Source organism: Anopheles stephensi, chromosome X, assembly GCF_013141755.1.
Source record: "Anopheles stephensi strain Indian chromosome X, UCI_ANSTEP_V1.0, whole genome shotgun sequence".
Lineage (NCBI taxonomy): Eukaryota > Metazoa > Arthropoda > Insecta > Diptera > Culicidae > Anopheles > Anopheles stephensi.
This window is the reverse complement of record NC_050201.1, coordinates 16,391,085-16,463,173: the sequence shown is the minus strand read 5'-3', so window position 1 is coordinate 16,463,173 and position 72,089 is coordinate 16,391,085. Positions and strand designations below refer to the sequence as shown.

The following is a 72,089-nucleotide window of genomic DNA, read 5'->3' as shown; positions in this document are numbered from 1 at the left end:
ATAAGTGTCGATATGGAGACTCAAAGAAAATTTTCCAATATTATCACGATTGCGATTAAGGCTCCAGGGATTACAATGTGAAATAAGGTATAGAAAAGGGAAGGAGAATGTGGTTGCCGATTTTTTTATCAAGGCTTCCTCAAATTAAACTGAGGGAAATACAAGAAGATGGACAAATTAAAACGGTAGCAGTCATCACACGCCAACAAATCAAGAAAAACCTTATTCCAAATAACGTAGAGGAAAGTATCGGCGGGCAAACAATGATGGATACTAAACAGGCAAATCACTGGGAAGATTTAATGAAAATGGATTTAGAAAGGGAAACAAGCGTAAAAGAAATACAAAGGATACCAGGTGCTTATAAAGTGGAAATAGAAAGATCTGAAATTAACACCGTTCTTCAGGAGTTTCACGATGCTCCATTAGGAGGCCACTTAGGAACCAGAAGAATGAAAAGAAGGATTAAGGACTTATTCTTTTGGAAGGGGATGGACAAGGATATCGAAGGGTACGTAAGAAGTTGTAAATCGTGCCAGCTCAATAAGATAGGAAGATGCAACAAAATTCCTATGCAAATCACAACCACCTCAAATTATCCTTTTGAAAAAAGTATACATGGATATTGTGATTTTTCCAGAATCAGAAAAAGGGAACAAATATGGATTGGTTACCCAAGATGATCTCTCCAGATATATTATTGTAACACCCATGGTAAATCAAGAGGCAACAACAGTAGCGAAAGCCTTTGTAGAAGAGATTATTTGTCTTGTAGGGGTTCCCATAGAATTAGTAACAGACCAGAGCACAAATTTCACGAGTCAGGTCATGAAAGATGTATATAAGCTATTAAAAATTAAAAAAAATCAATACTTCTGCATACCTCCTTCAAGGAAATGAAGTCGAAAGAGCGAATAGAGAATTAAAAATATATTTAAGACAATTTGTCGCGAAAAAATTATAAAACTTGGGATAGAGTATTACCATATTTCGCTATGGAATACAATACGTGTATAAACACTTCGACAGGGTACACTCCATATCAGTTGGTTTTCGGGAGGAAAGCTAGATTGCCAACATCAATTTATAATCAAAACGAAAGGAAAAGATTGTACTCCGATTTTTGTGTAGAAATGCAAACAAAACTAAGGGAGATGCACTTGATTGCTAGGGAAAATCTTATACAATCGAAACATAAAAGAAAAGAAAAGTACGACCAGAACGCTAATGAGTGGCAACCCATGTGGAGAGAAATGGTACTGGTCCGGAACAAGCAAACGGGTGTAGGGCAAAAGTTGCAAAGTATTTGGAGAGGACCGTATGAGGTGGTGGAAATATCAAGCGATCAGACATGTACAATAAGAAATGGAAAAAGGCTAGAGAAGGTCCACAACAACAGGTTGAAGAGGTTTAACGAATAAAAAAATCAATAAATGAAAATAGAATAGATTAAAAATTTACCGAGTCTGCCCGGGATAAGGCACGTGCAAAAGGAGGAAATGCCCTGCACAAGGGTTAAGTTTAGATTAGGCAGTGTAGGGAAAACGGAGCAGATTGAGAATAGGGCATAGCTAGGGACTTAAGCAAAATAAAAAATTAGGAAAAAAAATTTAAACGGATATGCATCAACATTTCTATAATAATGCTAATTTAGCTGATCGGGTTTAAAATTAGGATGTTATCGGTTTATAAGCTTATTATATTTATTTTTATGCATATCCATAATAAAAATTTGTAAAATTAGTGAAGAAGGATAAAAAAAAGAACGTTTGACAGGCTAACAACACTTTAAGGCTCACATCACACGTCACCACTGTACACACATACACTTTACACGCACGGGTAGAACGCTACACGCACGGAGGGAAGCGGAAAGCAAACAAGCGAGTTCATGGCATAGCGGCATAATATTCGATGTTCAATTTAAAGGTTGATCTGGTGCGGTTGAGCGGATGAATTTGATAGGACAAAGTTGATCGAATGCTCCCCCAGAGATTGCTCTTAGCAGAGGATTGAACGAGCACACGGCAAATTATTAGACAGCACCTTAAACAATAAGACGAAACAATAAGTACAGCGAAGCAGGTTGTTCAATCTGTATGCTTAGGTTGCGAGCGATGCTAATAAGTCAAGAAGCGAGAGATCCTTTATGAGAGACGAAGCGATTGCTGTTACACTGCACGTTGTTGTAACACTGTGCACGTTTATTGCGACGGAAGTGGTAGGATAATTGAACAGAATTGATAACAAGCAGGCAGCAGGCTTGAAATAGAAAGCACATATGCAAATTTTCAAGCAAAGCAAAGCAAAACTTTGCACATATGTAAAGTGTATTGAGATGTAGCGACCTTGGCCGCTACGATTATCCGTTTTCGATAAGGCTAGGATTATTCTTTTTCGATAAGGCTACGTGTAGCTGCGGCTAAAGGGGCGGCCGTGAGGACACAAATTGCGGATAGTTGCGAGAGGAGAACGAGCGAAGTTTGGTGGTGGTTTCTGTGCACACACCAAACTACTACCATAAAGATTAGTTGGTTTGGCGTTAAATTAAATAAAAATATTTTATTTATAAAAGAAAAGAAAAGTAGATAGTCGTTTCATGTAATTATTTGAGTAACTTTAAAAAATACTTTCTCTCCGGGGGTTAAACTGGGTGGTGCATCTCTATTATTGTTTCCGTTTTCTATTAATTCTTTTTGTTTTTGAAGTTTTATTTTCACATCGGATTGTAGTTTATTGACGCATTCTAGTATTTCATCTGTGCTAGTTTTCTGTTAATTGTGTAAAATTAATTTTATTGGTCTGTAGCCTGTAACCGAATGAATAGCGTGATTATAAATGTCAACTAGTATGTTAATCTTATCGAAAAATTCCAATTTGTTATATTTTCGGTTTAATGTTGTATACAATTCTATTAAGGTTGAGTGAAACCTTTTTACTACGCCATTGGAATTGCTGCCGCTAGCGTGATGGATTTCAATATCTAAATCTTGAAGAAAACCAACTAAATTTATAGATACAAAGGGTGGTTCTTGATTACTAACTATTAGTTTGGGTCTGCCGAATATCCGTATATGATCTATGATAGCCCTTTTAATATCAACAATAGCTCTAGTTTGCAAGGGTATCACGTTTACAAATTTTGAAAATGCATCGCAATTGTTAGCATTTTATTACCTTTCAAGAAAAAAATGTCAATGTGGACCTTTTTGAAATGTTTTGGTAGCATAAGTAGAGCTGCGTAACAATCTAGGAGGATTTCTGTCATATTTACTTTTTTTACATGTGCTGCAATTAGCAATGAAAACTTTAATTTTTTTATCCAAAGATGGAAAAAAAATATTTCCCTAGAATTTGTGCTTTGTTTTCTTTCACACCTCGATGCGCATGTTCATGAGTTTTCATTACAATTCCATCTTGATCTTTTTTTATTTTAATATCTGTTAACAAAACTAAAGAAATATAGACTTAAAAAATTGCAAAATGTTTTCTGTACGTCTCTTGAATGAGCTGGATAAGTGATGTTGGACAATGGATACAAGAAGTAGGGTTAATTTTAACTTTTTCTTTAATTACATGAACGATATCTTCCTCAGACTATTGTGGTTTTGAAACTATGAATCTATGAAATTTAGGGGAGATTTCCTCATGGGTTTCTGCTCTCAGTAATTTCATATTATAAGCTTTTATTCTCTCCGCAACTCCACTGATATGCTCTCAGGGATGGATTGATCGGGATGAGAAAGGATGCTTGGAAAAAAAGGAGAAGGATGTTATGATTAACGGTGGATAACGTCCACCCGGCTCGAGTAGTCAACTCAGACTAATTCTATATTTCTCTTAAAATACTACTTAATCTAACACGAACAACCACAGTGCGTACAACGGTGTGTGCGTAACGCATATGTGGGTATATTGTCTTTAAGTGTAATTTCTTGTGTATAAAAGTTATTTGTAGTTATTGGATCCTCATCAATACAAAATATATCGTTATACTGTGATATTACTTGCTTTAGCTTCTATTGTTTTGATTTTGGTGTATTTTCGACATGATTTTTTTCTAATAATTTATTGATTCTTGGTGGTGTATTAGCTGATTTTTCGGAGGCTGCGTTATTTTGCATGCTATAGTTTGATAATGGTGCATGAGAAGGTTGAAAATCTCTGTTGGTAATGTAAACATTGGAATCATTTGTTTTTTTGAACTTGACCATTTTATGGTTTTTGTTTATTATAGTGTTTGCACAAAATACACCTGGCTTAATTGCCTGAGCAAAAAAACTGCATCCTCTTTAATGTTTGCTAGATAAACTGTTTTGACTACTTCACTTCGTGTAGGTATTGCCAAACCTTATTTCTGAAGTAATGTGACCTATTGTATTTATCGATTTATCTGAAATACCTCGTAGGGTTAGGTTTTTCTTGTTGTTTACTATCTGGTTCTGTTTCAATTTTTAGGCTTTGAAAAGAGATATCGATGCTCCAGTATCGATTATGAAAGTACTATATGTATCTTTTGCGAAGGCTGTTTTAGCTTTGATATAGTCAGTTAACGCACGGTGTCCGGGAGAAGTGTTTTTAAAAAAAACTTAACTTTATTTCCATCGACCGGCGGAGTTAATAACCGTTCGGATTAGCGTCTGAGTATCAACTGAACTGTTTGGATGGATGCTGGTGCGCTGGTCCGTGTTGAATTATGCTGCGTGCTGAATAATGCTGCGTTGCAAATTATGTTGTGCGCGCTGCTTTGTGGTTTGTTTGTTTATCGGTCGTGCGTGGTTTGTTTGTTTATCGGTGGCGCGTTCTGCTGCGTGGCGTTTCTCGTGTTGCGCTGTCGTCTTAACTCCTTACTGCGCTGTCGTCTTAACTCCTCCCCTCTTAAATGACTTTGCCCTCAAAGTCTCGTTGCTGCGTGGAATGAAGTTGGTCTGCTAACGAACGTTTCTGGTCGTTTCGCTTGAGTCATGTTTACTTTTATCGTCGTTCTCTTGAAGTGGAAGAATAAACAGATTATAAATGCGCATAGGCATATGAATGCAAAAGTTCCTCCGAATACATTAATTTTCCATCTTAGAGAATCATTCTGCAAGTTAATACTTTTTAGTTTTTCTCTATGTTCTATGGTGAGTTTTTGTACGAGTTGGAGAGGCGGTTTATGTTCGATTTCACCCTTATCGATGTTGATTCCTGCTGTTGATTTGAATGGTTTACCAGGAATGATGACTTCGTCGTTTGAATAAATTTCTCCATTAATGATAATGTTACAATTTTCGAATTGTATGACGTAGGAACCGTTCAGTACTTGGTTCATTTTGCTGCAGTTTGATGCGATTTCTGCTATTGCGTCGTTGATTAGTATTGTGTCGTCTTTGATTCTTTTTATGAAGCCTCGACTATAAATCTTTTCGTAGTCACATTGTGAATCTTCTCTTCTCACAATTTGTTGAATGCATGTTGTGGGTTGTTGTATGCCGATTTGCGGACATATATAAACATCTTCTTGTTGTTGGCACTTCTCTGTCATGGAATATACGTGGGTTTGATTTTGTAATATAAAGTTTTGTGTGACGATTATACGTGCATCGTGTTGTATTATCGAGTCAATGTATTCGTACTCGTAGATTTTTGAAGATAGTTTGGGGAACTTTAGCATGTATAGTATATGAGATTCATTTACTGCTACTTGGGCAGTTGATTGCCTTAGCAATTCTTCCGGTGTGTTGTATTTAATGTTATTCTTCTCAAGAAACTGTTCTATTGATGTCAGATCCTCAAGGGATAGTAGCTTACTGCTCGGAATACCGTTTTTAGCTAACAGTATAGCGTCTTCTATGACATCCAATTTTTCTTGTAGCATATTTATGTTGGAAAGTAGAATAAGTTTCCGAATTTCCACTTGGTGTGACTCATAGCGTTCGTTTTCGATATTTACGACTTGGTTAGCGACATCAGTTATTTGTTTCAACCTGTCGTTGAAGCCTTGGTTGATTATTATTTGTTTGTTGCTTTCTGCTATCAGGGAGTTCATTGTGGAGTTTATGCCATGTAGGTCGTCTGCATCTGGAGTTCCAGCGATCCATTTCCAAATTTTTCCTATCGTGTCCCATCGTTTTTGTCTTTTCACAAATGGTTTGATTTTCGCAAAAGTGTCTTTTAGCATGCTAGCTTTTATGCTGATCAAATTTTCGATAGATTCAGTAGAATTTCCATTTGGACTATCTTGTAATGTTTTCTCTATTGTTTCGTTTATATCAGTTAAATCTATTGGATGTATTGTTCTTACGTATCCAATTTGAATCTTAGCTTTACCTATCGGTATTATGGCTAATGGATTGTTATTTAAATCATATATGTTTATGTCTGCGAAAATTAGTTTGATCTACAGGATCGTAAGTATTCTGTAACGATAGTTAAAACAATTTTGAAAAAGTATTAATATTTTTTCATTACTTTCTTAAGTTTACTTTATGTATTTTTCGATTGTTTGAATCGATAATATATGTTGGATGATTCTCCTTTACTTTTACTGCATTAAAACGACTTTCGCGTTTGTTATTCGTCTTTTTCTTTTCGAATGCATATTCGTTTTCTACGTAATCCTTATATTTTTCATCTTTGATTTTTTCTTCATTCTTTTTGAATATCTGTAGTATTCTTTCATTTGTTTTTTCCCTTATTCTTGATCTCTCTAGCGGATCGTTTGATATTTCTCCTACATACACATTTCGTGGTGTATCCTTTATGAATGAATGTATGCTGTGATTATACTTATAAACAGCTTGTTGTACTAATGTTATAATGCTCATCTCTGGATTGAGTTTTTTTGTGCATCTAGTGATTTCTCTAATTGTTGAATGGCAACGTTCTATTTGTCCATTCGTTTCTGAACGATTAACTGGAGTTTTAAATATTTTTGTTCCTAGGTTTAGTATTGATTGTTCGATAACGTTTGAGACAAACGTACATTTGTTGTCTATTACAATTTGAGCTGGTAAGTCCCAGTCATATAGGAGTTGTAGTAAAACTTCCTTTATATCAGCGATTGATTTAGATTTTATCGGTCGTATTTTAACGTATTTTGAAAATTTATCTATAGATGAGATAAATAAAAAGTTTGCGTTATATGCAAATATGTCAATATGGATAATTTCTCCAGGATATGTCGGTATTGGTGTTTTTACTGGTATAAATTCTTGGGGTTTTCTCTCGTATTTTTCTGTTTTACATATCTCACAATTTTTTACCAAGTTTTGAATACTTTTTCTCATTCCGGGAAAGTAGAATTTTTTTATAAATTGCAATGAGTTTTCCTTAGCATTTCTGTGAGCAAAATTATGAATATTCTTGATTTCTTCAATTTGTGTTTCTTCATCGCATAGGTCTTGTACTTGTCTTTGGGAAAATCTAGCTTTGATTGTTTTTGGATTGTAGAGAGTTTTATAAACTTCTTGGATAATTCCCATTGTTTGTTCATCTGTGTGAATTCCATTAATTACATTTGGATTGATTAATTTTTTGAATTTATCCTTGATAAAATCAGAAGTAAATGTTGGTTCAATAAAAATATGTCTTCTGAATTTTGGGAAAGGGGTAATTAATTGGTATGAAGAATTAGTTCCAATTTTAAATACTAGTTGGTTGTGGAATACATAAATTGGTGCTTCTGTTGAAGGTATATAAGAATGATCGTCTTCGTCAGCTGAGTGCTGAGTTGGCGTTAATGAGTTTAGTTGTATACGGGAAAGTGCATCTGCTACAACGTTTGATCTTCCGGGTTTGTAGAATAATTGGTAATCGTGTTCCTCCATGAAAGATTTCCATCTTTTCAGTTTTGCGTTGTTGTTCTGCGGAGATAAAGCAAATGTTAATGGTTGATGATCTGTATGAATATTAATTTTAGCTCCGTATATGAAATTTCTCAATGTTTGTAGTGCCCAAACGATGACAAGCATTTCCTTTTCGTTGGTTGCATAATTTTCCTCTGTTTTGGAAAGAGTACGAGAAATGAAGGTTATCGGTCTATCACCGTCGTGACATTTTTGTGAAAGCACAGCTCCTAGTGCTTTTTCCGATGCGTCTGTTGTTAGTTCGAATGGCTTCTGGAAATCTGGAAAAGCTAAAACATCATTAGAAGATATTATGTCTTTAAGGGTTTGAAATGCGTTTTTTGCGGTTTGATCAAATTTAATAGGGAAATTTTTTGATTCGTGTTTGGAAATTTGGCGATGGCCATCCTCCCCTCTTAGGAGTTTTGTGATGGGTTTTGCCAGTTGTGCATAGTTTTTAATAAACCTGCGGTAGTAACCTGACATTCCTAAGAATCTTCTTAGTTCTTTAAGGTTTTGTGGTTCTGGGAATTTTTTTATGGCTTCAATCTTTTTTATATTTGGTTTAAGTCCTTCACTTGAGACTATGAATCCGAGGAATTCTATTTTGAAATTAGCGGCTCTCAGAGTTTCTAGAACAATTCTTAAATTTTGCAGATGTTCTTCAACTGTTTTGCTAAAAATGATTATGTCATCGATGTATATGTGACAAATTTTTCCGATGTGTTCCCTTAAAGTGTCGTCCATGACGCGTTGGAATATTGAAGGGGCATTTTTTAAACCAAATGGCATGCGTACGAATTCATATTTTCCGTTGTTTATTGAAAATGCAGTTTTTTCGATATCATTTTCCGACATAGGTACTTGATGAAATCCTGACGCTAAGTCAAGAGTTGTGAAATATTTATTTGAACCTAGATTGGCTAAAACAGTAGATGGATCCGGAATAGGATATTTATCGCTTATTGTTTGAGTGTTCAATTTTCTGTAGTCTACGACAAGTCTATATTTTTTTTCATTGGCAGCATCCAGTTTTTTTGGAACAATCCACACTGGTGCATTGTATGGGGATTTCGAAGGTCTGATGATTCCATCATTTAGGAGTTTTTCAATTTGCTTGTTAACTTCACCTTTAAGTGCTTGGGGATAGGGATACGTTTTACTATAAACTGGTGATTCATCTTTTGTTCTTATTGTCGCTTTTACTCGCGATGTACAAGGTAGTTTCAAATCTGGTGGTTGGAAAAGATCTTGATATTCCTGTAATAGGTCATGTAGCTTTCTTTTTTCGTTTTGGTTCAGATGATTATCACGAATGTTTATTTTATTTACTTCCTGTAGTTGGTATTGTTGTAATGGAATGACATGTGTGCCATCAATGATTAATATTTCATTGGCTGTGTCAATTACTGCTTTAATTTCCTTTAGTGAATCGTGTCCAATTATGGCATCAAACGATTTTAAATTTTCTAAATGATAAAATTTTAGCATTTTATCTGAATATGGTTTGAATAATCGTGCTTGAGAATAAGCGTCGATTTTAATATCTCCTGCTACGGATGATACGAAAAATGGTTTATCAACCTTGTGTGAAATTTTTGCATATTTTGGATGTATGTAATTTTTATTAGATCCAGTATCAATTAACATTTTGAGTGGTTTTGAAGCGTTACCATAGAATAAGAAGTAAGGCAACGCTGAGTTTATTCTAAAAAATTCAGCTCTGCTTCTTCAAAAGTTTCTCTGACGTTATTACCTTCTTGTTTTTCAATTGTTCTGAAATATCGTTCAAATGACTGTTGCACATTGTCAACCGTTGTGTTATTCACGTTGTTGTTTACGTTTTCGAATGTTTGTGCAAGATTGGCATCTGCTATATGATTAATGTTGTTTATGTTTCTGGCGTTTGTTTGGATATTATTGACTCTAGGTCGTTTTGGTGGTCTCACATTGTTTGAATTTGGACGATTTCCGTAATTTACTTGGCGAGTTCTGATAGATTGATCAACGTCCATCGGTTCTGGTGGAGGTTGACGTTGAAATTGATTAGATTGCATTTTTTGAAAGGGCTGTTGGTGCCTTGGAATGAAATTGTTAAAATTTCGATTTCCATACATTGGAGGTTTTGAGTAATGAGGCCTAGGTGGTGGCTGGGCATGTGTGTACCTTATTGGTGTTGGTGGCGGTAAGGGAATCATATTCCTTGGTGCCGTTGGTGGAGTGTATGTTCTCGGTTTTGTTAACATTTTTCTGCATTCAATATTTTGGAAAGAGATACAATAGCTGTATGCTCCTGCAAGCGATGTTGGCTCATAATTCCTTATGAACTTGTAAACGTCTCCATCGAGTCCTCTCATGAAAGCATCAATTGCTTTTTTGTTGTACATTTCAATTAAAGCTCTGGAAGCTTCGGGGTGTGTAAACCTTTCATCGGTATTTATTTGATTTGCGATGAGGGACAGTAATCTGTTCACCTCGTCGTAATATACTTCAAGTGAGCGGTTCTTCTGTTGCACGCTCATGAGTTGGAAGTCCAATGTTTCCAAGTCACGTTTTTCGCCGTAATAGGTGATCAATGTTTTTTTGATCAGGTTCCAATTTATGCCTACGTTTGAAGCGACGAGTGAGTCATTCGCTTCACCGCGTATTTTTCTACGAATGAATTTGCAGATCATGTGGTATTTATTTTGACGTTCGATGGTATCTGTACCTTTAGTTTGATAGAGTTTCACTAAACTGTCTACATCATTTAACCAGCTATTCAGTTCGCTGGGATCCCCAGTGAATGTTGGTAGATCTTTTACCAAATCGGGAATTTTTTCAAAAGTTTCAGGATTTACACTTGTTCCATCTGGCTTTGTGAAATAAAGCGGTGGATCAGAATAATCGATAAAAGTGGGGGCAATATTGCACGCTTCGAGTGCGGCAATGCGGTTGATAATTTGATCAAGTTCGGGTCTCGACATTTTCAATGTTAGAGATTGTAATGAATTAATTAGATCCTCCAGGATTTTTTCGTTAGTTTAAACACGTTTTTAACTTCACTTGATTGAGTTAGTAATATGTAATATTAATTTGCAATCGTTTTTAATACTCGTTTTTGATTTTTTTTCACTGTTTGAAATTTTCACTTACGATTTTTTATAATTCACTGTACTTACGGTACCATACGCATCCTGTTTCGGGCGTTGGATGTACGTCTTATGTTGTCTTTATCAGCTCCTCTAGCGGGCCTTATGTTGTTTTTCGCTCCTCTAACGGGCCTTATGTTGTTTTTCGCTCCTCTAACGGGCGATGTGTTGTTTTTTGCTGGGAAACCGGCTATGATATTCTTCCTTCTCAGTGTGATGGATGGTTCCTTTTTGTCCTGCGTGAGCTGCTAACTGCACAGGTGACTCGGGATCCTTTTCACACGGCTGCACTCGGCGATCAGGAAGTCTTTTTTAGTTTAGGATTTGGTGGTAACTTTCACTCTAACGTGGTTACTTTTCACTTGCACCTTAACTTTATTTTTCACATAGCGCGGTCCCTATTCGGGCGCCAGTTAACGCACGGTGTCCGGGAGAAGTGTTTTTAAAAAAAAACTTAACTTTATTTCCATCGACCGGCGGAGTTAATAACCGTTCGGATTAGCGTCTGAGTATCAACTGAACTGTTTGGATGGATGCTGGTGCGCTGGTCCGTGTTGAATTATGCTGCGTGCTGAATAATGCTGCGTTGCAAATTATGTTGTGCGCGCTGCTTTGTGGTTTGTTTGTTTATCGGTCGTGCGTGGTTTGTTTGTTTATCGGTGGCGCGTTCTGCTGCGTGGCGTTTCTCGTGTTGCGCTGTCGTCTTAACTAGTCGGTTCCTGTTAAATCGATAGTTAGTATTGTCCGTGACTTAATCACGGCTGATTTACTTCTAAAAAAGAGGTTTGGTCTTGGTGTTTTAAAATGCTGTCTCTTCCTTGGTTGATAATTCTTTCTAGCTCATTGTTTTGTTTCCAAAACTGTTTATCAGCACACCAGAACTGTTCATACACCAGATTTATCAGGTTGTGTTACATAGACGTGTCTGGTGTTTTTTGTATTCTGATGTTGGTTATTGTGGCTGTAGTTCGTGATTTCTGGTCTGTTTGGTGTGTTATTGGTTCTATTTCGATTCCCTTGTCGGTGATTTCTGTTATTGAGGTTGTTAAGTCTGAAATTTGGATTGTAGTTCTTATTGTGTTGATTTCTTATGGGTGGGTTGGGATGGTACCTGTTCCATGGTCGTTGATAGTTTGAGTAGTTTGTTGGTCTTCTATTCGGATTGTATTTGTTTTGTCTAAATGACAGAACATTCGAGCCACTTTGTCATCATTGAACGTATCGTATCGTATCGTATTGGACAATTTTGTTGGTAGCTGCTGTAATGGACGCAAATTCTGTCCACTTCAAAAATGTTTTGGCTTCTTTGCTGGGTATTTTTTCTATGAGTGTATCAATTCCAGCCTAGATCTTGAGGCATTTTGCGGTCCAAATAAATCCTTTTCAGTTCGTCTGTTAGTAATTCTAACTGGTTGCAAATAGATTTGGAATCTTGTGTTCTAATTGCTTTGAGTTTTGCAATTATGTTGTTCTGGTCTAGCTTTTTCTGGCATCTTGCACTGAGGTTTTCGATTAGCTCTTCAAATGTGGTAATGTTATTTGGTAATCCAGGAATCGCTTTGTCTGTTAGCCTGGTTATTAGAAATAGAACCAATATGGGTTCATGGTCGTCAGCATTTAATTGTTTAACTAAATTAGCTGAGTTTAAGAAGGTTATAAATTTCTCATTGGACCCGTCATAGAGTGGTACTAATGCGGTGGTGGTTTTAATATCAAAAGCCATCTTCATTTCTTTTTCGTCCGATATGCTAATTGTTGCATCCTGTTTAGAACGTAGCCTAACCGTGCGCTCTATGCCGTCTGGAAACTGACAGCATCCGATGTGTAGCGGATACGGCTGTCTCGCTCTAGCGACGATCGGGGATGCGCTTTAAGAGCGAAGAAGTTTCTTGAGTAAGGATCATGCAGATCCTAAAAGACTCTCTGCTCATCACGGTTCCGGGATAGACGTGGCTCGTGCGCGGCCTCGTATTTTACGTTTGTTTTTAATGGTCGTTTTATTGTGTTTTATGTGAAATAAAAATAAGTACCAGTGCACAAACACAAAAGTGACCAACAAGAGGGCCAGCGTTGCTTCAAGGCACAACCGATCCGTATTGTCGAGTTTCGGGAGGCGAAAAAGATGCCCAAGTTCACCATCCCGATCACGCCGGAAGTGATGAAACATAATTTTAGCAAGCGAACGGCGAAAGAATGATGCGGAAAGGGGTTTTCGAGCGGAGTGGTGTAATGGGGCGATGGTGACCACCAAGAGGGCCAGCGTTGCTTCAAAGCACAACCGATCCGTTTTGTCGAGTTTCGGGAGGCGAAAAAGATGCCCAAGTTCACCTTCCCAATCACGCCGGAAGTGATGAAACATAAATTTAGCAAGCGAACGGCGAAAGAATGATGCGGAAAGGGGTTTTCGAGCGGAGGGGTGTATTGGAGCGATGGTGACCACCAAGTGGAAACTTTTCCGTTTTCGTGTATATTTTATTATTTTAATGTGTGAATTAAAGGGAATAGTGTTTTATGCAACTTTTAAAGGCAGTATGGTGTTGCGTCTAGCAGATGGGGAGAATCGACGGAGAGAAAAAGTAGTTGATAGAGAAGAGGAGAAAAAGCAATGGCGAAGAATGACGCGGGAGATTCTGGTGTTGGATTGTGCGTAGCATAGAGGTGTTTTTAAGGAGGATAAAAAGTTGTCGATAGTAGCGAAAGGTACGTTTTTTATTAAATAATAAATAATAATCCGATAATAATAATCGGATTGACATTTCAAATGGCGACCAAAAAATTGTAATGGCGTACAAATGACGTTCAATTTTGAACGTGCCTTGCGTTTTATACTGCCGAATAAAAAAAAAATGTATCGATGCAGAATATTATTTATGTCTTGCTCTTGCTGCAGCTGCAAGGGTATTGCTACAGTTTCCTGGTGTCCTTTTCTTTCGTACTACAAAGTGTTACCGAAGTTCTAGAGTATCACAGAGTGGCAGTGGCGTATCGGAGAACGTCGTTGGTAGCGGTTTGTTGGTAGCGGGAAATCCTGAAACTTTTATGTGAGGTTATTTGCAACAAGAATATAACTCTTTCCTACTGCGTGACGGTGCAGTTCACAAATCCAACGCCTATTCGGTGTACTGCCGGTGCCATTGTGACTTACGAATAAGAACTAGAGCTCGTTCAAAACTATTTGCGGCTTTGACACAATTCATCAGAGCTGCGCAGTGTATCATCGCAGCGTTTTCAGATCAAAAACGAGTGCATGCGTGGGTGGCTTACAATTAGCCAGTATTTGCGAGCGGTAATGTCACTTTTTCTGTTCTTTCATATTTTGAATATGCTTGCTAAATGATTTGTACGTTTTAGGTATGGCAGTTAAAAACAACAATTTGTAAAAGAGCAGCGGAAATCCGTCAACAACAAATAGCCGATCATCATCTCCACTACCAATTATTCCAAGTTCAGCAAACAATACATTAGGTGCTTCCATAACTATTTTAGAAAATAGATTACTAGTGCCGGCCCGTTCCAATCCCCCACCACCATCTCCATTTGTTACTCCTGAATGCTCATTCACATCCATTAATCGTCCTGTTGTAAAGTATGCTTCCACTAAAGAAAACAAACATGGTCTTCCGTACCGCCCCCCAGCCTCCGGAAAACCAATCATTCCACCCAAACCAACCATACCATCCAAACCATCCATTCCATCTAAACCAGCCATTCCGCCTGAACCAACCGTACCTTCCGAACCTCCAAGTTCCACTCAATCTAATTTTGGGCTGGCAAATTTGTTAGACTCATTTCCATCGTATTCCGGCCTCTCCCAATTGGACAGAAAAGAAAGGAAGGTTGATTTAGGATTGAACATGATGGAAAAAACGGCAGCATATATTAAACTTGTTTTAAATCAGGTGTATGCAAATGGACCAACCGTCCCAAGAAATTTTGCATTAGATAAAGTAAACACGGAAGAAGCTCTATACAAGTTGGATAATGACCTTCAGGAAGGAAATTACATGGCAGAATTGGTGAACGACATGACGCACATGTTGAAAAATATTAGCGATTTTAACAAAAGATTGTGCATTCTGATGGATCATGTTTTTGAGAAGGAATTTTTAAAAAAATGTAGCTGGACTGGGAGAGGATTACATTCTTCAAAAAATTGTGTAAGCAAATATTCTGCAATTTTAAAGTTATTCAAAATAGTCGGGGGAAACGAAGTTTCCAAACTTACGGACGATCAAAAAGAATTTTTTCTTATTAAAAAACTTTATAATATTAAGCCAGTTGGACAATTAACGGTTAAGAAACGACGAGTATCGGACTCTGACTCTGACAAAATAAGTTAAGTTAGTTAAGTGATTTAGGTTAAGTAGGTTAAGTTAGATTATGAATGAATTAGTCTATACCATAAAAACTAGTTGTACATTTTCTGAACTTTATTTTTTTCAAATATACGTTAAAATATGTACATAAATATAAAATATAGAATATGTAACTACATCAACAATATGTATATTATACAACAGATAAAGTTTTATTTGTTTATTACATTAAAATGTGCAAAGGTGGGCTGATATAAAATGAAATATCATCGACAGAAATTGCTATAAGCTTAACTTTAACAAAATTTAACTCTACTGTAGTGACCGGGGTAGCCCGCTTTCTTTCAAACCACTTTTTTTATTTACTAAAACAAAATAAAGGACACAGAATGATATGTTCTTCCGTAGAGTAATCCAACTCGACTGCTGTATTTTTCTACCCCAGCTTTCAATCTCATAATCGCTCCCTCTCTCACACACTTTCTCTCTCTCTCTCTATCTCTTTGCTTTGCTCTCAACAACCTAAGCAAAAAAAATATTCTTAACAGTTGCTTCCTAAAAATATAAATATGCAAAAGACAAAAAAACAAAATATTAATCTATCTAATATATCTCCATATCTTCCCACCAAGCAGGTTTACGCGTTTTTGAGGTCGTGATGGAGTAGGTGCTGAGCCTCTAGATGCACGTACTGTTTCTTCATCATTTACAACCGCTTCATCGTGTTTATTAAATTTACTGGGACACAACTTTATATCCCGGATATTCCTCGCGAATCGAGGTTTCCCGTTTTCATTGCGAATTATAATTTTAGCTCCCTCTCTATTAAGTACTGTAAAAGTCTCCTTAGAAAATTTTCGATCAGTTTTTGTACGTTGAGGTACCACCACGATATCTCCTACCTTTATAGAACTTTCCTTCGCACCCCGTTTTCTTTCGGCGTATTCCTTACTTATTAATTTAGCGTGTGCATCATCTTCTCTCACGGCAACTCTATCTAAATCGGTTTTGTTATCCCACAAACCAGGAAAAGTCTCCCGATCCAACAAGTAGTTCGAAGGGAGCGACGTTCAACCTGGAGTGAAATTTACGGGTATTATGTATATGTACATACTCCTGAAGGGCTTCATCCCAGTTCCTATTTTCTATTTTTGCCGCAGAAATCGCCTTTATTATCCCCTGGTTCTGCCGTTCAACGGCCCCATTCGATTGTGCACAAAGAGGGAGAGACTTATGTATTTTTACTCCTTTTTTATCCCAAAAGTCTGTAAATTCTTTGCTTTTAAACGGTGGCCCATTATCGCTTTGGATGACGTCAGGCAATCCCCATAGCTTAAATATATTACAAAGCGCCGTATTAGTTGATTTTGCATCAGTAGATTTCAGCTGTACGACATGTAAATAACGGGAGTAGTTGTCCACGCAAATCAAGAAATGCCCAGAACCACATCCTTGCAATGATAAAAAGTCTACTTGAAGTATCTCCCATGGCCCTTCTGACAATTGTCGACTGCATAGGGGCACGGGTGGATTTCTTCTAGAGATTGCTAGACAAGTAGCGCAGGAACTAACGAATTCTTGGGCCTCTTTAGACATATTAGGCCACCAGAAATGTTCACGGAGAATTCTTTTTGTAGCTCCGCAACCAACATGTCCTTCGTGTGATGTTTCTATAGCTTTCTTGCGTAAGAGTATGGGTAACACTATTAGATTGTCTTTGAAAACTAGGGGATCGAGAGTCCTCAATTGTTTTTCCAAACATTCATATCTACTTAGATGACGTGGCCATTTGCCTGTTTCTATTGAACGCCGGACTTCTGCTAGCTCCTTGTCTTCTTCTGAAGCCCTTTGGATCTCTGACCATTAAATACACATGTTAAATGCATCAAGAGTATATAACATGTGCTCTTCTTCATCTTTGTCGAAAGGTTCATCTGCTTGACATTTGCTTATCAATCGCGAAACTACATCAGCAATATTTCGGACTCCGGGAACACAACGGATTTGGAAATTGAATGGCTGCAAACGCAGAGCCCAAGACTCTGCCCGAGTAATAGACCTTTTCCCAGATCTAAACTGTCCTCCAAAAATGAACATGTTCGCTGTTGAGTCTGTCCAAATGGTAAAGTTAATGCTCGTTAAATAATATTTGAATCGTTCCACTGCCCATACTATTGCTAAAGCTTCTTTTTGGGTACGTGGGTAACGTCGTTCTGTAACAGTCAATGATTTAGAAATGCATGCTATTATACGAGGTACACCTGCGGTATTAAATTGGGCAAGCACTGCTCCAAGACCAAATGGAGACGCATCTACAAATAACTCCGTTCTGTCTTTGTAGTTAAAATAGCCAAGCTTCTCAATTGAATTCAGTGCCGCGTTCTTTATATCATTGAACTCGAATTCTTCCAATTCAGTTCAATAAAAGGATAATGAATTGGCAAGGACTCTTAGATTTTTGGTTCTTTCTGCTCTGCTGAGGGTGAATCTTTCAAGAAAATTTATGAGGCCTAAGAAGCTTTTTACCTCTGATAATGTTTCTGGGCGTCGAAATCATTCGATGGCTTTTCTTTTGTCTCCATCGACTCGCCACCCATCATGTGATAGTAAGAAACCCAAAAATTTGACAGTTTGTTTTCCGAAAGCGCATTTGTCAGGATTCAGCAAAACATTGTGTTCTCAAAGACGCGATAGTGTATAACGAAGGTTTTCGTCGTGCTCTTCCTTTGTGTGACCAAAAACAAGAATATCATCGAGATAGTTTACTGTCCCAGGACATTCTGCAAGTACAACTGTCTGCAGGATTTCCTGAAAAATATCAGGGGCGTTGCACAATCCGAAAGGTAATCTAATGAAGCGGTATGTATCGTTGCCAGAGAAAAAATTTGTTAAATGCCTGCATGATTCATCCAGTACGATGTGGTAAAATGCATTAGTTATGTCGATAGTAGAAAACCAACCGGCTCCATTTAGTTTCGATAGTATTTCTTCTAATGTAGGCATTCTAAAAGGGGTTCTAATAACACATTTGTTTGGCCCTCGCAAATCAACTACTAATCTAATATCCCGCTTGCCCTTCGGAACTACTAATAGTGATGAACAAAAGGATTTGTCCATGTTGTTAGTCACTTTTTCAATAATATCAGATGATATGAGGCTTTGGAGTCGATTTTCAACTTCTGTTTTATATGCGGGAGGAATATTTGTATATACCTTTCTAGATGGGGGCAAATTTTTATCGTAAAACAGCATTACCGCTGGTATTTTAAATTTGGGAAAATGATCAGATGTGCCTAAAGTATTCACTTCTCCTAAAACTGATCTGTACATTGCGTCATGAGAGCTTAAAATTCGGACACCTAATCCTAATTGCAACACACTATATCTAGTCGCAGTGGAACGCCCTAAAAGTGGCTTTGCTCCTGGGATTACGTAAAATTTTTCGATTCCCGATGGACGGTCAGGAGAAATAAATAATTCGGCAAGAAAGGAAGCAATAACTGGAATAGGTCCACTGATAGCATATGCCCTCAACGGTTTATCCGTTCCGTTTGCCAGTTCATAAATTGGATGAGAGATCGGATCCCTCAATAATCGATCGAAAATATTGTCGCCGACAGTATTCACTTCAGCCTCGGAATCTATCAAAAACTTAACCTCAACTCCAGCCACTGTACAAACAACTGAACCAGCGCCTTCGATCCCACACAAATCCAACGAACACGTCACGTGTAATTCCGGAAGACACTCTGATACTTCTGCAGCGCTCCCGGATAATTCTGGAGTCGAAATCTGATTCGAATCAGTTGTTAAGAAAGGATTTCCCGTATTCGTGTTGATGTTGTTATTGGCTTGATCATCTTGGAATATTTTCTAAAATGATATAATTAGATTATTAGTTTACATCATCAATTCCATTTAATGAAAATGTCTCCGAGCGACAACAATTTATTATTTTTCTCTGAATTGCTATTATGACATTAAATCGCTTTCATAAACACTTACACCTTCCTCTCCTTGCTCGGCAGCCGAAACTGCAGCAATCTTCCTTACTTTGGGAGCCGATGATTGATTTTGATCCTTAACGGATTCACGCTTGACACGAGATGACGTGCATGCTCTTTGGATATGCCCTTTTGTCTGGCACAAATGACAAAACTTATCAACGGCAAAACAGCGATCCGGTTGATGACTTGTGCTCGTACAACGCCAACATGGCTTAAATGACGATGGAACAGCCCCACTTATGCGTGAATATCCTCCCCGGCTTCGTGGAAAATATCCTCTGCCTCGGTAGCCAAATTTTGATGCCTCTGCTCGATTTGATCCAGGAATACCGTAAGACACCGCCAATACACTTGAAGTTTCTTGGACGTTGTGCTTCTTGTTGTATATTTCCTCGGCTTGTTGCTCGATTTCGATTGTACGAACACGGTCCACTAGCTCTTGTAAAGAGTCACCTTTACGGGCAGCTTTTTCTGGATACTTCGCGGATCTTGTAATTCCTGGCATGGTTTTGTAAAACGTCTGCAACAGTCTCGACCAATTGGTCATCCACATAACCGCACATCTTGGCAATTGTTGAGACACGCCGCACATATTTTAGGTCTGATTCATCCTTATTTTGCGGTAACGATCGAAGCTTCTGCCGTTGGAACATAAGAAAGTCCCTCGACCCAAAATATTCCTCAAGGCGATGCATAGCACTGGAATATGGTTGGGAGAGCGCATCCGGGCCACCTTTCTTGGATGTGTTGTCCAAAATGTCCAGCAATTCCGGACCCGCCTTCATTTTAAAAATGTTTGCCTTCGTCGACTCTTCCTTTATTCCTGCCAATGCCAGACAGGATTCTAGTATTTCACGCCATCTATTGAAGGAAATTTTATCGATTTCCTCCTCTCCTTCCAAGGCTTTGCATTCACCAACTTGTAAAACCGAAAATGAAAGCGAAGGAAATGCTGAAGCTCCATCAATGCAAGGTTTGGGCGCACGTTGATCGTTGTTATCCTCCTCGGTCCACTCCTTATGCAACCGTTTTTTTTTTTTTTTGGCATCTCTGCAGCCTCTTATTGCTTTTTATACGGAGTATCAATTGATTAAGCGACTAATGGTGAAAATTTAGGTACCGCGACGAAGAAACTACCTAAGCTCTTTCACAGTATCGAAGCCGTTTGGACAGTTAACACGTTAATTCATGTTTGCTCGATGTCACGTACGTCATACTGAAGATTATTGTGTGCGTGAAACTAGCTCACGGCGTCGTAAGACATCACTCACATTGTCAACCGTGAACTTCCTTCAGAAACGATCAAACGTGTTCGCTAATGTCATTTATACAATTTTATCGTTGCTTCCGTAGATACTCCAGTACATGTGCTGTAATATTTTATATTGCATCAATCCTCTGATAGGATGTGCTAATTTATTTATGTGTTTAATTTCCTTTATATATAACTTTTATTATTTTTTCATTATTTTTTTTAAGCATCGATTCCTACTGGAATGTGCGTTAATGAGTATCTTTGCATCGATCCTCTAAAAGGATGTGCCTTAATTCCATTCTCATACATCGATTCCTGTCGGAATATGCGTTAATCTTAACTTTTGCATCGATCCGCTAGTGGGATGTGCTTTAATAGTCTTTTTTTTTTGTTGTTGTTGCATCGATTCCTGTCGGAATGTGCTTTTACGTACTGCTACTTCACATCGATCCCATGCAGGGATGTGCTTTAATTTAATTTGACTTTGCATCGGCGCCCTACGGCACGTGCGTTGAGCTAACTCTTTCTTGTTTTTCCTTTTTTTTATATCTGTTTGCATCGATTCCAACTGAAATGTGCGTTTTTTCTATTTTTTTTCTTGCATCGATCCTCTGAAAGAATGTGCTTAAAGAAACGTCTTCTTTTCATCGGTCCCCTGATAGAACGTCAGAAAAATTATCCTTTGTATCAAACCTTTTAAGGTGTGCGTAATTCCGTCGTCAATGTAACATAGATCACCAACACATTAACAGTCTGTTCTGCCAAAAGCACGCACGTCTGTTCTTATTTCGGAAAAAATCCAATTGTAATCAACTAAAACCTTTTACCCAACCTACGTAGATTCGTCCATCTGCGCCATTGTAGTGCGTAGCCCGTGCGTAGACCGGGGTAGCCCGCTTTCTTTCAAACCACTTTTTTTAATTACTAAAACAAAATAAAGGACACAGAATGATATGTTCTTCCGTAGAGTAATCCAACTCGACTGCTGTATTTTTCTACACCAGCTTTCAATCCCATAATCGCTCTCTCTCTCTCACACACACTTTCTCTCTCTCTCTCTATCTCTTTGTCTTTGCCCTGTCTATCCTATTCCCTACAGATAATACAACACGATGCACGTATAATCGTCACACAAAACTTTATATTACAAAATTAAACCCACGTATATTCCATGACAGAGAAGTGTCAACAACAAGAAGATGTTTATATATGTCCGCAAATCGGCATACAACAACCCACAACATGCATTTAACAAATTGTGAGAAGAGAAGATTCACAATGTAACTACGAAAAGATTTACAGTCGAGGCTTCATAAAAAGAATCCAAGAAGACACAATACTAATCAACGACGCAATTGCAGAAATCGCATCAAACTGCAGCAAAATGAACCAAGTACTGAACGGTTCCTTCGTCATAAAATTCGAAAATTGTAACATTATCATTAATGGAGAAATCTATTCAAACAACGAAGTCACCATTCCTGGTAAACCATTCAAATCAACAGCAGGAATCAACATCGATAAGGGTGAAATCGAACATAAACCGCCTCTCCAACTCATACAAAAACTCACCATAGAACATAGAGAAAAACTACAAAGTATTAACTTGCAGAATGATTCTCTAAGATGGAAAATTAATGTATTCCGAGGAACTTTTGCATTCATATGCCTATGCGCATTTAAAATCTGTTTATTCTTCCACTTCAAGAGAACGACGATAAAAGTAAACATGACTCAAGCGAAACTACCAGAAACGTTCGTTAGCAGCACGGATAAACAAACAAACCACGCACGGCCGATAAACAAACAAACCACAAAGCAGCGCACAAGCACAACATAATTTGCAACGCAGCATAATTCAGCACGCAGCATAATTCAGCACGGACCAGCGCACCAGCATCCATCCAAACAGTTCAGTTGATACTCAGACGCTAATCCGAACGATTATTAACTCCGCCGGACGATGGTAATAAAGTTAAGTTTCTTTTAAAAACACTTCTCCCGGACACCATGCGTTAACTAACGTATTTTTCTCTACTATCGACAACTTTTTATTCTCCTCAAAAACACCTCTATGCTACGCACAATCCAACACCAGAATCTCCCGTGTCATTCTTCGCCATCACTTTTTCTCCTCTTCTCGATCAACTACTTTTTCTCTCCGTCGATTCTCCCCATCTGCTAGACGCAACACCATACTGCCTTTAAAAGTTGCATAAAACACTACTCCCTTTAATTCACACATTACAATAATAAAATATACACGAAAACGGAAAAGTTATCCACTTGGTGGTCACCATCGCCCCATTACACCACTCCGCTCGAAAACCCCTTTCCGCATCATTCTTTCGCCGTTCGCTTGCTAAAATTATGTTTCATCACTTCCGGCGTGATCGGGATGGTGAACTTGGGCATCTTTTTCGCCTCCCGAAACTCGACAATACGAATCGGTTGTGCCTTGAAGGAACGCTGGCCCTCTTTGTTCGCTTCCATTTTGGCTCTCTGACCGTTGTAGAGATAAGACGTGAAAGAATAAATCAAATTGTTAACGTGACGCCAATACGTTGTAAGATAATAGCGTTGAAAGTAAAGTTGACGACGAGGTTGGAGAATCCACAGCTGCCCATATCCGCAAAACCATTCAAATATTGGTGATTGTTTAAGAGATTGGACTGTCGTGCATAATCAACCACGTTCATCAGTTAATGAAATTTTAGATATTTTCAGAAAATGGACCAGTCTACCGCTCCCCAAGGACTCGCGAACGTTGTTGATGGAAACATCAACAACCATCGACCAGGAGATACGGACCGTACCAGGAGGAGAGTTTTGGTACAAAGGAATTGAAAATAAGCTCAACAGTTACTTTCAGTAAGTATTTGCTATACGATGAGAAATAATATATCTTTAATTATGTATTTATCTTATTATATTTTAGGTCAAAAGCTCCGTCAACACATTTTATTTCAATTCAGCATTCCATAAATGGGCTTCCTCTTCAAAGAGGAGGACTAATGCAAATTTGGCCCATTTTAATGAAAGTTGAACAGATGCCCGATGCTCCAAACATGAAGATCGGGATCTTCTGAGGGTCGGCGAAACTTGAAAGTTTGGAAGTTTTCCTAAGGTCGTTGGTAGAAGAGGGCAAACACATCCATGAAAGAGGATTGCAGATTGGCGAGGAAGTACGTCAATTCAAAATTCGCGCTATAATTGCAGTTTCACCTGCGCGGGCTTTCATAAATGGTATGTAATATAATGTAGAGCAATTGGAAATGTGTAGAAATCAATCTAATAATTCATTGCTTTTGCAGCAACAACCTATTTTAATGGATACCATGGCTGTATGAGATGTACATGTGTACGAGTATATGCGGCAAACAAAATTGTTTTCGACACAGTTCGTGCTCCCCTAAGAACTGATACAGGATTTCGAGCGAGGGAATGTCCTGGCCATCATCAAGCATGGCGGACTCCGTTAGAAGAATTAACGGATTTCGACTTGGTTGAAAACGTACCCACGAGTGACCGCCTGCATACGTGTGATCTAGGGGTTACTCGCCAACATTTGTTGAATTTGATTGAAAATAAGTTTCCTAATATTAGATTACCTTTTTCAGCTAAACAATGGATAACATAATGTCTAACCAAAGTGCAGCTTCCCTCTTAGATTCATCGCAAACTCAGAGGGTTGAATGTAATTCGTTTTTGGGTGCAGAGTTCCGCACGTACTTGCACTGCGTCAGTCCAGTGCTGATGGAGGAGATTTTAAGCGGGGAAGCATATTGTCATTTTTTGCTGTACTTTTGTGCCCTGACAATATTTTCTTCTTCGTTTCATCGACCTCATTAGGAACGTGCAGCTGGTTTTTTAAATTCTTTTGTTAAAAAATTTGGGGAGATTTACGGTCGGGAGCATCTTTCCAGTAACGTCCATAATCTCCAACACATTGCACAGGATGTTTATCAGTACGGGCCTCTAGATGAATTTTCAACGTACTGCTTTGAAAATCACCTGCAGATCATTAAACGATCGGTTCGATCAGGCTTTCGGTGCGCTGTGCAAGTGGCGGCACGCGCAGAAGAACGATCTGCTATTGATGTGGCAAGTACAAGCTCAAGTCGTCGCTACCCTCGCTTGACTACAAACGGCAAAAGAATTTTTTTATCCTCTGATTTTGTTTTGCGCCCATTACCCAGAGACGAATGGTTTCTTACAAAGGGTAATGGGATAGTAAAATTTTTAAATGTTACACAAAATGATGATACTTTTTCTATTACAGGGACACAATATGAATATAACTTTAATTTATTTTATTTTCTTTTCAACGAGGATGATCCTGAATCAGAATTTTCATCATCGGACATTCTCATTTACGAAATACCCGAAGATGTTCCGACACAAACCGTAGAAGTGGATTTGGACTGTATTCGATGCAAACTTGTGGCCATTAAACCAGCATCTAGACCCGGAATATCGGTATTTCTACCTTTTATGCACACCCTTCGATTTTATTTAGTGAGTTTATCTCTCTGAGCATGTAATAAATATTTGCCAACGTTTAATGTTAACATTTTCTTTAGAGAAAGAAAGATACTCGGTTTTCAACAAAGCAAACCAAATTGGCAAAGCAACCATGAAACCGAATTGGTAAGATTAACTTGGGTTTGCTTCATGTTTTACTATTTCTTCTCCCTGTATTGCTCAACGCAGATGCAGATCGTGGCCAACTCATGAGGAAAATTGAAATTAAACCGCACACTACCGTACCATTCGATGGATACACGCAAAATTTGCTCATCTCATTTGGCCGAACAAATTGATAAATATTGAAACTCACACCACATGCAACTCTCTAACCACACACGTTTTGTGCTTTGAAGTATACCACATCGTGCTTGCATACACATCCTCTGGGAACACACGTAGGAAAACAAGGTAAGCACATTTTCAATTTATACTTCGAGTTTCTTTTATATTGTATCTAAGTAGTCAATATGTCCTGGTAACAGGAAAATTCAAACGATACCATCCGCTACACGGTACCACTTACTTCGCAAATCGTCACACAATGAGTAGTGAGTTGGATGATGGTTTATTAAAGAAATCTACCCGTATATCCCACATAAACTACAACTTTCTATCGTTTTTGCAGATGTTTGAAATACCAACAAAATGGTTAAGGAGGACACAGTGTACTTATTTCACTATCATGTAACCGAGTGCATGGTATTCATTGAGTGTGAAAGAAAGTAACATATTATCTGTTAAGTAAAATGCAATTATTTCTGCAATTTTTACAAAGATAAATATTACAAATTTAAAAAATGCTAGTTTAACAAATAAGATGAAACATTAATACAATTATAATTGAAATAGAGATAGATAAAGCATTATTCTGTCCATATTTCTGGTTGTCCATTCTGGTTGTGGTTGCAATCGGCATACAGCTGAAGTTATAATTTAATATTGGAAATTTCGTTTCTTTTTTATTGAACAATTATGATTGTTTGCTCATTCTGCCTCCAGCTTCCGTGGCGATTAGACGTGTTTCGCTGTGGAGCGTCAAACGGATCATTTGCGTACGGCAGATAGTGGTCATTGTCCTCGTATACGATAGCGTAACCAACGTGATTACCCGTATCGCACTAATCGGTGTCTCCGCCTTTCTCCGGCTTTCGCTCGGAGTTTGTGTTTATCGATCGAGTGGCGCCTAGCCCCGATCAACGTGTGTTTTTAGTGTTGTGAGTGTGTGTATCTGTTGATCGTTGCGATAAGCAAGCGTATCCCCGCATGACAGAGAGTAACTCATTTTGATGCCTCTCGCTACCCCTGACCCACACTTTCGAGCGATCGCGCAACTTACTCGCACTCCGCAATCCCACTTCATGCCTGAACGCTTCCACCAGTAGTGTGTTTGCCGAATATTCTTCCTGAGCATAAGCTACCCTCACACTCCACCTCGATACTACCTTCCCTTTCCATTCCGGAACGCTCGTTCCGTTGAGGTGTTAGAAAAATTTCGCCTTGCGCTCGGCTCACACTCTCGCACTCTCACATAGTCCACCACTCTACGCTACTCCTGAATGCTCTCTCGTTCTATGTGTTGGAAATTCACACTTGTGGTAGAAGGTTTACCAGACAGATCACAGGTAGATAAACAGTTTTCAACTTGGCTTGGCTTGGTGCGCATGAAAGTGGATTATAAAGCTTAAAATTTTTACCGTGTGGCTATTGAACGAGTTTAAGTGTATTCGCATGCGCGAAAGTGTTTGATCGTACTAGTGCAGTGAACCAAATAGTCGGTAGGTACCCAACGTAATGAAATTGTGTATAGTTTTTCACGTTCGTTTTTCATAACTTTTATACCTTTTCTAATTTCAGTTTTCTAATTTCAGTTCAGTTTTCTAATTTTACTGCTAGTTAAACGCAATAAATATTTTGTTTTGATCGACCAGCTGCTGTAAACATTCTGAATAAAACGTTCGATTGCATCGTAAATTGCTCCTTGCAACTAGGTTTCTAAGAATTGTTCTTTTATATCCATAACAGCTGTGCTTGGAGCGGGGAGCATCCAATACAGCAAAAGGAAAGAAAAAGAGAGCATGAGAACGAGTGCCGAGTACGCTCGCCGCTCACGCCCGGTCACTCAAGAAGGCTGAAACTCGAATGACTTTCAGCCCGAGTTTCAGCTTGCATGTTGCGCGACATCCTGTCAAGCGGGCGGGTCGACGCTGCATCGTCGCATCGATCGTGAACTGTCTTGTGTGCGTGTGTGTGTGTTTGCTCGTGCGCGCGTGGTTGCTTATCGTGTATATCGGTAAGTTTGTCTTCCCTTACTTCCCCCGTTGTCTCCGGTCCTGTCATGGGGACCGACTTATCGGATTCGGAGAGAGAGATAGAACCGAATGTGAAGCGTAAGCCTGGTCGCCCTAAGACCGCTCCTGCCACTAAAAAGGTGGCATTGGAAGAGAGACCGTGTTCCTCGAAGGCGTCGAGTGCCCCACCAGCAAATAGTTTTTGTGCCCCGCTGACAAAAGCTAATGATCAGCCATCTGAACATCGAGCTCGTGCTTACTCGGTGTCGTGGGAGGGTAAGCCGTTGGTTTATTTTATGCCACGTACCAAGCAGCTCGATGTAAGGACGATCGCGGCTGTTTTGTTTAAAAAATACCCGGGTGTTGCCGATGTGTTTCGGATGCGCCCGAACAAGATCAGGGTAACCGCAAAGGACCGGGCACAAGCCAACGTCATTGCGGCTGATCCAGATTTTACGGAGCACTACCGGGTTTATATTCCCGGTAGTCTGGTGGAAGTTACCGGCGTGATCGAAGACTTCGATTATCCGGAGGAGGAGGTGGTTAAATTCGGTGTAGGTGCATTTCATGCACCAGACACGCCGAAAGTAAAAGTCCTTGAGGCAAAATAGCTTTTTAAGCTAGATGCCTCATCGAAAGATGAAAAAAAATATATCCCGACCACCTCCCTCCGGATCACGTTTGAGGGAACGGTACTTCCGCAGGCCCTCATTTTAGAAGGCCTCCGGATACCCATCGACCGGCCATACGTGCCAAGGGTGGCCACCTGTTCTAAGTGCAGCCGGATTGGACATGCCGATCCGTTTTGCACTCGTAAGATTTGCTGCGGAAAATGCAGAGGGGCTCACGCTACTGAGGACTGCAAAGCCCCGTCCCAAAAATGCTCGCATTGTCGGGAGGAGTGGCATGAGGTAGCCTTGTGCCCTGTGTACCGAAAACTTCAAAGAGAGCAGACCAAAACAGTAGCCGAGAGGGCACGCGGCTCATACAACGATGCTCTAAAAGGAGCTAACGCAACGAACCCCTTTGCGGTTTTAGGTACAGCTGCAAATGGCGATGCCAACCCGGCTGCACTGGAACAGGTGCCATTGAGACCAGTAAAGAATGTGAGAATCCCGTACAAAAAAGTACAAAGGAAGGTCCTAAAGACGAAAAGTAAACCTTTGGCATCACAGCGCCACGCTAAAATTTCCCCACCCGTCCGAAACGCGACGCTGAGCCCAAAACTCCCGCCCCACAAATTGCCAGGAAGCAGCCCAAGAAGAAGCGATCTTCTCGGACCGAAGCTCCGGTGGAAAGCCTGGCTTTTCCGACGGAGCCCACGAGCTTCCCGAGAACCCCCACCCCGTCTCTTTCCGAGATCCTTGAGTCCCTCCTAATGACCCTTAACCTCCCGCAGCATCTGCACATGATCGCTACTTGGGCCCTTCCTTTCCTGAAGGGGATGATCAAACAGTGGCTGGCTCAATGGCCATGCTTAAGTATGATGGTCCGTTTGGATGATTAATGGCTCCTACGGCTACTATCATACAGTGGAACTGTAGGAGTTTGCTTGGCAAGCTAAACTCCTTTAAAGCATTAGTGGGCGAACACAACTGCGATGTGTTTGCCCTCTGTGAAACTTGGCTATCGGATGAAATTAAATTAACCTTCCCGGGATATAACATAATCCGTGAAGATCGCGTTACTAGGGGTGGGGGGGTACTGATTGGTGTTCGAAAGAGTCACACTTTCACCAGAATACCCACCCCTAGACAAGAAATGATAGAAACTGTCGCAGTTAAGGCAAAACTGGGCGTTCTTCACGTGACAATTGCGTCTATTTATATCCCCCCGATAGCCAATAATGAAAAGGAAAAAAATGAAAAGTTCAACGAGGATCTTGGAAATTTAGCAGTGGTCTTGCCTGGACCGCTTTTGATCCTAGGAGACTTTAACTCCCATGGAATCGACTGGGGGTGCGATAAGGATGACATTCGCACTCCTATCATCCGAGATTTCTTCGACAGATTTGGTTTTTCCATTCTCAACTCAGGAGAGGCAACTAGGATGCAGACACCTCTAAGTAGGGCGAGTGCACTGGACCTGTCTCTATGTCCATCAGCAATGGCCCTGGATTTTAGTTGGAAGGTGATCCAAGACCCTATCGGCAGTGACCACTTGCCGATAGAAATTTCCCACATCAAGGGAGGATGTCCAGTAGAAGGAATCCCCGTTAAATGTGACTTAACGAGGAACATCGACTGGACGAGATACGGCGAATTAATAGCCGCTTCGCTTTCACTTGACTTGGAAGATTTGTCTCCTGTCAAGGAGTACGAAAAACTTGTTTCAATTATAAACAAGTGCGCCCTTGAGGCCCAAACAAGGCGCTCCCACCAAGCAAGGACATTTAAAAAAGCAAGGACAAGGGACAAGGATTGCCAAGCGGCTTTCACCAAGAAGCGTGAGGCATTTAAAGCCTTTAAAGAAAAATATAAAGGACTAGAGAGAACGTGCAAAAACCTGTTGAAGGCGAAGAAAAAGGGTTATTGGCGTAGATACGTCAATAATCTAGACCCCGCCACTTCACTTAATTCGCTTTGGAGAATGGCTAGAAGGATGCGAAACAGCAACAACATCAATGAGAGCGAAAGCTTTTCTGGCGAGTGGCTGTATGAATTTGCCCACAAGCTTTGTCCCGATTTCGTTCCTGCGCAAAGCTTTACACAACATGCGCCTGGTAGTGACCCTAGGATGGATTCACCGTTCACAATGGTACGGCTGTCACTTGCTCTCCTATCAAGCAAAAATTCCTCCCCAGGTCTGGATCAGATTGGTAGCAAATTACTTCAAAATCTGCCCGACATAGGGAGGAAACGTCTGTTAAGCATCTTTAACAATATGTTGGAGGTCAACAGCGTTCCGCAAGAGTGGAGAGAAGTGACTATCTTGTCACTATCTTGAAGCCTGGCAAACCGCCATCAAGACACGATTCGTATCGGCCAATATCGTTACTGTCGTGTCTGAGGAAACTCCTTGAAAGGATGATTCTTTTCCGGTTAGAAGAATGGTTGGAATCAAACAACCTTCTCTCAAATACCCAGTTTGGTTTTCGTAAAGCCAGGGGTACTAATGACTGCTTAGCCCTTCTGGTAACAGAAATAGAGCTTGCTCGTGCGCGCAAGCAGAACATGGGATCTATTTTCCTGGATATACAGGGGGCATTTGACTCAGTATCACCATACAAGCTGAGTCAAAAATTAGAAAATGTGGGGCTGGGTCCAAAGTTGAATAACTTTCTGTTCAACCTTTTGTCGGAGAAAGCTATGAATTTCAACAATGGTCATGTTCAGCTAAAGGGGACCAGTTTCCATGGAGTCCTAGCACAAGGGTCCTGCTTGAGCCCCCTGCTATATAACTTCTATGTTAGCGAAATAGATTCTTGTCTAGCACCAAACTGCAGCATTAGACAATTGGCTGACGACGGCGTCATATCTTTTGCAAGCAAGGACGCTGCCGAAATACAACTGGCTTTACAAACCACTTTGGACAATCTTGCCGAGTGGTCTGAAAACCTTGGTATCAAGTTCTCTGCAACGAAAACTGAGATGGTAGTCTTTTCTCCTTTTAGCGACACGGCGAAAAACAGGGAGAAAAGACTATTTGACCCGAAAATTGATGTCTTTTTGTACGGTGAAAAGATATCAACTACCGACAATTTTCGATACCTTGGTGTTTGGTTCAATTCAAGGCTAATCTGGAGTACACACATCACCCATCTGGTGCAAAAATGCAGTAAAAGAATCAACTTTCTAAGGACAGTCACAGGATTCTGGTGGGGCGCACATCCAACAGACGTCCTGCGACTGTATAAGACAACGGTACTATCCGTGTTGGAATATGGAAGCATATGTTTCCATTGGGCATCCAACACGCATATCCTCAAACTAGAGAGGCTACAGTATCGTTGTCTTAGACTCGTACTAGGGAGCATGAAATCAACACACAACATGTCCCTAGAAGTGATGACCGGAGTGATGCCGCTAAAACTTCGTTTTGAAATGCTGTCGCTTCGCCTTCTAGTCCGTTCTTCAGTATCAAATCCCTTGATCGTAGAAAATTTTAAAGCGCTTCTAGAGACAGGTTCTAAGAGCAAGATCTTGAAAATCTATGAAGATTTTGTTGCCCTACAAGTGCATCCTAGCGCTCCACAGGCATTAAACCGTGCTGCCCTTCCTGAGACCTACAGTTCCCTTTTAACAACAGATTCCTCGTTGCACGAGGAAATTAAGACCATACCGAATGATCTTCGCCCGATGGTATGGCCATTTAGACCAAAGTAGCCAGTATTAGGAAGGCACCGGCTTCGGCGTTTTTAGTGAGTCCGCCGAAGCATTTTTCAAATTGCGGGAGCCGTGTAGTGTCTACACCGCAGAACTAGCCGCAATCTTGTATGCACTATTGATTATAGCAGCGAGACCTTCGGATCAGTACTTCATCTTTACAGATAGCCTTAGCGCTATTGAAGCACTACGATCCCCGAAGGCTGTTAAGAGTCAGCATTTCCTTACCATCAAAATCATAGAATTGCTTGGCTCCATGTTCGACAAGGCGTTCAGGATTTCGCTAATTTGGGTACCTTCTCATTGTGGAATTCCCGGCAACGAGAAGGCAGACTCACTGGCCAAAACAGGCGTCCAACAAGGCGCATTTTACGACCGTCCAATCTCGGCCCGAGAGTTTCTGCGCCTACCACAGCAACTTTTCCTGTCTCGCTGGCAGAGCATGTGGGAAGCGGATGATCTCGGGCGATTCCTTTTCTCGATCTCTCCGCAAGTGTCCTTGCGGCCTTGGTTCGGTGGGCTCTCTGTAGACCGGGCGTTCATACGCATGATGTCTCGACTTATGTCGAATCTTTTCGCGTTGAACGCTCATCTGCAGCGTATAACTCTGGCTCAGACGAAGGTGTGTGGCTGCGGTGACGGATTTCACGATGTGGATCACCTTCTGTGGTCCTGCGTGGAGTTTGAAACCGCAAGACCCTCCTTGTTGGGCGCAGTCGAGGGCATCGGCAGACGACCGGGCACAGAAATTAGAGAAGTGTTGGCGACCAGAGACCTCGCATACATGAGGCTCATCTTTCGATTCGCCAGAGACAACGGTCTTATCCTTTGATTCCACATCCCCATTATCCTACCAAACCATATCCGCCATTCCTTTTTTGTTATTCGTTGTGTTGTCTTTGTCTTAAGTGTTAAGTTTTTTTTTGTAGTGCCACGGGTGATCCGTTGACGAAGCAACAGCATCCGGGGTCAAAGTCGGCACTGTCGTAAAAAGGGAGGCAGAATTTTCTGTAACAGTGTCCTTCATCTCTGTCTAGCCTTGATGGGGCGAGCCCGGCCTGGCTGGCGTTGGGTTCGGAGGTGGTCGGCGGGTTCAACCCCGTAATTTGCAGCTGATAGCTTCTGAGTTCGGTGCTGGCTTGATCGAGCTTGGGCTATCACTGCTGGGCAGTTTGAGGAACACTGTGCGCAGGCAAATGTTTGTACTGTATATATTACTGTTTTCTTTTTGTATTGTTACAGTCCAGATCCGCTACACGGAAGGATGTTCCGTTCCACACACCACACTACCACCAACATAGCAACAGAAAGCAATAGACCCGGACCAAACCATCAACACAACCTCCACAATAGACATGATACCACACTGCAATCTCCACACACCGACAACCGAGCATGCCCGGGATAAGGCAGAATAACAGGGAGGAAATGCCTTGTTAATTTATTTGTACTTGTATTTGTCAACACACGCGGTGTTGTCAATACGGCGCCAAGCCGTCTAACTATAAATATAAATATAAATATGATTGTTTGCTTCAAATGTTACCAGTTTTACCGTGACCTAAAGACTGGATGATATGTGCCGGCTCTTGCCTATAATAATTTGGATGCTAGTGCAAGATGCCACTTAGTGTGTGCCTTGGCGTGTCGAGCAAGGGCTCTCACCTATACTTAAAATAAAAGTGTGAGACACCGATCGATTTGTGCACACGGTCCCCAGGTCTCGTTCCTCAGCTTAGATTTTCATAATCGAATTGGTATTGGTAGCGCCGACCTTTCACATGACACGATCGTTACAAAATCCTATCCGTACCATTCGCCCATACGTCATACCGATTATCCTGAGCGTGTAAATAAAGTTCGGGTACGCCAAAACATATAGGACGCATACCTTCATTTTCGCAGAACTGAATGGTGCGATACCGGCTCTTGCCTATCATCCTGATATTAGTGCAAGAGGCCAATCTGTTCTTGCGCATAGGCTCTCACCTATCATGTAAATGATAGTGTGAGACGCCGATTGATGAATGACTTGGTCTGTGCTCCAGCTATATTTGGCTTGCCGGAACTATATCCACCTCCAACAAGATAGTCGTTTCAACAAATGGGGAGTAGTAAATACAGAATTTGTTACCGTTCCGTCATAATAAAGACCAGCGCTACCATACCAACCTACCAAGCCAGAAACAAGGAACGAACAATGCTATATCTATCTTTCAATTGTAATTGTATTATTGTTTTATCATAATTGTTAAACTAGTGTGTCTTTTCATTGAATCGGTTCATGTTGCGAGAGGAAAGACGGCGAACCCTGCAACCGGGCGAAACGGTTGTCGGACTTACAACATCCGACAGCAAGTAACTGGCCACTAAACCGGTTTAGTAGCGTGTGTGAGTGTGTGGTCAGTTCGGGATCGGTCGAATCAGTACGACTGCAAAGGTCAAAGGCAGCGGAGCAAGGGTGAACCTTTTTTTTGAAGTTGATCTTTTTCTACGTAAAATCAAACCGATCGATTATCAAGTTTCAATTCGTAGTTACTATCAAACGCCCGAAATGCGCCTTCATATTTCTTACAATTGCAATTGGTGCACTTTTTCTTTCACCTTTTTCTGTATAATGTAAATTTAAATTAAGCTTGTAATAACCATTTTTATAAAAACTATATATACATTAGAAGTAACTGCATTTTACTTTACAGATAATATGTTGCCTTTTTCACAATCAATTAAACCCTGCACACGGTTATATGAGAATATACTTAGTACACTGTTTCCTCCTTAACCATTTTCAGTTGAGTTTTGGTTGTCCAATCTATAGAATGGTGCTCTGAATTGAGCTCTGTTAATAGGGTAGGATCCGAGGCTCCTTTCGGGGTTACACAGGCTCTTCTACCCAGCTCCTATTCCGTCTATATTCGTACATCAGCTATATTCGTACAGAGTGGGAACTTTCCCCACAACATATCCAAGCTTGGGTACACGGGCCTGTCCCAACGCCTTGGGCGGATGGTGGAGAAAGGCTAAAGAGGCCACAGGAGGGGGGTGGGCAGACTAGGCAACTGGTCTGCCTGTACGTCGAGGGGGGGGGGGTGCTGGGTGGTAACCAGACGTTAAACCGAACTGCCACGAGGCCTTCCAGAGGTACCTGGGGGCTTGAGCGCAGGGCCAGTCATCCTGCCTCAAGTAACCTATTGACTACAAAAAGCTTAAATAATTATGCGATACCCGGATTTCAAGATAGTAGACCCCCGCACCGTCCAAAAAATAATATTCTTATGGGCTCATGGAACGTACGCACTCTCGACAGAGTCGGAGCCTTGAAACAACTTGATGACGCCCTAGCCATACTGAACATGGACGTCGTAGCTCTACAAGAGATCCGTTGGTTAGGGAATGGTGTGCATAACAGGCGTGGCAGTAGCCGCTACGATATATGCTTCAGCTGCCACGACCGCCACCATATGCTCGGAACGGGTTTCTCCGTCGGTCCGCGGCTGAAATCCAAAATCATCGGCTTCAAGGCTATCAATGATAGGCTATGCACCCTGCGCATGCGAGGCAGATTCTTCAACATCAGCCTCATCAACGTTCACGCCCCTACCGAAGACAAGAATGAAGAGGAGAAGGACCTGTTCTATGGCCGCCTCACAAAAATCATTGACCAGTGTCCCAGGCACGATGTTAAAATCATCCTGGGGGACTTCAATGCAAAAGTCGGTAGGGAGCCAATGTACCGCCAATACATTAGAAGTCACAGTCTACATGAGCACAGTAACGACAATGGTAGTAGATTGGTCCAGTTTGCAGCTGCAAACAATCTGGTTGTGAGAAGTACCAAGATTGCGCGCCGAGACATTCACAAAGCTACATGGGTGTCTCCGGATGGAGCCACTTCCTATCAGATAGACCATGTGTTGATTAGCCGCCGAAGACAGTCGAGCTTGTTGAACGTCAGAACGTGTCGAGGGGCCAACATCAATTTCGATCACTTTTTGGTTGGCTTAGTGATTCGTTGCAGAATCGCCCGTCCCCGCATCAATGGGGGCGAAGTTAACACGCAGGCTCGGCTCAACACGGACGTCCAACGTCCAACAGGCATTCAAATCCGCTTTAGGTGAGGCTCTACTACCAGAAAACGAATATGAAACTACGAGCGAACGGTGGAACGCTCTAAAAACAAAAATAATAAGCTGTGCCAATACCACACTCCCACCACGTCGGGGCAACACCAGATCTGGCTGGTTCGACGAAGAATGTAGACAAGTGACCAAACGTAAAAACTGCGCATGCCGAGTAATGCAGCAGCGGCATAGAACGCGGGCATGCACAGAGGAATACTCACGGCTCAGGAGAGAAGAGAAAAGAGTTCACCGCACCAAAAAACAACTTTGGGATGAGCAGCGGGTGCGGGAACTTCAACATATCAGAGTGCGTTACGGACCAGGAAGAAAGTTTTACCAGGAGATAGCAGATCGCCGAAATAACATCAGACCAAAGGTGACCTGCTGTCGGAATAAGGATGGGGATCTGGTCAGTTACCAGCCAGAGGTCCTCTCGCGGTGGGCTCAGTACTTTGATGAATTGCTAAATGATTGGTTCAACGAACAGCTAGAGGCTCCACTAGCAGATGATATCATGCTACTGCAACCTAGCATAGATGAAACACGAATGGCCATCCGTCGGCTCAAGAACAACAAGGCACCAGGCACCGACGGAATAGTAGCTGAACTGATCAAAAACGGTGGTGCAGCACTCGAACAGGAAATTCATCAAATTATTACTGAGGTATGGGATAGCGAATCGATGCCTTATGATTGGAATCTTGGTATCATCTATACAATATACAAGAAGGGAGATAGGCTAGAGTGCAGCAACTACAGGAGTATTACGGTGTTGAATACCGCCTACAAGATCTTCGCTATAATCTTGCAAGATCGACTTGTCCCATTCGTCGAAGAGATAGTCGGAAACTATCAGAGAGGATTCCGAAACGCAAAATCAACCACTCACTAGATCTTCACGATGCGGTGAATCTTGGAGAAGATGGAGGAGCAACAGCTCCACTCCTACCATCTCTTCATTGATTTCAAAGCCGCCTATGACAGCATAGCCAGGGTAAAATTGTACGACGCAATGAGCTCTTTTGGAATCCCGGCCTAGCTTACCAGGCTTGTACGAATGACAATGGCCAACATCTCATGCCAGGTGAAGGTGGATGGAAAACTCTCAGGGCCTTTTGCTACCACCAAGGGCCTGCGCCAGGGAGATGGGCTCGCCTGTCTCCTCTTCAACCTGGCGCTAGAGAGAGCCATCCGTGACTCAGAGGTGGAAACTTCGGGGACCATCTTCTATAAGTCAATCCAGATCCTGGCATACGCTGATGACATAGACATCATTGGTTTGAGGCTCTCTCTGCTCTGCTAACAAACACTGATTTACGCAGGGGTGATGTACAGATAGGTGACCGCACCTTCGAAGTCGACCAAAACTTCACCTATCTGGGGTCAAAAGTCAGCACCGACAACAACATTGATGTTGAGTTACGCGCACGGGTGCTGGCTGCCAACCGGTCATACTACAGCCTGAGGAAAAATCTTCACTCTAAACACCTGTTGCGACGGACGAAGCTGGGACTGTACAGAACATTTATAGTCCCAGTACTCACATACGCCTCTGAGACATGGACTCTGTCCAAAACTCACTCTTGCTACGACAGTCAACCTGAACAGACGTGTTCTGCTTGTACTCCCGGTTCAGTGCTTCACCAGTGTTCCTAGTGTTACCTGTTGTAGTGAGATTTCTCTGTGCCTGTACAGTGTGTAGTGCGACTTGTTGCTGTTACCCTGTGCTGCTGTGCAGTGGTTTCTACCCGGTGTACCTGTGCGGTTTTCCTGTGTTGCTGTGCAGTGTCCTACCAGGTGTTTTTTTATTTTACCCAGTGTACCTGTGCTAAAAACTAATCCAGAAGTTCTATACCTCTCCGTGGTGCGTGCGTGACTTTTGTGCCGTGGTGCTAGTTTTAAGAGCTTTAGAGAAAGATAGGCCCTGGCAATTTCATAATTTTTGTGTGCTGGTATTAAAAAAGAGACAATTTAAGTGAGAAAAAAGACTCGTTTAGTGTAGGTGGTGTGTCGTGGTGATATTCTTTAAGTGTAGTGTGTTTACATTTACTTTTACGACTGACAGGACTTATAATTTTTGTTTTCCTGGGCCCGGCATTACAATGCCAGGCCCACCTTCCTACGAGAGGGATTTTCCCCCTCTCGGCGGGCCCTCCCGAAATGAGAGGACCCTACCAGACTACATGGACAAGAACAATGACCACGGAGACATGAAGTTCCTTGTCCTACAAACAACCGACGGCTCTCTCCTCCCAAAAAACCCTTTCGTCATTGGTAAATCGTTATCCTTCCTTGCTGGTGAACTTTCCGAACCCGGTAAAGTTATTGACAACGGCAAAAAACTCCTTATTAAGACCCGTAGTTCCAAACAATTTAAATCGCTACAAACCCTCTCCAAACTCATTGACGGGACTAGTGTGACAGTGACTCCCCATACGACCTTGAACAGTGTTCAGTGTGTAATCTTTTCCCCAGACTTGAAAGACGTTAGTGACGAGACAACTTTAGAAGAACTGAAGGATCAACGCGTAATTTCTGTGCGTAGATTCAAACGTAAAGTGAACAGTGAATTAGTGCCGATCAACATCTTCCTGCTCCGTATAAACACCACCTCGATCCCGTCATTCATCCGTCTCGGTGCCCTGCAAGTTTCTACCCGACCTTACTACCCAAAACCCATGATGTGCTACAACTGCGCTCATTATGGACACACCAAGATGAGCTGCAAGGTAGCTCAAGCCTGCGCCAACTGCGGTACACCTGCCCACGGAGATTGCCCCGTCGACCCCGTGTGCATCAACTGCAAAGGAACACATAACGCCTTCTCCCGTTCCTGTCCCCGCTACCTACAAGAAGAAGCAGTCATCAAGTACAAAGTAGATAACAACTGTTCTTACGGAGAAGCCCGTAGATCTGTTAGTTTGCCTGTAACTCCTTCCCTTGTCCAACAACGAATTACGTACGCACAACAAACGATGCAAGACGAAAAAGACATACTTATTGCTAATCTACAATCACAAAACCAGCAACAAGAAGAACTTATCAAAACACTAAGAGAATCAATCGACAGTTTGAGAAAACAAATAAACGAACAAGCATGCCCCTTTTATTTTAAACCAGCCCTCTGATCCTACTTCAACTATTCCACCATCTGAAGTACCTGAATTTTTTGAAAAACATTTTGCAAACGTTTCAGCTACAGATAATCCACGATTCCGCAGACGCAAATTTTCCGTAGAACAGATTCCACTTCCCCAAATAGATGCCACTAACCAATGATACAATAGACTTTTCTCAATAGCAGAACTTAACTGGGCCCTTAGGAAATGTCAAGGCAAATCTTCCGGCCCTGACAACGTAGGCTATCCTTTACTTAAAAACCTACCACCGTATGCAAAACTAACTCTTCTTAATATTTACAATAGTATCTGGTCCACCGGGAATATCCCGGCGGATTGGAAAACTAGCCTAACCGTACCGATTCCTAAACCTAACAAATCAACTAATGAAATAGATAACTACCGTCCTATCTCGCTCCTTAACTGCATAGCTAAGGTGTTGGAAAGGATGGTAAACCGTAGACTAACTCAGGAATCAGAGGACCGCAATCTCCTTAGCAATAACCAGCATGCGTTCCGGATGGGTAGAGGCACGGAAACGTACTTTGCCAAGCTGGACGATCTGCTAGATAAAGCCACCAGTAGAGAACGTCACATAGATCTAGCAATAATTGACCTCTCCAAAACTTTTGACCGAACATGGCGTCACGCCATCCTTGTACAACTGTCCCGCTGGGGCTTTGGTGGACTTTTAACCAAGTTCATTGCAAGCTTCCTTACGGACCGGACATTTAGAGTATTAATAGGAACCGAACTATCCAACCCCTACACACTAGAGAATGGTGTTCCGCAAGGAGCCATTCTATCGCCTACCCTTTTCCTTATTAGTATGGAATCCCTTTTTAGTTTTATTCCCACAGAAATCCAAGCATTCCTCTACGCAGACGATATCATTCTGGCCTCTTCATCACGTACTGCTTGTGAATCTCGTAAACTCCTGCAAGCAGGGGTTGACAGGATTCGACAGTGGTCAAGATGGACATGTTATGAAATATCACATACCAAATCCAAAATCCTCCATATCTGCAAACACTCTTTCTGCAAACAACGACGATCTATTACATACAACAATATACCAATACCTAACACTGAGAACTGCCGACATACTCAGCATAACACTCGACAGACACCTTTCCTTTCTTCCACATTCCAACAAGGTTAAGAAGGAAGCTAACAGCCGGCTGAACCTGTTCCGCATGCTCGGAGCTGGCAAAGCTCGGGCCTCCCGATCAACCTTGAACCGCATCATCAACGCCTGGCTCCTACCCAAACTACTCTACGGCATCGAGATTGTTTCCCGCGAGCGAGCAACCTTCGAGAAGAGAGTAGCACCCGTCTACCATACAGCCATCCGCTACGCCACTGGTGCTTTTGTCACCAGCCCGATTGTTTCCCTCCTCTGCGAAAGCGATTTTCTTCCATTTCAGCATATCATCACCAACAGACTCGTGGCAGCTGCAGCTCGGATCCTTGAGAAAGGAATCGACGCAACGGCCCTCCTTACCAGAGCTAACTCCGACCTGCAACAACTCACCAACCACCAGATTCCTCCGATCATCCCATCCAGCCGCCGGGGAACACGTCCCTGGTACCATAGCACTCCTGCCATAGACTGGGAACTGAAACAAACTCTCCGGGGAACCGGAAAAAGCAGCCACATCGCCAATACCACCTTTACGCACCTGATCCGGACCAAATACCAGCACCATCAACACATCTACACAGACGGCTCCGTTAATCGGGATTCTGCCGGCTGTGGGATCCATTCCAGCCTCGAAAATTGCGCCATCAAGCTCCCTAACCACACCTCTATCTTTTCAGCCGAAGCAATAGCTATCCGTCTTGCCGCCGATGAAGGACTTCGGACCGACATTCCGAACATTCATCTTCACCGACAGCGCTAGTGTCCTGGCAGCCCTTCAACACGGTTCCTCAAAAGACCCACTCATTCAGCTCCTAGATGACATCCTTCCATCTCCTGAAATAGTCCTCTGTTGGATTCCGGGTCATTCCGGAATCGACGGAAACGAGAAAGCCGACCGTCTTGCCAACGAAGGTCGGCTCCATCCGGCCGAACCGCACAGCTCTCTTTCACGCCGTGACGCCATCCGCTTCACTAACGCAATAGTCGCTCAACACTGGAACACCACCTGGCACAACCTAGACCTCTCCACAAAACTCCGCTCCATCAAGCACAACACCGCACCCTGGGACGATCCCGATTCCAGCCACATCCAACGAGTCCTTTCCCGGCTTCGCATTGGTCACACCCGCCTGACCCACTCCTACCTTCTCGACAGATCCAGTCCTCCACTTTGCAGCTTCTGTGGCGTCGACATTACCGTCCGCCACATCCTTACCGATTGCCATGGATACACTACACACCGAACAACCTGCCAACTAGATACCGACCTAGCCATCATACTATCTCCCGACAAGCAACAGCAGAACCGCCTCATCCGATTTTTACACATCAGCAACCTGTACCGCGAACTATAAATTTATAGCACAATAGTTTCCATATTACAAAAAGAATAATAGTTAAGCAATAGTTAAGCCATAGTTTTTACCACACATATGTAACAATAGACAGGAGAGAGGCGAATGAAGTCTCAAAGACCCAAAGCCTCTATAAATACACGAAAAAAAAAATCTGTCCAAAACTGACGAAGCCCTCTTAGCCGCGTGAAGATTAAAATGCTCAAAATGATTTTTGGCCCTGTATGTGTGGAGGAACCGCTACAATGACGAGTTCTATGAGCTGTACGATGATCTTACCATCGTGCAGCGAATTAGACTCGCCAGGCTCCGGTGGGCTGGTCACGTCATGAGAATGACTCCGGACGACCCAGCCCGTAAAGTCAATTTAGGCCGTCCACACGGAGAGACGAAATTGAGATGGGGTGATGGCGTTGATGCGTCTGCCAGAACGGCCAAGATAACGGATTGGCAGACGACGGCGCTAAATCGTGAGCGGTATCGAGGATTGTTGCAGCAGGCCTAGACCGCAAAGCAGTTGTAGCGCCTAAAGAGGCAAATGAAGTCTCAAAGACCCAAAGCCTCTATAAATAAACGAAAAAAAAGGTTGTAGCGCCTGATAACTAAGTAAGTAGTAATCCGTAGTGTTGCGATGTTAAGGGTTAAGATGAGGATAAAGGATCTCAGACAAATGAGTGCTGATCCGAGTGCGCTGAGATGCTTATTGTAATAGAAAATAAAGGCAGATCGATGATAGCTGTTAACCACATCAGACGTGTCCCAGGTTACTAAGCGATATCACATACACAGCTATAAGAGGCTCCGCGGCAAACACAACAGTTAGTGTTTAGTTTTCTATAAAAGTAGAGAATAAAATCCGGCGGGCCTCTTTTTCTGTTTGGACGTTCATCAAAAAAATCGTCTCTTCGTTAGAACATTACAGCTCCATCATCAGCTCGTCAGACCCAGTCTGGGCTGTGCGAGCGGAAGACATGTTCGCCGCTCTCACCACTACTCGCTCGTGGACCGCCCGGTGTGTGGCGAGTCCGGCGGTGCTGCTGTTGCTGGTGACGACCGTGCTCGACACCGATGACGGTGGCGTTAGGCTGAAGTACATAGTTGTGCTGTCGGTGCTGTCGGGTGTATCAGCCTAACATCGTCATCTGTTGCCATCCGGTGTTGCTGGTAAACGCTTCCACGAAGTCTTCATCCTGTCTCGAGAGTCATCTTCCATTTCTGAAAATCAAACCCACGCACTATCGTCCGGTGCTGCCTATTCGTCTCATTCGTCAGATTCCACAGGTGAAACATGAGTGTCTTGTCTACGCCACTTCCGTGCGTGAACCATGAGTTGATGCCTACGTGCGTCCAACGTCTGTTCAATTTTCCGTATATATTCGCGATGGCCGTAGTGTTCGCGTAATGTGATGCTACCCTTTGCTGAACAGCTCCAAATCAAACCAAGCAGAAATCGTCAGCTTGTAGTAATGTGCCCAAGAAGAACACGCAACATCGCGCAACAATGTTCATATGCTGCAGATCAACATCTACAAACAATGATTTATGTATTTTTGTTAATTAACGACACGCGAACAAATAAGAACTGATAGTTCGTTCGGAATTTAAGATTTAACTTCGAGCACCCTCATTACTCGTCATCCTTGTTGGCATCTTTTGCGGGTGTTGGTGGGCGCCGTTTCTTCAGCCCCGATGGCCCCGGCTCGGGAGATTTCGGCGACTTCTGTCTGCGACGGAAACACGACTTTTGGAAACTTTATAGGGCTCCCAACGGTCTGTCAGTTGGAAAGGAACACAAGAAAGAAGAAGAAAGATCGGAAAAAGGGAGCTCGCACCTACCCGAGGGGAATGAGCAAGATCAGTCTGGAAACGAAGTTGAAACGAACAAGTACTATTTTTTTGATTTCTCTCAACATTAAAGATTTCTAAAAAATTCAACCGCGTTTCAACAACGTCCAAAAAGAACTATTGTCATCATGTCGTTTGACGTTTGACTACTCGGCCGCAAATTCGTTGTGTTCCGCGTTAAATAGTAATAATTGTTTTGTGTTTTGTGCCGTATCACTTCGTAAACTGTTCTGTTTGACGACTAAACTCATTTCCAACATTGTGCCGTATTCGTGTATTGTTCCGTTTCACCGCGACTGTGTTTTACAACTTTTTATACGGATCTACGGTGCTGTGGAGTAAACCGCGTAAAATTCCGCGATGGCGTCCATCTTTTTCTCGTGTGCCGAATCGCTGAATGCTGCTGACGGCATCATCGGGTGCGCTTTTTGCGATGCAATTTTTCACCGCGGATGCTGCAGACTCCCGTCCGAGCTGATAGATGCGGTTTTGTCCTGCGTTGATGTGCATTGGAGTTGCACTGGATGCACTAACGTCCTCAAAAATCCGCGCTGCCGCTCGGTCAAGGAAATAAGTGCTCAGGTCGGTTTCCAAACGGCTCTTACCTCAGCTGTCACAGCTAAGGGTAAGCTTGTCGACCCTATTATTGCCGAGATGCGCAGTGGATTTAGTCTATTGCAAACTGCATCCACGCCTCATAGTCGTAAGCCTGACGCGACCCTTCACGACTGGAAAGGGGAGACGCATAATAGAGGATTCTCCCGATGTCAACAAAAATGTAAACATTCGTGATGAAAACTTTTGTTGTGCGTCATTGCCGAGTGGTTACACCAATACTACCGTTGGTATCCCACCGGCACCTGCGCTGCCTAAAGAATTGGTAGGAACCGATCCGCAATCATCGCCGCTGCGAGCTGTGCCTCCAGAGCCTTCCACGAACCGGATTTGGATCCGTGAAGCGGCGGCTTGGTACCGATGACGTTTTGGCATTCTGCTTGCTGAGGAAGGGAGCCAGTGTGGACAGCATGAGTCTTTCAAAGTGAGAGTCCCGGCAATCTTTCGACACACATCACTCCACACCATCGACCTGGCCCGTCGGTGTTGGTGTTCGCGAGTTTCTTCAAACTCGTCAACAGGACCGACAACAAATAACCACCGACTGCCGTATCACTACTCACACACCAGCAGTTAGCGTTCACCGTTCCACGGCACGCACACCGGCAGCTACTGATCACCGCTCCGTGGCACAAACATCCACACACACTGCTTATCCCGTCCCGACACACGCATCCAGAACACAGGCTCACGCACTTGCTTCCACACAAATGTACGAACACGTGCTAAATGACACCACTGATGGTCCTAATTCGACGCTTGTTGACGGCCCGTCCTTAAATCACCGCACTTCCAACGCGAATTTGCACCAGACAACACTGGATCACTTTTTTCATCAATAGGCGGACCACCGCCCAATTAGCGCAAGCATTTACCTGTTATTTGTTAATCCTGTTCCTGATGCGTACCGCTCTACTCGCTCTTCTGCTTCTATTTACTACCAAAACGTGCGGGGATTACGCACGAAGGTAGACGAGTTCCGGCTGTCGGTGTTGGAATCCGTCCACGATGTGATTGTCCTCACGGAAACCTGGCTCGATCAAAGTTTACCATCGTCTCTGTTGTTTGACAGCAACTTCAGAGCGTACCGCTGCGATCGTAGCGTGGACAATAGTGCGTGCTCTCGCGGTGGGGGTGTGCTGATCGCGTGCTCTCACTCTCTGACGTCACGGGAACACATAACAATACACCCATCGCTTGAGCTTGTGTGCGTTGTCATCCAACTAGGCAATACACGACTCTATATTGCTGCTGCTTATCTACCACCTAGACGTGCCGCAAATATTGTTACGCTCCGTGAATTCGAGGACTGCATCAACTCGGTATGCTCGGCTATGCATCCTGGAGATGGTATTCTACTGCTAAGCGACTTTAACCAGCCATCGGTCTCCTGGTCTGCTGCTCTTCAGGACCCGGAATTATCCTTCCTGTATTTTGAGCCGCGAACACGCTCTGCCCTCTCTGCTCAGTTTGCTGACAGTATGCATCGCTCTAGTCTTTTCCAGCTTAACGGTCACTTTAATGAAAGTTGACGCATTTTGGACCTGATATTTGCGGATAGTGCCGTTGCTTCCGTCTGTGTACCACCAGCCGTTTGCTACACCCCGCTGCTAGCCATTGATTCATATCACCCAGCGCTAGAGATGGCCCTTCCAATTCCACGTGTGAACATTGCGACTGCCGCGCCACCTTGCCTCGATTACGCACGGACAAATCTCAACAGACTTTTACCGATGATTTCTTCCTTCGCTGCTGGCTTCAAGTGTTTCAATTACGCCTCTCTCGGCCTCGCCGTTGCACATTTTGCGCGGTCTATGTCACACGCGTTGATCGAGTGCACTCCGGTAAAGCGTCCGAGACGAAGTCCTCCGTGGTGCGACAGGACCCTGCCAAGGCTCAAAACAGCCAAGGCTGCTGCTTACCGTCAATATCGGGCGCACAGGTGTCCTGCTTCAAGAAGCAACTACAATGCAGTACACTCTATTTATCGGCGCTATAATAGGAACCGTTATCTGGCATACGTACGGTGCATAGGTTCGCGTTCGCGCAGTGACCCTCGCGCACTTTGGAAGTTCGTCAACGCTAGGCGAAAATCATCTGGTTTTCCAAGCTGCATCAGCTACAATGGACACCATAGCACCTCTCCATTTGCAGTTTGTGCAATTTTTGCCTCACGCTTCGCCACCACTTTCCTACCGGACGTCACTGATGAGGGGCAAATAACGGACGTGCTTGCAAACATACCTCTGGGTGCCATGAGCCCTAATATGCCGATGATCGATGTGTGGTGAAAGCAATCGATCGTCTCAAACCATACTTTGCTCCGAGGCCGGACGGGATCCCACCTTCGATACTGAAGCGTTGTGCTGTCACCGTTGCTCCCATTCTAGTCTCGATCTTTCGAGACTCGTTGAGCTTGGGTGTTTTTCCTGCTTGCTGGAAAGCCTCGTGGCTTATCCCCGTGCACAAAAAGGGGGACAAGTCAAATGCCTGCAACTACCGCGGCGTTACCTCGCTTTGTGCCTGCGCTAAGGTTTTCGAGCTGTTGCTGTACGAACCTCTTCTCGCTGCTGCTTCGAACTACATCAGCGCTAGTCAACATGGGTTCGTCCCAAAGCGCTCAACCACTACCAACCTGGTTAAATTCGTCAGCCTCTGCCACAGAACCATCGATGCCGGATCCCAGATCGACGTGGTTTACACGGACATCAAAGCTACCTTTGACTGCGTCCCACACTCATTGCTACTCGTCTAGCTCCAGGCGCTTGGTCTACCCGGTAAGCTGCTGGGCTGGATGCGATCATACCTTGCCGGTCGATCATATCGCGTTAAAGTGGGATTGCATATGTCACGCCGCATCGATGCTTCTTCGGAGGTGGCTCAAGGAAGTAACCTTGGACCGCTGTTGTTCGTCATCTTCGTCAACGACGTAACCCGGGTGCTCCCTGCTGGCAGCCACCTACTATACGCGGACGACGCTAAGCTATTCCTACCGATCCACAACCCGTCAGATCAACTCCGCCTTCAAGCCACTCTGTGCACGTTCCAGTCATGGTGCTCGAAGAATGGTCTTGAATTGTGCGTCGAGAAGTGTGTCGCCATTACGTTTGCGAGAAAGCGGTGCCCTTTAGTGTGCGATTATGCGTTAAACGGTGCTACCATTGAGCGCAATAGCAGTGTCAGGGACTTGAGAATACTCCTTGACGAGAAGTTGAGCTTCCACGACCAGCTGGAGCACGTCGTCGCTAAGGGCAACCAACTGATCGGTTTACTAAAACAAATAGCTCGCGACTTCACTGATCCGGTATGCATCAAAATGCTATATTGCTCTTTGGTGCGGTCGGTTTCGACTTCTAGTTCTTCAATATCAAATCCCTTGATCGAAGAAAATTTTAAAGCGCTCCTAGAGACAGGTTCTAAGAGCAAGATCTTTAAAATCTACGAAGATTTTGTTGCCCTAAAAGTGCTCCACAGGCATTAAACCGTACTGCCCTTCATGAGACCTACAGTTCCCTTTTAATAACAGATTCCTCGTTGCACGAGAGGTAAAGAGAAGCCGAAAAGTAACGAACCGGGCGAATAAGATGGTAGCGGTGTTACATTTGGAGGTCCGCTAGCAAAACCGGCATGAGGAAGTGCCGTGACCAAGCCGGATGGTCCCTCGATTCATTGGTAAGTTTTTGATCAATTCTTTTTTAATATTAGATAATGCTTTGTGAAATTGTGAACAAAATATTGAAAAAGAATATCAGTAAGTACATAATAGTGAAAATTGTGAATAATTTTGTTAAGAATAGTTGCTCTCCAAACCGATTATTATATGGTGCATTATATAGTCACGTATAGATTCTTTTCATTTTACAGATTCAACTATCCAGGGTGTAAATCAACCCAAGGTGATGGAAGGATTTGGCGTTAATATTTTTAATATTTTTGGTGGTTGGTCGAAAGAGGATTTAGTTGTAGAAGTATTTGATTACAGTAGTACGGTGGAGCTACTGGTGGTGGGATAATAGATTTAGAAAGGAGTGTAGAAACTGATAACGAGGATGGTCACGAAAGAGATTGTAGTGACCGATACGGCTTTAGACCAGTTCTAACCGTTAGATTCGCGTTAAACCAGTTCTAGCGATCTTGGCCTAGCAGATAACGAATTATGACAGGTACGCCACATGTCGCTGTACACCTCAACTTTCCACTGAAGTGAGTTAGGCCATGTATGCCAATTGCGTGATAGAACCGGAGATAGAATAAAGATACTTAGGACATGCGGTCCTTAGGTTTAACGGCCGCGCTCACGACACACGAGCCAACGCTGATACAGGTAGAACGGCTCTGCATTCACACGTAAGCAAAATTCTCCGGCAGCAGCAAAGAAGGAACGTACGTTAGTACGTATTCAGCGTACGCTACACACACGCTGACACAACCAGGTACATCCAGCGCACGGATTCTGCACAGCATCGCAAATTCCTCCGGCAACGGGATTTACGAGGTAAGGTACGCAATAAGTGCACGCTACGCACACTTACACACCTCGCAACCTCATGCACACGGATACGGTATCTCATCGGAAATCCGTCGCCGAGGTGCGACCACGCGGTGTCTTACGTATTACGTTGTTGTGGTACTCGACTGTAAACAGTGTAATAGTAGGCTAATATCGATAATAAAGTTAAGTATCGTTATGTTAGGGAATTCACACGCGGGAAACTCACATAAGGAATATATAAGTGTGCACACGGTGGGTTCCGGCCTCTTTCTGGTGTGGTGTAGTAGCAGCAAGAACTAAGTTTAATAAAGTTCTGTAAAGCATAAATCCCGTGTGTGTTTAATATAACAACGTACTAAGTGCACGCTACGCACACCTGCACACCTGCAATTGCAGTGTCGACACACACGTATCGACACACCTCGGTACATGCATCGCAGTACGTCCAGTGCATCGCAGTTGAACGTTTAAGTCCACTTTGGAAGTGGCCGCAATAAGCAAATGATCTACTGTTCGACGATCAGCACGATATTCATCTGCAATTTCGACGACGCGGAAGAGCGGTAAGCAGCAGCTCACAAGTGCAGGGATCGTAGTATCATCATCGGAACGGCGATGTGACCGTTGAAGACCATCATAGCATCTTTCAGGAGCGGAACAACCGCTGAACACCAGCGCATGGTTCCGCGCTGGTGTTCAGCGGTTGTTCCGCTCCTGGAAGATGCTATGATGGTCTTCAACGGTCACACCGCCGTTCCGATGATGATCATCCCCCGGGTAACCGTTGGAGCATACGGTTAAGGGAAACATCTACTCGGTGATTCTACAATTGGCGTTGAGCGCGTTCCTTTTATTCTGTTTAATTTTTTTTCTTCACACACTTTTCAATCTTTTGATCCAATCATATTATCATATCATTATATTATTAGACTATTAAGATTAAGGAAGTGCTAGGATTAGCAGTTAGATCTTTTATTTTATCTTTATTGTTCGATTTTATTTTCTGGTATATTTTTTTAACATTATCGTTTTTCCTTTATATTTTTTTCTCCTAAATTTTTATTATATTATTTTGCGTAAATTTTTTATCTTAACTTACATACACATTAAATTTGAATTGTATAAAATTTCATTAGAACGGGAAGTTGAGAGGCCCAGTGCCAGCATGGCAGAGAACCCCACACCAGTGCCGCAGGTGCAGCGCATCTACGCCAAACTATCCCCATTCTGGGATGATATGCCTGAAATTTGGTTTGCTCAGGCGGAGGCTGAGTTTGAGGTATCTCAAATTACAAGGGAACGCACCCGATACTCGTACCTAATAGGCGCTCTTCCTAAACAAACCTTAGCTAAAGTGTTGGATGTAATCAAGGCTCCACATGAAAAAACACCATACATTGATTTAAAGGAACAAGTTTTGAGTCGCCTTACAACCTGTAAAGAAGCCCGACTTTCGAAACTTTTAAATCACGTGAAGATGGGTGACAGGTCACCATCCGAGCTTTATCGGCACATGGCGCAGCTCTCGGGTGGTTCGGCTGATATCTCTGACACACTGATACAAAAGTTGTGGAAATCGAGATTACCCAAATCCATCGAGGTAGCACTAATTGCAGTCGATTCTAAGGACCACGATGAGCAAAAGAAAATCGCTGATAGACTCTAGGAATGCACCAATTCAGGTAGCGTTTCCGCAATAGAATCTAAGCCAAAGCATTTTTCTCACAATTACTCGACTGACAATATTCGTCAAAAAATATCGGAGCTACGAAACATGATTCGCCAAATGGCTGTCAATTCTAATAATCAGCGGAGGGGACGGCAGAGAAATTGCTCAAAATCGCGAAATAGGAGCAACACTCCCTCACAACAGGGAGAACGTCCGCTATGTTGGTACCACCACAAATACGGACGGAACGCGAAAAAGTGTATCAACTCTTGCAACTTTAATTGAACGCAGGGAGGGAACAATTTATCTCTTCAAAAAAACTAATTTGCTCCGAAGCATTGACGGATAGCCCACGAGTAATTTTAAGCTCCTCACCTCGTCTCTTGATCAATGATGAGATTACCTTATTCACAAAATTTAGTAGGCACTGTAGCCAAACCAACTGACCACATATTAGCTGCAGCCAACGGTAGTACCATTGCTACATATGGCACCAAGCTAATACAGGTATCTCTTGGATTGAGGCGGTCTTTCACTCATACTTTCGTTATAGCAGCGGTGTATCGTCCTATAATAGGAGCTGACTTTATTCACAAACACGGTTTGTTAGTTGATCTTAAGGAGCGGCGCCTAATTGATCCAGCTACAAATCTGGTGTCAAAGACTACTACAACGACAGTGGACACTCCCACACCAAAACATTTTTCTATGGAAGCAAATGAGTTCGGTGAAGTCTTAAGACAATACCCATCATTGATCGAGCCCCCTGCCTACAACACACCGGTCAGTCATTTTGTTTCACACTACATTGAAACAAAAGGCTCTCTACCATTTGCTAAGCCTCGCCGTCTGGAACCGAAGAAATTTAAAATTGCTCACACACAGTTTCAGCATATGCTGAACTTAGGCATTTGCCGGCCATCTTCTTCTCCAGCTTCTTCGCCATTGCACGTGGTTCCCAAAACAGATCACGACTGGCGACCATGTGGGGATTATCGACGACTGAACGCAATAACCATACCCGATCGATACCCTATGCCACACGTGCAAGATTTCACCATGAACCAGATGAAACAACTTATAATATTATTTAATATAAAACGTATCTTTCGCTACTATCGACAACTTTTTATTCTCCTCAAAAACACCTCTATGCTACGCACAATCCAACACCAGAATCTCCTGTGTCATTCTTCGCCATTGCTTTTTCTCCTCTTCTCGATCAACTACTTTTTCTTTTTACTTTTACTTTTTACTGCTAGACGCAACACCATACTGCCTTTAAAAGTTGCATAAAACACTATTCCCTTTAATTGACACATTAAAATAATAAAATATACACGAAAACGGAAAAGTTATCCACTTGGTGGTCACCATCGCCCCATTACACCACTCTGCTCGAAAACCCCTTTCCGCATCATTCTTTCGCCGTTCGCTTGTTAAAATTATGTTTCGTCACTTCCGGCGTGATCGGGAAGGAGAACTTGGGCATCTTTTTCGCCTCCCGAAACTCGACAATACGAATCGGTTGTGCCTTGAAGGAACGCTGGCCCTCTTTGTTCGCTTCCATTTTGGCTCTCTGACCGTTGTAGAGATAAGACGTGAAAGAATAAATCAAATTGTTAACGTGACGCCAATACGTTGTAAGATAATAGCGTTGAAAGTAAAGTTGACGACGAGGTTGGAGAATCCACAGCTGCCCATATCCGCAAAACCATTCAAATATTGGTGATTGCTTAAGAGATTGAGCTGTCGTGCATAATCAACCACGTTCATCAGTTAATGAAATTTTAGATATTTTCAGAAAATAGACCAGTCTTCCGCTCCCCAAGGACTCGTGAACGTTGTTGATGGAAACATCAACAACCATCGACCAGGAGATACGGACCGTACCAGGAGGAGAGTTTTGGTACAAAGGAATTGAAAATAAGCTCAACAGTTACTTTCAGTAAGTATTTGCTATACAATGAGAAATAATATATCTTTAATTATGTATTTATCTTATTATATTTTAGGTCAAAAGCTCCGTCAACACATTTTATTTCAATTCAGCATTCCATAAATGGGCTTCCTCTTCATAGAGGAGGACTAATGCAAATTTGGCCCGTTTTAATGAAAGTGGAAGAGATGCCCGATGCTCCAAACATGAAGATCGGGATCTTCTGAGGGTCGGCGAATCTTGAAAGTTTGGAAGTTTTCCTGAGGTCGTTGGTAGAAGAGGGCAAACAAATCCATGAAAGAGGATTGCAGATTGGCGAGGAAGTACGTCAATTCAAAATTCGCGCTATAATTGCAGTTTCACCTGCGCGGGCTTTCATAAATGGTATGTAATATAATGTAGAGCAATTGGAAATGTGTAGAAATCAATCTAATAATTCATTGCTTTTGCAACAACAACCTGTTTTAATGGATACCATGGCTGTATGAGATGTACATGTGTACGAGTATATGCGGCAAACAAAATTGTTTTCGACACAGTTGGTGCTCCCCTAAGAACTGATACAGGATTTCGAGCGAGGGAATGTCCTGGCCATCATCAAGCATGGCGGACTCCGTTAGAAGAATTACCGGATTTCGACTTGGTTGAAAACGTACCCACGTGTGACCGCTTGCATACATGCGATCTAGGGGTCACTGGCCAACATTTGTTGAATTTGATTGAAAATAAGTTTCCTAATATTAGATTACCTTTTTCAGATAAACAATGGATAACGTTATGTCTAACCAAAGTGCAGCTTCCCTCTGAGATTCATCGCAAACTCAGAGGGTTGAATGTAATTCGTTTTTGGGTGCAGAGTTCCGCACGTACTTGCACTACGTCAGTCCAGTGCTGATGGAGGGGATTTTAAGCGGGGAAGCATATTGTCGTTTTTTACTGTACTTTTGTGCCCTGGCAATATTTTCTTCTTCGTTTCATCGACCTCATTAGGAACGTGCAGCTGGTTTTTTAAATTCCTTTGTTAAAAAATTTGGGGAGATTTATGGTCGGGAGCATCTTTCCAGTGACGTCCATAATCTCCAACACATTGTACAGGATGTTTATCAGTACGGACCTCTAGATGAATTTTCAACGTACTGGTTTGAAAATCACCTGCAGATCATTAAACGATCGCTTCGATCAGGCTTTCGGTGCGGTGTGCAAGTGGCGGCACGCGCAGAAGAACGATCCGCTCTTGATGTGGCAAGTACTAGCTCAAATCGTCGCTACCCTCGCTTGACTACAAACGGCAAAGTAAATTTATTTTTGAGGAGGCAATACCCAGAGACGAATGGTTTCTTACAAAGGGTAATGGGACCCCAAACCATTTTTTGTTAGGATCTTCCGCAGGTATGAAACCTTTGGTTACGCATGACGATTCTCCCGCGACGTGCAACAGAATTGGAAAACTGTGCAGGCCAGGATGAATGGCTACTGGAGGAAGTGGGTAAAATTGTACCAGCCTACCCTGACAAGAAGGACGAAATGGTTTGAACCACATAGACCGATCCAACCTGGAGATATCGTTCTTATCGTTGACGAAAACACCCCGCGGAACTGTTGGCCGAGAGGAAGGGTGGACAGTGTCATTCCATCTCGAGATGGAATCATTCGTCGGGTCGTCGTAAGGACAGCACGCGGGACAACGCTGGAGAAGCCGGTGGTTAAACTGGTCACGCTAAACGTCGCGCCGAATGTTATCGTTTAGCACGGCAAAACGACTGGTGGACTGTTACTTTATGGTAACGACGCGATCGTTGGAGGACGGCACGCGCGCCCATTGTCAGCTTGTGCTATCGGCCGCGAGGGGGCGTGTTGCTTCGGACGACATCGGCGGACGGACCCGAAGCGAAGGATGACGTGGTCTGACGTGACGATCGATAGAACGAGCGAAAGATCTTTCTTTTTGATCCTGACCAGTGGGCCAAGCGGACGAATTTTTAGTTTCGTAGAATAAAGTATACTAAAGAATCCACTCGCCTTTTTTATTGCTGGTCAGGCGTTGCAATTCGCAACATACCCCATTCGGATTGTTTGAGTTCCTAAGAATGCCGTTTGGTCTTAGAAACGCGAGCCAAACTTTCCAAATGATAAATTACTACCGTTGTTTCATTCCACAGGTTTCCGACAAGTTGAGACCCTTGTATCAATTAATTGCTGAACATAACCGCAAAAAGAGTAAACAAAACTTTCAATGGTCAGAAGAATGTGAACAAGCAGTACTTCAAGTAAAACATGACCTATCAAATGCAATCATGTTAGCTCATCCACAGAGTAACGCTAATTATTCTCTCACTACCGACGCTTCTAGCTATGCGGTTGGCGCGGTACTTCAACAACATCTCAATGGTGAAAGTCCAAACACCAACCGAGCAGAGATACTCAACCTTTGATAGAGAACTACTTGCCATTTTCCTAGGAATCAAACATTTTCGGCACTTTTTCGAAGGGAGAGACTTTACAGTGTTAACAGAACAAAAACCTCTAACAATGGCGTTAAAATGCAAGGCTGAAAAGTCTTCGCGACAAAGTCGACATTTCGACTTCATTTCCCAGCACACATCTGATATACAGTACGTTCGGAGAGAGAGCAACGTAGGAGCGGATGCCTTGTCTAGGTTTGGAGTCATGGATTCCATTTCAATGTTAACGGATCAAACTTTCTCAAAAGAGCAACAGAAAGATTCACATTTAAAAATATTGCTAGAAAATAAGATCAGAAAAACTTAATATAACTGACGCAATTATCTTCAAACAATGTTCAACTTTTTATAGAGTCTTCTACAGGAAGACAACTGTTACGAACGCGACGAATCGAACTAAAGTTAACGACATGCGAAGGTTAGATAAACAACTTTAAATATCTTTCACTTTGGAATAAAACCTTGTAGACGAATATTACTTTACAAAAGATCTAAATTTACAGATGGCGACCTCTTACCATGAGAAAATGAAAGTATTGTTCGTTATTGGAAATATCGGAAAAGGGACTTGTAATCCAGACCTCAACGAAGAAGCTTGTGTTTCATTGTTAGGGTTTCCATACAGAATCGGGAAAGTTTCACCTTTGCCTTCCCTCCGGATGCTGGTCCCGCACTTTGGTGTCTTCCCACTCCGTCGGAACAATTAGGCGAAATTAAGCCAAGCAAGAACCACGGTTAGATACTTTTCCTGGTTATCCAGGAAAAAATGTTAATCGTCTGATCGAGCTACGGCATTCCCGTTGTCCACACCGAGTTAGTGAATTGCGAGTCCGCCGCTAAAAACTTCTCTTGGTTATCCAGGAAAAAAGGTCCTGATTTAAGCAACTCAAGGCCAGGAATCTGTGCGGAGATTTCCCGAATCGATCACTCCTTCGCTTGGTTGACTCGGATTAACAATTGGTGGTTCCAGAGGGGAGTTGTTAATAACCGCGCGCGTTTAACAACTCACAGAACGAATTCCGAAAAAACGTTCAGGCATCATAGTCAGATGTGTGCTCCGGCCAACCGCGAAAATCGACGTGAAGATCCGTACCACGAACAACAACCCTGGGAAGCTGTGGAAGAAGCAGCGTTACAAGCAAACGCCATAGAAGACGCGGACGTCCATTGGCAGGAAGACCTCTGAGACGAACCAGCCCCAGAGCCTATCGTGTTTCAACAGCATTGGCGTGCCGATTTGCCAGGAGACGAACCAGCCCCTATACCAGCTGACTGGTTTGACGACTGCTGGGACCGGGACGAGGTAGCGCTAGACGAAGTGCAGGTAAATCCGCCGCCATCGTACAGGGAGATACAGCTGGAGATCGTGGAACGCTACGAGGTAATCCTAGGAGATTACAGTCTGAGCCACGAAGAAGACCAGGTGGACAGCCGAAGGTTCTCAAGCGACAACGAACCTGTGGAGGACTTCGCGGATGAGCTGGCGACAACCATAAGAGAGCTCTTAGAAGTCGGCAGAACCATACCGGACACGTTGATAGACCAATTTTTGGATTCGGTAAGAAGGTACTCGGACGGAGTACTTACGCGGATTAGTTTGTGCAAAGTGTTAATGGAGTTAGAACGCAAACTAATTGAAGAATAAAATTAAAATCGAAAAGTGAAGTCTGAACAATTTGGTGAATTAGTGAAAAATATCCGAAACAACTCGAAAGAAACTTTAAATGTTTATGTTTCAGAAAGAAAAACTCTTTAGTGAAGACGTCTTAGTTTATGAAAGAAATCGTATTATAGCGTAAATGGGTAACTATCAGTACGTGGACAACCGCAGAACAATAAGTTAACCGAGTGGATGACGCATTAAAGTGCTCGAGTTTAAATAAATTGAGGACATAAAATTACCAGTGCATAAAGGAAGCTTATTAGCAATAAGCACGTGGGAACGAGTTCTCGTAAGGCGTATCTTAACGGAGTAAGTCAGTTGACTATCGGCGCAGATGGTATTTTAGTACGACTCCGGAGTGAAGTATCAGCGAGATCGAGACCACATTAAACTACCGGGTACTTCAAGGAAAGGTAACGCCGAAAACGGTAAGTCGAACTTTCTTATTTTATAGCTCAGTGTAGGAATTTTAAAGATCCGCCGACATGCCTTATAAATTTACCACGAACACATCCGGCAGTTGCCGATTGTGCGTGGCGGAAGACACTTCCGATGAAAGCATCATTTCATGCTATGAATGTGATAGATGGTTTCATTTAACATGTGCCAAACTATCACGTAAACCAAAGCCGGAACAATGTTGGCTTTGCGTAAAATGTCAAAAAATAGCATATGAACTTAATAGATTGCCCAGAGAATCTGCTAGTAAGGACACAGAGGCTATGTTCCCACCACTATTGCTTGGCCAACAAGAATAATCAAAGGAACAGTTACAAGAATTTTTCCCCGTACATAGAAACGTTATTGAAAAGACAATCACTTATGCAGTTGCCGAGATTGTAGAATGGCCAAATTTCAAAAAAACATTTGATGATAACAATGAGGAGGGAAGATTTTCTAATTTAGAAAATTTAAACCGTCTTAAACATGCCTTGTATGGACCAGCTCTCAAAAGCGTTCAACAACTTATGTTGGATTCTTCAAACGTGCCAGAAATAATGACACGCTTAAAGAACTCCTTCGGGAGAACAGATTTAGTGTATCTTGAGCTACGTAATAATCTGTATAAAATCCGAGGAGATTCCAAAAGCACCATCGCGGAAATGGTGAACGCTTTAGAAAACCTCATTCAAGTAGTTAATTTAATGAAGGAACCAGATTATTTGAAAGACCACACGCTGGTGTTGGAGTTGACTTCTAGGCTACCACACCAAATTCAGGAAAGAAGAGCCCAGTATATGGCTGACGCGGAATCACCGTTAAAGGTTCAAACTTTAGAAAAGCTATGCGATTGGCTGCGACCTTTCGCTAAAGCGGCAAACATGTTAAAAACAATATCCACACATACCCAACGTGGAGGCGTTCATCTTCACGAACAAAAAAATCCGTCCAAAGGTTTTCAACAACCAAACAAACGGGGTAAAGATTTCAATAGGAAATCAAATGAAAGAAGACATTGCTTAATATGCAGCAATTCTCACGATACAATCAGATGCTATGCGCTAATTAAACAAATTCCGGCGGAACGAGTAAAAATTGCTCAAAACAAACGGCTATGTCTCGGTTGCTTAAGATCAGTTAATCATTCAATGCACGATTGTAAATTTGCACAACCATGTGGAATAAATGGGTGTTTTATTAAACATAATTGAATGCTTCACGTAAGGGTCACACCCCAAATAGATGAGAGGGGAAGGGTAAATAACCACCATGAACCACACCAAACGATGTTAACCCATTACCAAGTTTTACCAGTAACACTGATGAACGGTGACAAAAAAATTGAAACACATGCATTTTTGGATTCAGGATCCTCCCTAACACTTTTGGAAGCTAAAATAGCAAGGGCGCTTGTTGAAGGTTCGCGAAAGGAAATACCATTGCAATTAGTGTGGACACAGGGTAAAAGAGGAGACCATAAAAACAGCCAAAGCGTAGCCCTAAGGATACAGGGTACAACAAAGAAGGGATACGTTCTGAAGGACGTAAGAACTGTTGAGAACCTTTATGAGAAACTCAGCAATAAATACCCTTACTTGAAAGATTTACTCTTTCAATCATTTGGAAAGGCTCAACCTACAATAATTATTGGAATAAAACACAATTGTTAATGGGAATACACCACAGGTGTGGGAAACCTTGGGACCCAATCGCAATGAAGACAAAATTAGGATGGTTGATCTATGGAAAACCCAACGAAAACTAAGGGCCCAATTATTCCATTGTAATAAATGAAGATGAGGAAGATTTAAGAAAAATGATGACAAATTATTTTTCAATTGAAATCTTTGGAGTCAAGCCAACTTCCAGAACAAGTCCCTAATCAGAAGAAGGAACTAGAGCAAAGGCCATAATAAAAAATACGCTGAAGTTTAAAAACGGATGATACGAAATGGGATTATTGTGGAAAAACGACAATCATAAATTTATCGAAAGTCTTGACAACGCCGTGTCAAGACTAGCAGATCTGGAAAGAAAATTAAATAAAGATCCAGAATTGAAAAAATTGGCGATGGAAACATTTAAAGATAACGTGAAAAAAGGATACGCTAGAAAATTGGAACCATGGGAAATGGTAAAGAACGTATCCCATCTATTTTATTAACCACATTTTATCGTAATCAATAAAAACAAGTATCCTCCAAAACCGCGTCTCGTTTTCGACGCCGCAGCCAAGGTAAAAAGGGACAATCTCTTAATTCCGCGTTACTCTCAGGGCCAGATGCTACTACCTCCTTATTTGGAATTCTTATTAGATTCCGTGAGGGTAAATACGCCATATGCGGAGATATAAAAGAAATGTTTCATCAGGTCCGAATTCGTAAGGAAGATCAAAACGCACAACGCTTTATATGGCGATATTGTGCAAATCGCTATCCTGACATCTATGTCGTGCAAGTCATCATGCGCTCAAGCCGCTAAAAACAATAACGCCGAGAGATTGAAGGAAAAATACTCCCTTGCATTGGAACCCATTATCAATCAACATTATGTTGATGATTATAATGACAGTTTTAACTCTCTCAAAGATGCCAAGGAGACGATCGAACAAGTAATTCAAGCTCACCAAGAAGGCGGGTTCTTTATAACAAAATTTTGCTCAAACAACAAAGAATTACTCACGTCAATACCACAAGAAAGAGTTGAGTTAGACAAAATAAAAATTCTGGACAGTAAAAATAACGAATAAAGGCAGATAGTGGTCATTGCTCTCGAGTGCGATTGCGTAGGCAACGTAATTACTCGTGGCGCGCTAATCGGTGTCTCCGTCATTCTCTGATATTCACTCGGAATTTGTGTCTTCGATCGACTGGCGCTAAGCCCAGTTCGACGTTTGTGTCTAGTGTTGTGACTGTGTGTACCCGTTGATCGTTGCGATAAGCAAGCGTATCAACGCAGCGTGGTCGCATCGATCGACGTTCGTAGCCAGTAAGTGTGTGTAGGTGTGTGTGTTTATTTGTGCATCGTTTCCCACGGTGAATTTTTTCCCCTCTTCCTAAACCTACCGTTGTGTCCGGCTCTACCATGGGGGTAGAGCAGGATGATTCCGAGTCGGATCGGGAGCTTGGGCCTAGCAGGGAGGTCAAGCGTAAGCCAGGACGCCCTAAGGCCGCCCCAGCCACGAAAAAAGTGACCCTGGATGAGAGGCCTTCAACATCGAAGGCCCCCGCCGGCAAGCAATGCCCCGCTGACCCTTAACAGCGAGCCGCTATCGGAGCATCGAGCTCGTGCTTACCCGCCGTCATGGGAGGGTAAGCCGTTTGTTTTTTTCATGCCGCGATCAAAACAGCTCGATGTAAGGACGATCGCGGCACAGTTGTTTAAGAAATACCCGGGCGTTGCCGATGTGTTTCGGATGCGCCCGAACAATATCAGGGTCACCGCAAAGGACCGGGCTCAAGCCAACGTCATTGCGGCTGATCCAGATTTTGCGTAGCACTACCGGTTTTATATCCCCGGTAGTCTGGTTGAAGTGATCGGCGAAATCGAGGATTTCGATTACCCGAAGGAGGATATTTTGAAATTTGGGGTTGGTGCATTTCTAGCACCAGGTACCCCAAGGGTTAAAATGCTTGAGGCAAAAAATCTTTTTAAGCTAGACGCCTCATGCAAAAATGAGAAAAAATATATCTCGACCTCCTCCCTCCGGATCACGTTTGAGGGAACGGTACTTCCGCAGGCCTTCATCCTTGAAGGCCTACGGGTACCCATTCACCGGCCATACGTGCCAAGGGTGGCTACCTGCTCGAAGTGCAGCCGGATTGGACACGCCGATCCGTTCTGCACTCCCAAGGCTTGCTGCGGGAAATGCAGAGGGACTCACGCTACTGAGGAGTGCAAAGCCCCATCCCAAAAATGCTCGCATTGTCGGGAGGAGTGGCATGAAGTAGCCTTGTGCCCTGTGTACCGAAAACTTCAAAGAGAACACCAAAACGGTAGCCGAGAGGGCACGCGGCTCTTACAGCGACGCCCTAAAAGGAGCGATCGTGTCGAACCCTTTTGCAGTGCTAGATAACACAGCTGCAAATGGCGAGGCCAACCCGACTGCACTCGAGCAGGTGCCATTGAGATCGGCAAAAGTACTGAGAGTGCCTTACAAAAAGGTACAAAGGAAGGTACTCAAGTCAAAAACCAAACCTTTGGCACAACAGCGCCACACTAAAGTTTCTTCCCCCGTCCCAAAACGTGACGCTGATCCCAAAACTCCCGCCCCACAAATTGCCAGGAAGCAGCCCAAGAAGAAGCGATCTCCTCGGGCCGAAGCTCCTTTGGAAAACCTAGCTTTTCCGACTGAGCCTAAGGGCTTCCCGAAGATCCCTACACCGTCCCTTTCCGAGATCCTTGAGTCCCTCCTAATGACCCTTAACCTCCCGCAGCATCTGCACATGATCGCTACTTGGGCCTTTCCTTTCCTGAAGGGGATGATCAAACAGTGGCTGGCTCAATGGCCATGCTTAAGTATGATGGTCCGTTTGGATGATTAATGGCTCATACGGCTACTATCATACAGTGGAACTGTAGGAGTTTGCTTGGCAAGCTAAACTCCTTTAAAGCATTAGTGGGCGAACACAACTGCGATGTGTTTGCCCTCTGTGAAACTTGGCTATCGGATGAAATTAAATTAACCTTCCCGGGATATAACATAATCCGTGAAGATCGCGTTACTAGGGGTGGGGGGGTACTGATTGGTGTTCGTAAGAGTCACACTTTCACCAGAATACCCACCCCTAGACAAGAAATGATAGAAACTGTCGCAGTTAAGGCAAAACTGGGCGTTCTTCACGTGACAATTGCGTCTATTTATATCCCCCCGATAGCCAACAATGAAAAAGAAAAAATTGAAAAGTTCAAAGAGGATCTTGGAAATTTAGCAGTGGTCTTGCCTGGACCGCTTTTGATCCTGGGAGACTTTAACGCTCATGCAATCGACTGGGGGTGCGAAAAGGATGACATTCGCACTCCTATCATCCGAGATTTCTGCGACAGATTTGGGTTTTCGATTCTCAACTCAGGAGAGGCAACTAGGATGCAGACACCTCTAAGTAGGGCGAGTGCACTGGACCTGTCTCTATGTCCATCAGCAATGGCCCTGGATTTTAGTTGGAAGGTGATCCAGGACCCTATCGGCAGTGACCACTTGCCGATAGAAATTTCCTACATCAAGGGAGGATGTCCAGTATAAGGAATCCCCGTTAAATGTGACTTAACGAGGAACATCGACTGGACGAGATACGGCGAATTAATAGCCGCTTCGCTTTCACTTGACTTGGAAGATTTGTCTCCTGTCAAGGAGTACGAAAAACTTGTTTCAATCATAAACAAGTGCGCCCTTGAGGCCCAAACAAGGCGCTCCCACCAAGCAAGGACATTTAAAAAACCTCCCACTCCTTGGTGGGACAAGGATTGCCAAGCGGCTTTTACCAAGAAGCGTGAGGCATTTAAAGCCTTGTGGGACACGGGCTCGAGGTCCTTATACAAAAAATATACAGGACTAGAGAGAACGTGCAAAAACCTATTGAAGGCGAAGAAAAAGGGTTATTGGCGTAGATACGTCAATAATCTAGACCCTGCCACTTCACTTAATTCGCTTTGGAGAATGGCTGGAAGGATGCGAAACAGCAACAACATCAATGAGAGCGAAAGCTTTTCTGGCGAGTGGCTGTAGGAATTTGCCCACAAGCTTTGTCCCGATTTCGTTCCTGCGCAAAGCTTTACACAACATGCGCCTGGTAGTGACCCTAGGATGGATTCACCGTTCACAATGGTAGAGCTGTCACTTGCTCTCCTATCAAGCAAAAATTCCTCCCCAGGTCTGGATCAGATTGGCAGCAAATTGCTTCAAAATCTGCCCGACATAGGGAGGAAACGTCTGTTAAGCATCTTTAACAATATGTTGGAGGTCAACAGCGTTCCGCAAGAGTGGAGAGAAGTGACTATCTTGTCACTATCTTGAAGCCTGGCAAACCGCCATCAAGACACGATTCGTATCGGCCAATATCGTTACTGTCGTGTCTGAGGAAACTCCTTGAAAGGATGATTCTTTTCCGGTTAGAAGAATGGTTGGAATCGAACAACCTTCTCTCAAATACCCAGTTTGGTTTTCGTAAAGCCAGGGGTACTAATGACTGCTTAGTCCTTCTGGTAACAGAAATAGAGCTTGCTCGGGGGCGCAAGCAGAACATGGGATCTATTTTCCTGGATATACAGGGGGCATTTGACTCAGTATCACCATACAAGCTGAGTCAAAAATTAGAAAATGTGGGGCTGGGTCCAAAGTTGAATAACTTTTTGTTCAACCTTTTGTCGGAGAAAGCTATGAGTTTCAACAATGGTCATGTGCAACTAAAGTGGACCATTTTCCATGGACTAGCACAAGGGTCCTGCTTGAGCCCCCTGTTATACAACTTTTATGTTAGCGAAATAGATTCTTGTCTAGCACCAAACTGCAGCATTGGACAATTGGGTGCCGACGTCGTCATATCTTTTGCAAGTAGGGACGCCGCCGAAATACAACTGGCCTTACAAACCACTTTGGACAACCTTGTCGAGTGGTCTGAAAACCTTGGTATCAAGTTCTCTGCAACGAAAACTGAGATGGTAGTCTTTTCTCCTTTTAGCGACACGAGACAGGGAGAAAAGACTATTTGAACCGAAAATCGATTTTTTTTTTGTACGGTGAAAAGATATCAACTACCGACAATTTTCGATACCTTGGTGTTTGGTTCAATTCTAGGCTAAACTGGAGTACACATATCACCCATCTGGTGCAAAAATGCAGTAAAAGAATCAACTTTCTAAGGACAGTCACAGGATTCTGGTGGGGCGCACATCCATCAGACGTCCTGCGACTGTATAAGACAACGGTACTATCCGTGTTGGAATATGGAAGCATATGCTTCCATTGGGCATCCAACACGCATATTCTCAAAATAGACAGGCTACAGTATCGTTGTTGACTCGCACTAGGGAGCATGAAATCCACACATAACACGTCCCTAGAAGTGATGACGGGATATGACGGGTATCAAATCCCTTGATCGAAGAAAATTTTAAAGCGCTTTTAGAGACAGGTTCTAAGAGCAAAATCTTGAAAATCTACGAAGATTTTGTTGCCTTACAAGCGCATCCTAGCGCTCCACAGGCATTAAACCGTGCTGCCCTTCCTGAGACCTACAGTTCCCTTTTAACAACAGATTCCTCGTTGCACGAGGAAATTAAGACCATGCCGAATGATGTCCGCATTTTCATGGATATGTATGGCCATTTAGACCAAAGTACACAGTATTATACTGATGGATCATCCTCTAAGGAAGGCACCGGCTTCGGCGTTTTTAGTGAGTCCGCCGAAGCATTTTTCAAATTGCGAGAGCCACATAGTGTCTATACCGCAGAACTAGCCGCAATCTTGTATGCACTATTGATTATAGCAGCGAGACCTTCGGATCAGTACTTCATCTTTACAGATAGCCATAGCGCTATTGAAGCACTAAGATCCCCGAAGGCTGTTAAGAGTTAGGATTTCCTCGTAAAAAATCATAGAATTGCATGGCTCCATGTTCGACAAGGCGTTCAGGATTTCGCTAATTTGGGTACCTTCTCATTGTGGAATTCCCGGCAACGAGAAGGCAGACTCACTGGCCAAAACAGGCGTCCAACAAGGCGCATTTTACGACCGTCCAATCTCGGCCCGAGAGTTTCTTCGCCTACCACATCAACTTTTCCTGTCTCGCTGGCAGAGCATGTGGGAAGCGGATGATCTCGGGCGATTCCTTTTCTCGATCTCTCCGCAAGTGTTCGGTGGGCTCTCTGTAGACCGGGCATTCATACGCATGATGTCTCGACTTATGTCGAATCATTTCGCGTTGAACGCTCATCTTCAGCGTGTAACTCTGGCTCAGACGAAAGTGTGTGGCTGCGGTGACGGATTTCACGATGTGGATCACCTTCTGTGGTCCTGCGTGGAGTTTGAAACCGCAAGACCCTCCTTGTTTGGCGCAGTCGAGAGCATCGGCAGACGATCGGGCATAGAAATAAGAGAAGTGTTGGCGACTAGGGACCTTGCCTACATGAGGCTCATCTACCGATTCGCCAGAGACAACGGTCTTATCCTTTGATTCCGCATCCCTATTATCCTTCCAATCCACATCCGCCATTCCTTTTTGTTATTCGTTGTGTTGTCTTGGTCTTAAGTGTTTTGTTTTTTTTTTTTCTTTGTTTTTTGGTAACGCCACGAGTGATCCGTTGACGGAAAAATGGCATCCGGGCTCAATGACTGCGTTGTCGTAAAAAGAGGGGCAGACTTTGCAACAGTGTTCTTCATCCCAGTCCAGCCTTGGTGAAGTGGGTTCGGCCTTGCTGGCGTTGGGTTCAGAGGTGGTCGGCGGGTACGATTTCGTCATTAGCAGAAAGCCTGCTGTTACGGGATAGAGCTCGCCGATAGCTTCTGAGTTCGGTGCTGGCCTGGTCGAGCTTTGACTATCACTGCTTGGGCGCACTGGGCTGCTTGAGGAACACTGTTCGCAGGCAATTGTGTGTGCTGTCTAGTTTGTTTTTTTGTTATTGTTACAGCCGAGACCCGATAGACGGAAGGACGATGTCCAAATTTCGATCCGCCGACACCAGAACTCCAAATCCAGCCATCACATCCATAGAAAAAGCAATAGAACCGGATCCAGATAACTAGCATCCCTATGATCTACACCAACAACTTGGATACACACCCCGCAACCAACTCACACTCACAACCGAGCATGCCCGGGATAAGGCAAATAACAGGGAGGAAATGCCTTGTTAATTATTTTGAATTTGTAAAAGTCAACACATGCGGTGTTGACAATACGGCGTCAAGCCGTCATCCTATAAATATAAATAAATAAATAGTTTCTACGGACAACCACAAGGGTAGTGCTTGAGCCCCTTGATGTACAATTTCTATGTTAACGACATTGATACCTGCCTGGCACCAGGATGCAGCTTACGTCAATTGGCGGACGACGGTGTTGTATCAGTCGCCAGCAACCACATCGCCGAGCTTCAAAGACCTTTGCAAACCACGCTAAACTACCTAGAAGTGTGGGCCAGAGACCTAGTGTAGCGACCTTGGCCGCTTCGATTTAGCTCCTAGGCATATGATACAGATGCAGTCTGCCTCCAGCTTCCGTAGCGAGAGGATGCTTATCGCTTGGAAGCGCTCCTACGAGTTTTTTGTTAAAAGCAGATAGTGATAATTTCTCTCGAGTGCGATTGCGTAGCCCAAGAGATTACGCGTAGCGTGCTAATCGTTGTTTACGTCTCTCTCCGACTTTCGCTCGGAGTTTGTACTATCGATCGAGCGGCGCTTAGCCCTGATCGACGTTTGTGTCTAGTGTTGTGAGTGTGTGCACCTGTAGATCGTTGCGATAAGCGAGCGTATCATCGCTGCGTTGTCGCATCGATCGACGTTGGTAGCCAGTGAGTGTGTGTAGTTGTGTGTGTGTTTATTTGTGCATCGTTTCCCACGGTGAGTTTTTTTCCCCCTCTTCCTAAACCTTCCGTTGTGTCCGGCTCTACCATGGGGGTAAAGCAGGAAGAGTCCGAGTCGGATCGGGATGTTGGGCCTTGTAGGGAGGTCAAACGCAAGCCAGGTCGCCCGCCCCAGCCACGAAAAAAGTGGCCCTAGAAGAGAGGCCTTCAACATCGAAGGCCTCGAGCAGTGCCCCGCCGGCAAGCAATGCCCCGCTGACCCTTAACAGCGAGCCGCTATCGGAGCATCGAGCTCGTGCTTACCCGCCGTCATGGGAGGGTAAGCCGTTTGTTTTTTTCATGCCGCGATCAAAACAGCTCGATGTAAGGACGATCGCGGCACAGCTGTTTAAGAAATACCCGGGCGTTGCCGACGTGTTTCGGATGCGCCCGAACAAGATCAGGGTCACCGCAAAGGACCGGGCTCAAGCCAACGTCATTGCGGCTGATTCAGATTTTACGGAGCACTACCGGGTTTATATTCCCGGTAGTCTGGTTGAAGTGACCGGCGTAATCGAGGACTTCGATTATCCGGAGGAGGATATTTTGAACTTTGGGGTGGGTGCATTTCAAGCACCAGGTACCCCAAGAGTTAAAGTGCTTGAGGTGAAGAAGCTATTCAAGCTTGACCCCTCTACAAAGGATGAAAAAAAATATGTTCCGACCTCCTACCTCCGGATCACGTTTGAGGGAACGGTACTTCCGCAGGCCCTCATCCTAGAAGGCCTCCGGATACCCATCAACCGGCCATACGTGCCAAGGGTGGCCACCTGTTCGAAGTGCAGCCGGATTGGGCATGCCGATCCGTTTTGCACTCGCAAGATTTGCTGCGGTAAATGCAGAGGGGCGCATACTACTGAGGAATGCAAAGCGCCGTCCCAAAAATGCTCGCATTGTCGGGAGGAGTGGCATGAGGTAGCCTTGTGCCCTGTGTACCGGAAACTCCAGAAGGAGCAGACAAAAACTGTAACCGAGCGGGCACGCGGCTAATACAGCGATGCTCTCAAGGGAGCAAACGCAACAAACCCTTTTGCAGTTTTGGGTACAGCTGCAAATGGCGATGCCAACCCGGCTGCACTGGAACAGGTGCCACTGAGATCGGTAAAGACCACGAGAGTGCCTTATTAAAAGGTACAGCGGAAGGTCCTTAAAACAAAAAATAGACCTTTGGCACCACAGCACCACGCTAAAGTTTCTTCCCCCGGTCCAAAACGTGACGCTGATCCCAAAACTCCCGCCCCCCAAATTGCCAGGAATCAGCCCAAGAAGAAGCGATCTTCTCGGACTGAAGCCCCAGTGGAAAGCCTGGCTTTTCGACGGAGCCCATGAGCTTCCCGAGAACTCCCACCCCGTCCCTGTCCGAGATCCTTGAGTCCCTTCTTTTGACCCTCAACCTCCCGCAGCATCTGCACATGATCGCAACTTGGGCCCTTCCTTTCCTAAAGGGGATGATCAAACAGTGGCTGGCTCAATGGCCATGCTTAAGTATGATGGTCCGTTTGGATGATTAATGGCTCATACGGCTACTATCATACAGTGGAACTGTAGGAGTTTGCTTGGCAAGCTAAACTCCTTTAAAGCATTAGTGGGCGAACACAACTGCGATGTGTTTGCCCTCTGTGAAACTTGGCTATCGGATGAAATTAAATTAACCTTCCCGGGATATAACATAATCCGTGAAGATCGCGTTACTAGGGGTGGGGGGGTACTGATTGGTGTTCGAAAGAGTCACACTTTCACCAGAATACCTACCCTTAGACAAGAAATGATAGAAACTGTCGCAGTTAAGGCAAAACTGGGCGTTCTTCACGTGACAATTGCGTCTATTTATATCCCCCCGATAGCCAACAATGAAAAAGAAAAAATTGAAAAGTTCAAAGAGGATCTTGGAAATTTAGCAGTGGTCTTGCCTGGACCGCTTTTGATCCTGGGAGACTTTAACGCTCATGGAATCGACTGGGGGTGCGAAAAGGATGACATTCGCACTCCTATCATCCGAGATTTCTGCGACAGATTTGGGTTTTCGATTCTTAACTGAGGAGAGGCAACTAGGATGCAGACACCTCTAAGTAGGGCGAGTGCACTGGACCTGTCTCTATGTCCATCAGCAATGGCCCTGGATTTTAGTTGGAAGGTGATCCAGGACCCTATCGGCAGTGACCACTTGCCGATAGAAATTTCCTACATCAAGGGAGGATGTCCAGTAGAAGGAATCCCCGTTAAATGTGACTTAACGAGGAACATCGACTGGACGAGATACGGCGAATTAATAGCCGCTTCGCTTTCACTTGACTTGGAAGATTTGTCTCCTGTCAAGGAGTACGAAAAACTTGTTTCAATCATAAACAAGTGCGCCCTTGAGGCCCAAACAAGGCGCTCCCACCAAGCAAGGACATTTAAAAAACCTCCCACTCCTTGGTGGGACAAGGATTGCCAAGCGGCTTTTACCAAGAAGCGTGAGGCATTTAAAGCCTTCCGGGACACGGACTCGAGGTCCTTATATGAAAAATATAAAGGACTGGAGAGAACGTGCAAAAACCTGTTGAAGGCGAAGAAAAAGGGTTATTGGCGTAGATACGTCAATAATCTAGACCCTGCCACTTCACTTAATTCGCTTTGGAGAATGGCTGGAAGGATGCGAAACAGCAACAACATCAATGAGAGCGAAAGCTTTTCTGGCGAGTGGCTGTATGAATTTGCCCACAAGCTTTGTCCCGATGATGGCTTTGACCCTAGGATGGATTCACCGTTCACAATGGTAGAGCTGTCACTTGCTCTCCTATCAAGCAAAAATTCCTCCCCAGGTCTGGATCAGATTGGCAGCAAATTGCTTCAAAATCTGCCCGACATAGGGAGGAAACGTCTGTTAAGCATCTTTAACAATATGTTGGAGGTCAACAGCGTTCCGCAAGAGTGGAGAGAAGTGAAAGTTGTCACTATCTTGAAGCCTGGCAAACCGCCATCAAGACACGATTCGTATCGGCCAATATCGTTACTGTCGTGTCTGAGGAAACTCCTTGAAAGGATGATTCTTTTCCGGTTAGAAGAATGGTTGGAATCGAACAACCTTCTCTCAAATACCCAGTTTGGTTTTCGTAAAGCCAGGGGTACTAATGACTGCTTAGTCCTTCTGGTAACAGAAATAGAGCTTGCTCGGGGGCGCAAGCAGAACATGGGATCTATTTTCCTGGATATACAGGGGGCATTTGACTCAGTATCACCATACAAGCTGAGTCAAAAATTAGAAAATGTGGGGCTGGGTCCAAAGTTGAACAACTTTCTGTTCAACCTTTTGTCGGAGAAAGCTATGAGTTTCAACAATGGTCATGTGCAACTAAAGTGGACCAGTTTCCATGGACTAGCACAAGGGTCCTGCTTGAGCCCCCTGCTATATAACTTCTATGTCAGTGAAATAGATTCTTGCCTAGCTCCAAACTGCAGCATTAGACAATTAGCAGACGACGGCGTCATATCTTTTGCAAGCAGGGACGCCGCCGAAATCCAACTGGCTTTACAAACCACTTTGGACAACCTTGCCGAGTGGTCTGAAAACCTTGGTATCAAGTTCTCTGCAAAGAAAACTGAGATGGTAGTCTTTTCTCCTTTCAGCGACACGACGAAAAACAGGGAGAAAAGACTATTTGACCCGAAAATTGATGTCTTTTTGTACGGTGAAAAGATATCAACTACCGACAATTTTCGGTACCTTGGTGTTTGGTTCAATTCAAGGCTAAACTGGAGTACACACATCACCCATCTGGTGCAAAAATGCAGTAAAAGAATCAACTTTCTAAGGACAGTCACAGGATTCTGGTGGGGCGCACATCCATCAGACGTCCTGCGACTGTATAAGACAACGGTACTATCAGTGTTGGAATATGGAAGCATATGCTTCCATTGGGCATCCAACACGCATATTCTCAAACTAGAGAGGCTACAGTATCGTTGTCTTAGACTCGTACTAGGGAGCATGAAATCCACACACAACATGTCCCTAGAAGTGATGACCGGAGTGATGCCGCTGAAACTACGTTTTAAAATGCTGTCGCTTCGCCTTCTAGTCCGTTCTTCAGTATCAAATCCCTACGAGGAAATTAAGACCATACCGAATGATCTTCGCCCGATGGTAGTTCCGGGCATTTTCAGGGATAAGTATGGCCATTTAGACGAAAGTAGCCAGTATTATACTGATGGATCATCCTCTAAGGAGGGCACCGGCTTCGGCGTTTTTAGTGAGTCCGCCGAAGCATTTTTCAAATTGCGGGAGCCGTGTAGTGTCTACACCGCAGAACTAGCCGCAATCTTGTATGCACTATTCATTATAGCAGCGAGACCTTCGGATCAGTACTTCATCTTCACAGATAGCCTTAGCGCTATCGAAGCACTACGATCCCCGAAGGCTGTTAAGAGTCAGGATTTCCTGGTCATTAAAATCATAGAATTGCTTGGCTCCATGTTCGACAAGGCGTTCAGGATTTCGCTAATTTGGGTACCTTCTCATGGTGGAATTCCCGGCAACGAGAAGGCAGACTCACTTGCCAAAACAGGCGTCCAACAAGGCGCATTTTACGACCGTCCGATCTCGGCCCGAGAGTTTCTTCGCCTACCACATCAACTTTTCCTGTCTCGCTGGCAGAGCATGTGGGAGGCGGACGATCTCGGGCGATTCCTTTTCTCGATCTCTCCGCAAGTGTCCCTGCGGCCTTGGTTCGGTGGGCTCTCTGTAGACCGGGCGTTCATACGCATGATGTCTCGACTTATGTCGAATCATTTCGCGTTGAACGCTCATCTGCAGCGTATAACTCTGGCTCAGACGAAGGTGTGTGGCTGCGGTGACGGATTTCACGATGTGGATCACCTTCTGTGGTCCTGCGTGGAGTTTGAAACTGCAAGACCCTCTTTGTTAAGCGCAGTCGAAAGCATCGGCAAACGACCGGGTATAGAAATAAGGGAAGTGTTGGCGACCAGAGACCTCGCCTACATGAGGCTCATCTACCGATTCGCCAGAGACAACGGTCTCATCCTTTGATTCCGCATCCCTATTATCCTTCCAATCCACATCCGCCACTCCTTTTGTTATGTGTTGTGTTGTCTTTGTTGTAAATGTTTGACGTTGTGCAACGTGCGATCCGTTGACGGAGCAATTGCTTTCGAGGGCAATTTTCTTACTGCCGTTAAAAGGAGGCAGGCTTGTGTTTTTTTTTTGTCTGTAGTAGTGTGCTCCAAGTCAGTCCAGCTTTGGTACAGCGGGGTCGCCTGGGTTGGCGTTGGGCGCGGGAGTGGTCGGCGGGTACAGACTCGTAAACAGTGGAGTCACTCCAGCTGTTGCGAGATGGAATCCGCCGATCGCTTTTGAGTTCGATGTTGACTTGGTCGATCACGGGCTGTGACATTGCTGGGCTACTTGGAGAACATTGCACGCAGAAAAATTCATGTTTGTACTGTCCAAATAACTGTGCTTGTTTGTTTCAGTCCAGACCCACATCACACACTGCAATAGTCAACCGGAGCGAACCAACCCCCATCGAAACCATAGCCACAGCAATAGAACCGGACCAAAAAACCTACAACACACACACACCCACCCAATAGAAATGGACAACAACCACCCATCATCCGTCACAACCGAGCATGCCCGGGATATGGCAAATAACTAGGAGAAAATGCCTAGCTAATTTTGTTAATTGTTTTTTTCGTGAATATAATTCACAGTCACCACATGCGGTGGTGACAATACGGCATCAGTCCGTAATAATAAATAAATAAATAAATAATATGATACAGATGCCCATAGAGGCGGCTAAATTAGGGCGGCTAAAGGTTAGGCGGCTCTTTTAACAGACGGCTGAGAGAGAAAGAGAGTAAAATAAGAGAATCGACGAAAGGATGCAAAAAAAAGAGGATGGCGAAAAACGACGCGGGAATTCTGGTGTTGGCTCTCAAGGAGAAAAGAAGTGTAGATTGTGTGGAATAAAGTTAACCGTT

The 72,089-nt window shown here is 43.4% G+C and overlaps 3 protein-coding genes across 7 annotated transcripts in view; 2 read left to right on the top strand and 1 right to left on the bottom strand.

Moving 5' to 3' along the window:
- Positions 1 to 15,463: 15,463 nt before the first annotated feature.
- On the bottom strand, positions 15,464 to 21,747 carry LOC118511614. The gene is made up of 2 exons (XM_036054908.1): positions 19,279 to 21,747; positions 15,464 to 19,146 (listed from the first exon to the last, which is right to left on the bottom strand). Exons 1-2 carry the CDS (start codon positions 19,870 to 19,872, stop codon positions 17,953 to 17,955), a joined length of 1,788 nt encoding a protein of 595 aa, XP_035910801.1. The 5' UTR covers positions 19,873 to 21,747; the 3' UTR covers positions 15,464 to 17,952.
- A 15,448-nt stretch (positions 21,748 to 37,195) lies between these two features.
- On the top strand, positions 37,196 to 40,323 carry LOC118511822. The gene is made up of 2 exons (XM_036055367.1): positions 37,196 to 37,838; positions 37,902 to 40,323. The coding sequence occupies exon 2, from the start codon at positions 37,902 to 37,904 to the stop codon at positions 38,925 to 38,927; it is 1,026 nt and encodes a 341-aa protein (XP_035911260.1). The 5' UTR covers positions 37,196 to 37,838; the 3' UTR covers positions 38,928 to 40,323.
- Positions 40,324 to 71,756: 31,433 nt separating this feature from the next.
- LOC118511760 overlaps positions 71,757 to 72,089 on the top strand; it is a 7,957-nt gene continuing 7,624 nt past the window's right edge. For all 5 annotated transcript variants that reach the window (XM_036055261.1, XM_036055254.1, XM_036055234.1 and 2 more), the window contains exon 1: positions 71,757 to 72,089. This exon is cut by the window's right edge. The gene's annotated coding sequence lies outside the window, so the exon portion shown is untranslated.

Coding starts and splice junctions, on each gene's coding strand:
- LOC118511614 (XM_036054908.1), bottom strand. CDS start 19,872: ATGTGCGGCGTGTCTCAACAATTGCCAAGATGTGCGGTTATGTGGATG. Junction 19,147..19,278: donor CCGAGCAAGGAGAGGAAGGT/GTAAGTGTTTAT, acceptor ATATCATTTTAG/AAAATATTCCAAGATGATCA.
- LOC118511822 (XM_036055367.1), top strand. CDS start 37,902: ATGCCAGGCCCACCTTCCTACGAGAGGGATTTTCCCCCTCTCGGCGGG.